Source organism: Zootoca vivipara, chromosome 17, assembly GCF_963506605.1.
Source record: "Zootoca vivipara chromosome 17, rZooViv1.1, whole genome shotgun sequence".
NCBI classification, from domain to species: Eukaryota; Metazoa; Chordata; class Lepidosauria; order Squamata; family Lacertidae; genus Zootoca; species Zootoca vivipara.
In genome coordinates, this window is record NC_083292.1 from 36417842 (window position 1) to 36489930 (window position 72089).

At 44.8% G+C, this 72089-nt stretch overlaps 2 protein-coding genes across 6 annotated transcripts; one reads left to right on the forward strand and one right to left on the reverse strand.

The window, feature by feature from the left end:
* Positions 1–6631: 6631 nt before the first annotated feature.
* LOC118076322 (acanthoscurrin-2) lies at positions 6632–11302 on the reverse strand. The gene is made up of 2 exons (XM_035098985.2): positions 11186–11302; positions 6632–7808 (listed from the first exon to the last, which is right to left on the reverse strand). The coding sequence occupies exon 2, from the start codon at positions 7784–7786 to the stop codon at positions 7115–7117; it is 672 nt and encodes a 223-aa protein (XP_034954876.2). The 5' UTR covers positions 7787–7808; positions 11186–11302; the 3' UTR covers positions 6632–7114.
* Positions 11303–30609: 19307 nt separating this feature from the next.
* LOC118076305 (uncharacterized) lies at positions 30610–54376 on the forward strand. 5 transcript variants are annotated; one of them, XR_004691484.2, is made up of 3 exons: positions 30610–30828; positions 51958–53382; positions 53505–54376. XR_004691484.2 is itself a non-coding variant. In XM_035098958.2 (2 exons), the coding sequence occupies exons 1-2, from the start codon at positions 30643–30645 to the stop codon at positions 53101–53103; spliced, it is 1332 nt and encodes a 443-aa protein (XP_034954849.2). In that variant the 5' UTR covers positions 30610–30642; the 3' UTR covers positions 53104–54375. The 5 variants fall into 5 exon arrangements, 4 of the variants coding, with proteins under 4 accessions (XP_034954849.2, XP_034954852.2, XP_034954851.2 ...); XM_035098958.2 differs by having other exon boundaries at positions 51958–54375; XM_035098961.2 differs by lacking the exon at positions 30610–30828 and adding an exon at positions 40549–40873 and having other exon boundaries at positions 51958–54373.
* The last annotated feature ends 17713 nt before the right edge of the window (positions 54377–72089 follow it).

Consider the following 72089-nt stretch of genomic DNA (forward strand, 5'->3'; position numbering starts at 1 on the left):
TAGTGCACCTTAAAAGGGGAGGCATGGCCATCAAAACAATTCGGATCCACAAGGCTGCGATCTCCTATTTCTGTAACTGCTCGCAGCACCCAGATCCATCCGACACTTTCCGAGTTAAAAAGCTGATTGCAGGATGGCACCGCACACACCCTCCCAGTCCGGATAAGAGAAGGCCAATCACTTTAGAGACCCTCAGTCAGATCTGGGACGTGCTCCCTCGTATATGCTGGTCCAAGCACGAGGTTAGGCTTTTCAGGGCAGCCTTCTCCCTGGCATATTTTGGTGCCCTCAGGCTGGGGGAATGCATCTGCGACACAAAATCAACCCAACTCAGGGGGCTGACCATGAAGGACGTCAGCTTAGATGATCACAGGGTGCTCGTTAGAATAAGGGCCTCTAAGACCGACCAGCTGGGAAAAGGTGCCACCCTTACCCTGACACGCTCCACAGAAGGTGGGCCCTGTCCGGTATCGGACATAAAGAGATTTATCAAAGTGCGCCCGCACGGGCCAGGCCCCCTGTTAATACACTCCACAGGCCGCCCCCTGACACGCACGCAGTTCACAGCAGTCCTGCGGAAGGCCATCCAGGCCTGCGGGGGCGACCCTGCCCACTACTCCGGTCATTCCTTCCGCATAGGGGCAGCCACTACAGCGGCGGCAAGTGGGCTTCCCCCAGAGCGCATAAAGGCATTGGGCCGCTGGCGCTCAGCAGCATTTAAGGGGTATATCCGGTAAAAGCAATGGGTTCTGACAGCTTCTGTGTGATGATTTATTTCAGGTACACACCCCAAGCGCATCTGGATCTTTGGGCATAGCATTGTATACTGGGCAGCGGTCCATGCCTCCTCGGTTCTAGCCGATGAACACCTGGGCCTTCAACCGAAGATCAGCCTCACTTGGTTTGGTCACCGCGGAATGTGCTGGGATGCGCTCATGCCCTGGCTGCGTCACGAACTCTCACTCCGCCAACCACCAGACGCGCTGGTCATCCACCTTGGCGAGAATGACCTGGTTGCGCGCAAGAGCATCGTCTTGATAAAAGCGGCAATTTCAGACCTGGAATGCCTGCAGGCAGCGTACCCTAGCGTTACCATATTCTGGTCAGAACTCCTCCCACGCCTACAATGGCGCAACAACACCACCCATATCAGACTTAACTACACTGTTGAAAAAATCAATAGGGCACTGCGTGCAGCACTCACGCGCATTGGAGGCCAAGTGGTGAAGCATCCCAGCATCAAAATTTACAGGAAGGAACTGTTCAGGCATGACGGCGTTCACCTCACAGCCACAGGTTGCGACCTCTGGCTGAGCGACATCAGACACAGCCTCCTGGAATGGCTGGCGGTTTCTGGGGCGGTTCAGGTGTAGGTAGTCTTGGCGGCGAGACCCCAATTTGAGGTCTCGGGTGGTGGATGCAGGCCTTGGGCGGAATCCTTTAGTCATTTACATAAAGGGGAGGGGCGTGGGGGCGGTGACCCCCCGCCCTATGGCGGCGGCGATAACAGGGTTCCCGTAATCGGGCATCAAGGGGGGGGCATTTGGCGATGCCACTTGGCTGGTTATTGCCCTCCCCTTCCAGCGGCGGCGATCGGGGGGGGGGCTATCTGCTTGAACATATGTTCTCCAGAGTTAGCCCAACCCCCACTCATGCTGGACAACCCTGAAGATCACCCCACCCCCTGCTGGGGGCTGGGAGGGATACACGCCCAATGCCTGCGCCAAGGTCTTCCTACATCTGAATTTTAATAAAGTTGTGGCCAATTTTAATCCCATAAATACGTGGTCCTGTGTCATTATTCCACTCGGGGCTGCCCTGGGGGGCTGGGGGGACTCCGCCTGACTGCGCAATGACCGCTTCCCCAACATAAAGGGGAGGCGCATTTTGCGCAGTCGCGTGCAGCCCCCTTGGGAACCCTAGGGCAGACCTATGAGTTTGGAGGCTGGCACTGCCTACCTGAGGCTGGAGGCTGGAGGCACCGCCCACTCCATCAGCCGACCAATCCGGCCGAAGGGGGAGTGCCAGGGGGATTGGCCAGGTAGGATCAGGTAGGCTTACCTGCACGCAAAGAAGAGGAGCCATTCTTGGGAAGCAGCCGACGGATTCAGAGCTTTCCCACCCTCCACTCCCTAACCTTTGCTTGCTTTTCAGGTCCATAGAAAATAAAATAAATAAAAAACATAAAAAACATAAACATAAATAAAAATAAAGTAAAAAATAAAAAATAAAATAAAAAATAAAATAAAATAAAATAAAAAATAAATAAATAAATAAAAATATTTCCTTCCACAGGCTTCTTGCTTTTCAGGTCCTCTTCCACAGGCCTCTTGCGTTTCAGGTTTTTCTTCCACAGGCGTACACGCACGCAGGCGCTGCTACGACCGGTCGCTGTTAAAGGGCTGGAAAGGACTTTCCCTGCATTGGCAGGTTTCGCCTTTCCCGTAGCAATTCGTCACAACTTTGGCGGATGCAGGCCTTGGGTGGAATCCTTTAGTCATTTACATAAAGGGGAGGGGCGTGGGGGCGGTGACCCCCCGCCCTATGGCGGCGGCGATAACAGGGTTCCCGTAATCGGGCATCAAGGGGGGGGGGCATTTGGCGATGCCACTTGGCTGGTTATTGCCCTCCCCTTCCAGCGGCGGCGATCGGGGGGGGGGCTATCTGCTTGAACATATGTTCTCCAGAGTTAGCCCAACCCCCACTCATGCTGGACAACCCTGAAGATCACCCCACCCCCTGCTGGGGGCTGGGAGGGATACACGCCCAATGCCTGCGCCAAGGTCTTCCTACATCTGAATTTTAATAAAGTTGTGGCCAATTTTAATCCCATAAATACGTGGTCCTGTGTCATTATTCCACTCGGGGCTGCCCTGGGGGGCTGGGGGGACTCCGCCTGACTGCGCAATGACCGCTTCCCCAACATAAAGGGGAGGCGCATTTTGCGCAGTCGCGTGCAGCCCCCTTGGGAACCCTAGGGCAGACCTATGAGTTTGGAGGCTGGCACTGCCTACCTGAGGCTGGAGGCTGGAGGCACCGCCCACTCCATCAGCCGACCAATCCGGCCGAAGGGGGAGTGCCAGGGGGATTGGCCAGGTAGGATCAGGTAGGCTTACCTGCACGCAAAGAAGAGGAGCCATTCTTGGGAAGCAGCCGACGGATTCAGAGCTTTCCCACCCTCCACTCCCTAACCTTTGCTTGCTTTTCAGGTCCATAGAAAATAAAATAAATAAAAAACATAAAAAACATAAACATAAATAAAAATAAAGTAAAAAATAAAAAATAAAATAAAAAATAAAATAAAATAAAATAAAAAATAAATAAATAAATAAAAATATTTCCTTCCACAGGCTTCTTGCTTTTCAGGTCCTCTTCCACAGGCCTCTTGCGTTTCAGGTTTTTCTTCCACAGGCGTACACGCACGCAGGCGCTGCTACGACCGGTCGCTGTTAAAGGGCTGGAAAGGACTTTCCCTGCATTGGCAGGTTTCGCCTTTCCCGTAGCAATTCGTCACAACTTTGGCGGATGCAGGCCTTGGGTGGAATCCTTTAGTCATTTACATAAAGGGGAGGGGCGTGGGGGCGGTGACCCCCCGCCCTATGGCGGCGGCGATAACAGGGTTCCCGTAATCGGGCATCAAGGGGGGGGCATTTGGCGATGCCACTTGGCTGGTTATTGCCCTCCCCTTCCAGCGGCGGCGATCGGGGGGGGGGCTATCTGCTTGAACATATGTTCTCCAGAGTTAGCCCAACCCCCACTCATGCTGGACAACCCTGAAGATCACCCCACCCCCTGCTGGGGGCTGGGAGGGATACACGCCCAATGCCTGCGCCAAGGTCTTCCTACATCTGAATTTTAATAAAGTTGTGGCCAATTTTAATCCCATAAATACGTGGTCCTGTGTCATTATTCCACTCGGGGCTGCCCTGGGGGGCTGGGGGGACTCCGCCTGACTGCGCAAACGGGATTTCACGATTTTTACATTTATATATACAGTCGTACCTCGGGTTACGAACACCTCGGTTTGCGAACAGTTCGGGTTATGAACTGCGCAAACCCGGAAGTGTTTTCGGCGCGCGCGCATAAGTCGCGCGCGCGCGATCGCGCGATTTGCGCATGCGCAAAGCGCGAAAATCGCGAAAATCGCGCTTTGCGCATGCGCAAAATGGCGGCGCCCATAGCGCTCGGTTTGCGAACTATTCGGGTTACGAACTGCGATCCGGAACGGATCGCGTTCGTAACCCGAGGTATTACTGTATATATATATATAGATTTATTATTACGGTCGAGGACCAGCTATTAGAAGTAAAATGAAATAAAAATAAAATGGATCCCTTTGAAAAAACAGTTTCCGGGAGCATAACGTATAAAAGTCGCTTTGAACAAGATTTAAAAGAAAATTATTAATTATTAACAATGCTAAAAGTTTAACCCTTAAAATAGTGGCTGCAGAAAGCTGAGCCTAGCTTGCACGGGGTGCCATTGAGGAAAATATCAGACGGGCTGGGAAGAAAGTCTGTGTCTGCATATTTGTGCATAGAATCTGGCAACCGCCCTGGTTATTTTCAGGTCTTTGCCTAGCAAGAGCAGGTTGCATAATTGCTTTTCCGGGAGGCTTGCTAAGCTCACCAGTATGGGATCCAGGATCTCCCTTCGAGCTTCTTCATATAGGGGGCATCTGAAGAACAAATGCTCAGGGCTTCCTATTTCCCCCAATGGGCATACACAGAGTCTTTGGGCGTATGGAATTTTTTTGGTAAAGCCCCTCCAGCACAGGCGTGGGCAATGCCACACTTCTGGCAAGTGTAAAAGCCCTTCTTGTGTTTTTTGACAGGAGAAAGGAGAGGTAAGGTGCCGGGGCGGCTATGTATCTCTCGATTTCTCCAGTTCTGTATTCAGGGCATCTTGAGCAGTCCTGTTGTCTTTCGATATCAATGAGTCATTGTTTATTGCATATATACAGAAGCATTGCACACAGCTGAATACATTAGCAGGGTTTTAAGATTACTTGTAATTTTGTTATGAATGGGAAATAGGTAATTTAAATAGGCTCAAAATTTAATAATGGGCATACAGTATGTTGATAAATAATAGAACCAAGGAAGGGACTAGAGAGTAGTCAATTTGTTTTGTTTTGTTCTTGTATTGTTGTTTCTATTTGTGTTATTTTTGGGAAATTAATAAAATGTTATCAAGAAAAAAAGAAAGAAATCAGGCCAGTGGACCAGGGTGATTTCTTCCTTCTACTCTGCCCCTGCTGGTGGAGTGGCACTCCACTGTGTTGGGGAAGCACCCAACCTCACTCCAATGGAATGTACCCTTATGCAGGACCCGAGCACAAGAGTCTCTCTTGGTCACCGAGGTGAGAGAATCCAGGCAGGCAGATTCTCCAACCCATGCTCAGGGTATGGCAGTGGTGGAATTTGGTATCTGAAATTTCAGCAGCGCCCTTTGAGATGCAACAATTCTGTGTCTCTCCTGCCTTGCACCTTCTGTGCACTCAGTGCTCCTGAGAATCAGCTCTCTGGTCACAACCTGTTTTCTCCCATTTGCCTGCCCCGTTCCTAATAGTTCTTCCTCTTGTTTATGCTGAAAATGTGATGTTTAGCTCTCTCTTCTTCCTTTTGAGCTGCTGATAGTGTTTTATAGGTTGTATTTCTTGGGAGAAAAAGCAATGACAAACTTAAACAGCATCTTAAAAAACAGAGGCATCACCTTGCTGACAAAGGTCCGTATAGTTAAAGCTATTGTTTTCCCAGTAGTGATGTATGGAAGTGAGAGCTGGACCATAAAGAAGGCTGATTGCTGAAGAATTGATGCTTTTGAATTATGGTTCTGGAGGAGGCTCTTGAGAGTCCCATGGACTGCAAGAAGATCAAACCTATCCATTCTGAAGGAAATCAGCCCTGAGTGCTCACTGGAAGGACAGATCGTGAAGCTGAGGCTCCAATACTTTGGCCACCTCATGAGAAGAGAAGACTCCCTGGAAAAGACCCTGATGTTGGGAAAGATGGAGGGCACAAGGAGAAGGGGACGACAGAGGACGAGATGGCTGGACAGTGTTCTTGAAGCTACAAACATGAGTTTGACCAAACTGCGGGAGGCAGTGGAAGACAGGGGCAGTGGAACCCTCCACTCTTGCATTCAATGTACCCTAGATAAGTGCTGTTTGCTGAGTTTGCAATTGCTATGGGTGTTTGGAAGGGATTTGCGTGGAACTCTGTGGTTCTCTGAAATAAACTCTTGCAATTCATTTTAAATCAATATATTTTTGTTCAGATAATGATCTCTAACCCACTAACTTCTTCCTCTAAAGGGGAATAAAATGGAGAAAGATCCAGTGACTCGGTTTACCTGGAAGGTTTCCGTATTCCTTGTGAATAGCCCTCCATGTGGTAATGGCTAGAATTATTGGGGTTTTTTTTGGTTTTGTTTTTTTACAGACCAGCTTGAATTGAACTGGGTGCAAAATCACCCTCAAATGGAACCCTCATTTGGGTGCCCTTGAATCGTTTAGTTCCTTGCTCATGTGTCAGCCCAACCTGCCTATTTTGAAGTATGAGGGGAATACAAACTTGACAGGAGGGGAAATTTTGTGATGCAAAAAAAAGAGCTTTAATGACAAAGGGAATGAAGAAACAGCAGTATTTTTTTTCAGCAGGGAAAAGAGTGATAAATTAGAATGCAATTGATTTGTCAATCTGCACTATTGGTTATGGAAAAACAGTCACAAGATTTCAGTGGGTACAGTTTAAAGCATTCAAGAATCTCTTCAAACAGGATAGTTGTGGGTCGTTCATCATCAGAGCGGAGAAAAGGGGTGGACTTATATGCTCTCCCCACCCCCTTCAAGTCATAGACGCGAAGTTTGTAGAAAGTAACATAGCCTGGAAAGGATATTTCTGTGAGTTATTTCTTCTTGTGTGCAATTGTGGAAACAAAAATGCACACAGAGTTCAAGTGTGGATTCGCTGATCATTCAGTTCAAGGAGCTTGCATCAGCAGGTGACAGAAGGCGAAGGGTTTCCCCAAGTCCACTCCTGCAAGTTCAAGCTTTGGGTTCGTCTTTTGTTTCTGCGGTTGTCCTATGAGCTTTGGGTTGTTTCCTCTGGGTTCAGTAGCAGGTGTAGCATGCGGTACTAGGCAGCAGTGCCAAGCTTCCACCATAGGAGCCGCCATAAGACCTGCTGCTGTAGCCGCCACTTCCACCATATCCGCTTCTGCGGCCTCCAGAGTATCTACTGCCACCATATCCACCACTACCATATCCACCACTTCGACCATATCCGCCACTGCTGTATCCACCACTTCCACCATATCCGCCACTGCTGTATCCACCACTTCCACCATATCCGCCACTGCCGTATCCACCCCTTCCACCGTATCCGTCACTGCCGTATCCACCCCTTCCACCATATCCACCACTGCTGTAGCCACCACTGCCACTGTATCGGCGTCCCCCGCTCATTCGGCGTCCTCCTCCTCTTATTAGTTGGACACTGCCTCCAGCTCCACCAATATCACCACCCACACTGCCGCCACCTATGCCCATCCCACCACTGCTACCAATAGCACGGCCACCACCCATTCCTCCCCCAATTCCTCCACTGCCTCCATATCCACCGCCATAGCCTGCACACGGGTTGTATTGCTCAATGCCAAAGTTTTGGTCAGGGCAGTAGAGAGCTGGTCCTGGAATATTTAGGACGAAGGGTGGTGGCTGTATTGTCACCGTGGATGCAGGACAGCTAGCATAACACATGTTCCCACCGCCTCCGACAGACATCTTTGCAGGGTGAGAGCTGTTTCTGAAAGAGAGCAATGAGAGATCAATGTGGTATGCAACATTTAATTCAACAGACACATTTCAAATCCCTACAGGTTAATAGAGAGGCAGCTCACACAGATGTCCATGAACAGATGTGCCCCACAGCTGGATCAATCCAACGGCCCATCTAGTCCTCTTTTCACATTGGCCAACCAGATGCCTACAGAAAGCCCACAAGTAGCCACTCTCCCCACTTGCCATTCCCAGAAACTGGTATTCAGTGACATTGTGCCTCTGGCAGTGGAGCGTGAACACAGTCATTGTGACTAGAAGCCATTGATATCCTTCTCCTCCATTAATTCAATGGTTCTAGATTGCAACTCCCATCAGCCCTGACCATTGGCATGCTGGCTGCACGGACTGCTGGAAGGTGACATTTGTGAGAACATCAGAGGAGCTCTAAAGACAGTGGCCCATCTAGTCCAACATCCTGTTCCCACAGTGGCCAATTAAATTTCTCTGGGATGCCCATGAGCAGGGCATGAATGCAAGAGCCCCTCATTGTTACTCATAAAAAATAAGAAGAACCTGACTGCTGGATGAGGCTAGCAGCCCATTTGAACCAACCTTCTGTTCTCACAGTGGCCCACAACCACTGCAACAGCACTCTGCCCATTTACGATACCCAGCAACTAGAACACATTCTATTGTAGAGGCAATTACCTGCCAATTGCCCAGCTGGCATAGTTTACACAAGTCATGTATTAAGGAAATTAGGAGTGGTAATGATGTCACTTTGGAACAGGGTTCTTTAACCTTACATCCCTAGAGGTTCTTGGGCCACAACTCCCAAACTTCGGCCCTCCAGATTATTTGGACTACAATTCCCATCCCCCCCCCAACCACTGGTCCTGTTAGCTAAGGATCATGGGAGTTGTAGGCCAAAACATCTGGAGGGCCACAGTTTGAGGATGCCTGGTCAAGAATGATGGGACTTGCCCAACAACATCAGTGGACTGATGAAGATCGCTTTAGACTTTAATGCTTCATGGCAGTGTCTAACAACGCAACTGTCATTGGCAGACAGCAGCCTGTGAAGACTATAATGCCCATGCCCTTCTTGGGGGCTTCTGATTGGCCAACTGTGGGAAACAGGACATTGGGTCTGGTGGACCTTTGGCCTGCTAATCCAGAAGGTTATACAGAAATAGGGTCACTTTAATGGCGTTGGATCAAGTGCCTTTGTGTACATCGTTTTCTCAAGGTGCAACAGAAAATTTTGCTCATTGGTGAAAACAATGTACAAAAAGAATCTTGAAGTATCGAGCCTACAGTTACACTGTATTTTGTTATTCTATTTGTTTGCAGTAATTCAGCAATGCACACATGCACATTCAGAATGTGGAGAGGGATAATGCCAAGGAAATACCATCAGCAGCAAATTAGGCATTCCAATATTGATTCTAGAAATTCTCCATATTAAATCGGAACTTGAGAGACGTCTATTGCAATGTGGAAAGAATCCATGTTACGCCAAAGGGACAAGGGAATCCTTTCCTCCCTAGTTTACTTGCCAGCTTAGAAGATACTTTGGAGTTCTGCATCATTCATTCTTTCCCCTGCTGCATCCTTTTTATGACTTGCTTATAGCCATGCTTCTCTGTTGCGCTATATAGGCTAGAGGAGATTGCATATGGATACGAACTTAAAAACAAAAGAAATGCAACAGTAAGGCTGGGAGGCAGGGCTGGTCTCAAGGAGGGGCAAAGGAACCTGCAGAGAGGACTTTCTTCTAACTGCTTCTCTAACTGGTAATGTTTATGGGAAGAGGCAGTGGCAGAGCTCCCAAATAGCATGCAGAACACTGCAGGTTCAACCCCCAGGATCTGCAAGTAGGGTTGGGACGGACTCCTGCCTGAAATTCCAGAGATTTCTTGCCAGTCCATGTAGAAAATGTCATGTAGATGGACCAATGACTTGGCTTGGTAGAAAGCCACCTCCTATGGAGATTCCCAGCCAGTGTCCACTGGACTTGCTGCAAGCAAGAAGATACTGAGAAAGGGTGGGTTATTTTGTCCTGAGGCCCACCCAACCCTGGTGGTGAATTCCACTCTGCAGCCTCCGCAGCCTCAGAGTTCTCAGCTCTTCAGAGAGCAGGAGGAGAAGCCTTCCACTGCTCTAAAGGAATGGGGAAGCCCATATGTGTGGAATTTAAGCTTGAAAAGAACATTTTCAAAAGAATCCACAATCTTGTTGATAAGTTCTATCTTAACACTGGCAAATTTGTCAACTTTTAAAGTTTTCCCACCCTCTACCCATTTGCTTCCAAGGAGTGTGGTGGAGTCTCCTTCTTTGGAGGTCTTTCAGCAGAGGCTTGGCAGGCATATGTCAATAATGCTTTGATGGTGTTTCCTGCTTGGCAGGGGGTTGGATTGGATGGCCCTTGTGGGATGGCCATTTTCAAAAGAATCCATAATCTTGTTTATAAGTTCTAACTTAACACTGGCTAATTGGTCAACTTTTAAAGTTTGTCAGCTTTTAAAGTTTTCCCACCCTCTACCCATTTGCTACCAAGGAGTGTGGTGGAGTCTCCTTCTTTGGAGGTCTTTCAGCAGAGGCTTGACAGGCATATGTCAAGAATGCTTTGATGGTGTTGGACTGGATGGCCCTTGTGGTCTCTTCCAACTCTATGATTCTAAAAATACTTGCATCTGTTTCCTTGATTCATAATGTTTAGCAGAGGGGCAGAACATACGGACATAAGACCATAAGAAGAGCCTGTTGGAACAGGCCAATGGCCCATCCAGTATAGCATCCTTTTCTCACAGTGGGCAATCAGATTTCTCCCGTAAGCCCACAGGGGGAGTATGAATGCAAGTCTCCTCCCTAATTGTTAGCCATAAGAACATCAGAACAGCCTGGCTGCTAGATCAGGCCAATAGTCCAAATAGTTCAACATCCTGCTCACACAGTTGCTAAGCAGATGCACCAAAGACAAGCCCACAAGCAAGACCAGAGCACAAAAACACACTCTTCTCCCCTGCAGCTTCCAGCAAGCAGCAAACAGAAGCATTAGTGCTTCCAGCAATGGAGGTGTAGCACAGCCATCATCTGCTTTGCATGCAGAAGTTCCCATGTTTGCCCTCCAGCATCTCCAGGTAGGGTTGGGAATGTTCCCAGCCATAACCCCTGTTTCCACTCAGTAAAGCACACACTGAGCCAGTTGGACCAATGGTCTGAACAGCACAAAGGCGGTTTCTATGTTCCTAGGATGAAAATTCAGATTCAAGCAACATTAAATGGAGGGGTTATTTGTGGGCATAATCAAGCTGAAGGAATCAGCTTGAAGAGCTTCATTCCTCTCCAAATTCATTTCAATTGCAATATCAGCTCTGAAAGACACCCTCTTCGACTTACCTGTGCTTGTTAGTGGAGGATGAAAAGAGTCAAGAGAGACGATGAAGGCAGTCCTTGGGTGCCGACCTTTTTATACAGTCTCATCCACCACCAGGTGAGTATGACACACTTTTGGTTGTGAATTAATCCATTGACACCGCCATGGAAATTGCTCTTAAGTAATCACCCACTCCCCATACTCTCCAGTGTTTGATTATCAAGCCGATAGGAATAATCACCTTATTGATTGTGTTTACTATTTTCTGTCTTGCGACGCAGCACACTATGGACTCCACCCAACAAGGTTGCCAAATGGAGGTTATGGACTCTTGGTCTTAATAGCTTAAGTGTAAAGGAGTCCATCTGTGTAAACACTTTGCACACCGTTCCAAACGTGGAATCACATACCTTGCTTGTTCCAATTGTCCCTAATTATTGGGGAAGGTCCCAATGTACTAAATATTTCCCAGGACATAGTTAAACTTTGGAACGTGCTTCCATGAGATGTAGTGATGGTCACCAACTTAGACAACTCTGAAAGGGGGCTAGGCAAATTTATAGAGGATAATATGACTATCAATGTCCAGAAATCATTATGGCCATTTATACTACCTCCACGATCAGAGACAGCATATTCAAGAATCACGTTAAATATTGCAGTGGGTTAACTAACAGCCTGTTTTACTTTGGGCTGCGAATTCTAATTATAAACTGTAACAATGAATGGAAATTTCTTAAAATACAGTTATGAGAAAGGGATAGGATAGAGAAGGAAAGAGTATTTACTGGAGAGAGAAAGAAGGACAGGAATAGAAAAGAATGAGAAAATGTGTGTATGTGTGTGTGTGTGTGTGTGTGTGTGTGAGAGAGAGAGAGAGAGAGAGAGAGAGAGAGAGAGAGAGAGAGAGAGAGAGAGAGAGAGAGAGAGAGAGGAGAGTGTCAACTTGGCTCCACCACCATGGGTGCCTGGGGCCATGCATGGAGTTTGGGAATCCTTGAACTAGATGATCCACAGGGTCCCTTCCAACTCTATGATTCTATGCTCTGTTTTGTTTTGTGTTTTTTTTAAAAATCAATTAATGTTTAATTGTTTTAAAATGACCCCCCCCCATGTTTATAGCTGTTCTTGTTTTATCTGCATGCTGCCTTAAGTCCCCGTCAGGGAAAAAGTTGAGGTAAAAAATAAATACATAAATACATAACAAAATAAGTGAATTCTTTTTTATGAATCCTGATGAACCAGGCTGGTCAAAGTTCCATCTTTTCCAGCCCTGTTCTCAGATCTGATGTGAAGTCTACAAGCAGAACAACTTCCATCTTCATAGTTCCGTCTTGAGAGAGGAAGAGAAACTTTTCTTTACCATGTCATGCATGGTTTTTATAAACGTCTACCATGCTGCCTTTTGCTTGCCTTTTCTCTAAGCAAAACAGCCCAAATGCTGTCTAAAGTCGACCTAATTTAGAGCTTTCAGCTCTAGTTCCGGTGGTCCCTACGGTATGAGGTTTTGCTCGTTTATCCCAGTTGGCCTAGGTGGGGCTCTAAGCAACATGGTTTACACAACAGAGATCTAGTTCTCCATCAATGAAAGGAAGATGTTGAAAAACACCCAGATCACCTGCCTCATCTCTCAGGGTGAAGCCGATGGATGCACACGCCTTTTCCAGCTGCTATGCCTTTCGACATGAATCAGCTGGTGATTACAGCTTTATCTGAACAAAGGGATGCAAATATTAAAAAAGAAAGAAAGAAGATAGGAGGACATGCCATGACCCAATTAAATCCATTTCCATTTTGGAACACTCATCTCCACCCTTCCGCCAAGAATTGGGTGTCGGGACGTCTCTGTCCACAAAAGCCCTACAAAGCAAGTCAGGCTGAAAGAGGTTGACCCATCACCACCCTGTTAGTATTAGGGCCTTGTTTATTTTTAAGCCCTTTGGCCTGATCCAGCAGAGCTTTCTAAATTTCTAAAGTTCGGCACGGTTTCAGCATATCCTACTTATCAACAACAGAAGAAAGGTACCAGTAGTAACAACTTTATTGCGGCCCTGAAATCAGGGAAATGACTGACACGGGGCACAGGTATTGGGTGAAATCAAGCCAATGTTGGCAAGTTAAATTAACGGAATATGCTGAATGGCAAAACTGACAATGAAACTAAGAGGAAGAGACCACAACAAATATAAGGAAAAATGGAAGGTGTTTATTGCATATATACAGAAGCATTGCACACAGCTGAATACATTAGCAGGGTTTTAAGATTACTTGTAATTATGTTATGAATGGACAATAGGTAATTTAAATAGGTTCAAAATTTAATAATGGGCATACAGTATGTTGATAAATAATAGAACCAAGGAAGGGACTAGAGAGAAGTCAATTTGTTTTGTTTTGTTCTTGTATTGTTGTTTCTATTTTTGGAAAATTAATAAAATGTAATCAAGAAAAAAAGAAAGAAATCAGGCCAGTGGACCAGGGTCATTTCTTCCTTCTACTCTGCCCCTGCTGGTGGAGTGGCACTCCACTGTGTTGGGGAAGCACCCAACCTCACTCCAATGGAATGTACCCTTAAGGAGGACCCGAGCACAAGAGTCTCTCTGGGTCACCGAGGTGAGAGAATCCAGGCAGGCAGATTCTCCAACCCATGCTCAGGGTATGGCAGTGGTGGAATTTGGTATCTGAAATTTCAGCAGGGCCCTGTGAGATGCAACAATTCTGCCTCTCTCCTGCCTTGCACCTTCTGTTGTTTGTCATTATTGCAGTGCACATCTTGGCTTGGCACTCAGTGCTCCTGAGAATCAACCCTCTGGTCAAAACCTGTTTCCTCCCATAACATTTGCCTGCCCCGTTCCTAATGGGTCTTCCTTTTGTTTATGCTGAAAATGTGATGTTTAGCTCTCTCTTCTTCCTTTTAACTTGCTGATAGCGTTTTATAGGTTGTATTTCTTGGGAGAAAAAGCAATGACAAACCTAGACAGAATTGATGCTTTTGAATTATGGTGCTGGAGGAGGCTCTTGAGAGTCCCATGGACTGCAAGAAGATCAAACCTATCCATTCTGAAGGAAATCAGCCCTGAGTGCTCACTGGAAGGACAGATCGTGAAGCTGAGGCTCCAATACTTTGGCCACCTCATGAGAAGAGAAGACTCCCTGGAAAAGACCCTGATGTTGGGAAAGATGGAGGGCACAAGGAGAAGAGGACGACAGAGGACGAGATGGTTGGACAGTGTTCTCGAAGCCACCAACATGAGTCTGAGCAAACTGTGGGAGGCAGTGGAAGACAGAAGTGCCTGGCGTGCTCTGGTCCATGGGGTCACAAAGAGTCGGACACGACTAAACAACAACAGATTGTATTTGTATGCTCTGAACAGCCCTGAGATCTTTGGATGGAGAGCGGTATATACATTTAATAATGAAATAAATAAATCCCAATGGGAATCAAGGGAGGACGTGATAAATGTAGTTTTCTTCGAGCCTTTAAGATTTATTGATTGTGAAAATCAAAAGAGGAAGGAGACAGGGAACACATCAGAGGGTGAGGCTGTCCTGAAGAGAAATGTTGCAGAAGGGTGCTGGTTCATTGGTAAAGCACCTGTTTTGCATGGAGATAGTCCCAGGTTGAAATCCTGGCATCTCCAAAAAGATTCCCTGTCTGAAACCCTGGAGAACTATAGCCAGACAACATGGGGCAATACTGAGTTGGATGGACCAAAGGTTTTGATTTGATAAATAACATAAGAGCATGCTGGATCAGGCCAATGGCCCATCAAGTCTGGTATCCTGTACTCATAGTGCCCAAGCTGATGCCTACAGCAAACTCACAAGCAGGAGACAAGGACAATAGCTCTCTTCCCTGCTGTGGCTTCCAACAACTGGTATAATGAAGCTTCCTGTTTTCCTTTGGGGATAGACTGTAGCTCAGGGGTAGAGTATCTGCTTAATATGAAGGAGGCCCCAGGTTCAATCCTTGGCATCTCCAGGTAGGTCTAAGAAAAGACTTGCTGTCTGAAACCCTGGAGAGCTATTGCCGCTCAGTGTATGCAGTGCAAACCTAAGATGGAACAGTTTCCTATGATACTGAACTGGGTTGGGGGATGAGGGTAGTCTCTGTAGAGGACAGAATATGGATATAGATATAATAATAATTAAATAAAAACATTAGTTTTATTGTTTTGTAACTGCACGTTCTACTATCGTAACCCTCCCTAGGGCCTTATGGAGAAGGGGTGGATAAGAAACCTCATTCATTAAGTTCCGGTAAATAATTAGAAAGATTGCTCATTTCCTGCTTCAGGCAATGAGGGTAGTTATGACTCACATTTGGAAGCATCTTAAGGGAACTACGGTAGAAGCTTGACACACTTAGGTTTGTTTTCTTCTTGATACGAGAGAGATAAATTGAAGCAAAAGTTTCGCTTGCTTTGTTGTTGTTTGCTGTTTAGTTGTTTAGTTGTGTCCAACTCTTTGTGACCCCATGGACCAGAGCACGCCAAGCACTCCTGTCTTCCACTGCATCCCACAGTTTGGTCAAACTCATGCTAGTAGCTCCGAGAAAACTGTCCAACCATCTCGTCTTCTGTCGTCCCCTTCTCCTTTTGCCCTCAATCTTTCCCAGCATCAGAGTCTTTTCCAGGGAGTCTTCTCTTCTCATGTGGTGGCCAAAGTATTGGAGCCTCAGCTTCAGGATCTGTCCTTCCAGTGAGCACTCAGGGCTGATTTCCTTCAGAATGGATAGGTTTGATCTTCTTGCAGTCCATGGGACTCTCAAGAGTCTCCTCCAGCACCATCATTCAAAACCATCAATTCTTTGCTTAGAGGCCAAATAAAACAAGGCACGCTCCATTCAGTGTTATTCAGTTTACTCGGGGACAGGAAGAGTTTGGGAAAGTGCCAATACAGTAGGCACTCTTGTGAAATGGATGGTAGAGCCAGTTCTTTGTTCCAAAAATTGTGTTGGAAAAGAAGGAACATATGCATACATGCAAAGGATCCCAGAAAAAAATGAGACATGCTGGTTTTTTATGTGCAGTTGCCACTTGGGGTGCCATGCTGTTGTCCCATACCCTTGCCTTGAAAAAGGACATTCGGGGGCCAATACACACAAGATCTCACACTGAAAAAGTGCTTTTTCAAGGTGGGATCACAGTGCAGGTCATGAACCCAGGAGTTCATCCCAGCAGACGTGTGTCCCGTCTCTTTATCTGAAAAAGTTGGTAGTAAGTACCGTGTGGACGTGGGTGGTGCTGTGGGCTAAACCACAGAGCCTAGGGCTTGCCGATCAGAAGGTTGGCGGTTTGAATCCCCGCAACAGGGTGAGCTCCCGTTGCTCAATCCCAGCTCCTGCCAACCTAGCAGTTCGAAAGCACGTCAAAGTGCAAATAGATAAATAGGTACCGCTACAGCGGGAAGGTAAACGCCGTTTCCGTGTGCTGTTCTGGTTCGCCAGAAGCGACTTTGTCATGCTGGCCACATGACCTGGAAGCTGTACGCCCGCTCCCTTGGCCAATAATGAGAGATGAGCGCAGCAACCCCAGAGTGGGTCACGACTGGACCTAATGGTCAAGGGTCCCTTTACCTTTACCTTTACCATGTGGATAGACAGGGTCTATTCCTGCATTGCAGGTTGTACCACACCCTCTAACATTTCTCTGATGAAAATAGGGATGTCGTATTCAATTATTTTTATTCTTATTATTTTTATTTAAACCTCACTTATCTGATTGGGTTGCCCCAGCCACTCTGTGCAGTTTCCAACATATAAATTTTTTTAATAAAACATTAAACAACTTCCCTATATAGGGCTGCCTTCAGATGTCTTCTAAAGGTTGTATAATTAATTATCTCCTTGGCTTGAGGGGTCACACAACTCCATACCCTACAATATTTCTCTGATTCTGTCTCAGTCCCTCGGTTGTGGCAATCCCTCCCCACAGTGGTGCAGCTGCCGGTTAGCCTTCCTTCTCCCCAGAGCGGTCAACCAGATGCCCCAATAGGAAACCCTCCAGCGAAAGGGCACGCTCCCCTCCTGTGCCTTCTAGTAACTGATATTTAGAAGCACTATTGACTCTGACTATGGAGGCAGAGAAAAGGCGTCATGGCTGTGATGGGGGGGGGGAGATACGTTGGAGGGAAAAACTAGCAGAAACAATAATGATAAAGTTCTCATCAGGAATTGCAACAGTCTCACCTTCACAAATAAAGAACCATATAATTAAAAGCCACTACTCCCTTAAAAGTGGAGTAAACATTGTATTAAATCTTGTATGGGTGGCAATTAATTGCATTCTGTGTGTGTGTAGTGGGGGGTGGCTCATATCCTTGATGCTGCCCCCAAAACAGTATAAAAATGCAGGCAACTCAAAACACTCCTAGAATCTTCATCTGATACCGTTGTGGCTTCTCCTTGCCAAATATCCAGGTAAGAGAGTAAGCAGACCAGCTTCTGAAATGCTCCTTGTTGGCTGCTTTTATTTTTACTTGGTTCAGGTCTGGATCCAGAATTAGAGTTGTGCATCCCATTGATGCTAGGGAATAGCATAATGTAAGGGTAGTAGATGTGTATGTATGTATGTGTGCTCATGTTGTTTTGTCAGTTATGAATATATAGGTATTTTGATTTTCTTGATTCAAATCTGTTTTCGGAAGCTCAGGTCTCTAACATCTCAATATCTTGCACTGTAGCTAAGTTTGCTTACTTGACATTGTTTCCTTATCTGATTTCTCCCATTACATATATTTATTGTACTACAGCTGCATGGTAGACAGCACAGTGCTTTCCAAATGATGATGGACTCCCACCACCATCAAGTATCTAAACACATGAATGTAGCAAAGGAGCTACATTGCACCAAACCATACCATTGGTCCATCAGATTAGGCATTGTCTACACCTGGGATGGTGAGCCTGTTGCCCTCCAGATGTTGTTGAGGTACAACTCCACTCAGCCTTGACCCAAGGCCCTGCTGGCTGGGGCTGATAGGAGTTGGAGTCCAGCGACATCTGGAGGACTTCATATGGGCTACAGGCTTGCTCTGCTCTCCAGTCCTCTTCTACAGAATTCTGGTTTAACCAGGAAAGTGTTGGGAATTAATCCCACAATTGGAGCATGAAGAGGCCCAGAATGATGGGATAGATTGGGCTGTGGCCCCTTCTAATACTGGACAGGTGGTGATGGCCACCAACTTGGATGACTTTAAAAGAAGTGTAGACAAGGTTAAGGAGGATAAGCTACTTCAACTGCTGGCCTCTGAATGCCAGTTGCTGGGAATCACAAGCAGGGAGAGTGCTCCTGAGTTTAGCCCCCTTGCAGGCTTCCCATAGACACCTGGTTGGCCACTGTCATGAACTACATGGAGATATATTGACCAGACTGGTCTGACGGGAGGATGAAAATGGGGAATTGTTGACACTGGACTCTGGTGAGGGGCCCAGTAGGCTGGAGGACATTGATTCAGACCCCAGGAAGGTGGCAAGCGGACTGTAAGGACATAATTCTACCTTGGTGCCATCAGGCACCTCAGATGCTACATCACATTTGCCTGATGCAACACCAGAACTATCTTCCATGCCTTCTCCCAGTGAGGAGGTTCCTGCAGATAGATTACACAGTGAGGCAACCGTGTCAGTTCCACCTCCATCACCAAGGATATGGAGATGACTGTGCCCAGTTGCATGGCTTTGGATACCACCCACACAACTGACTGTGCACACCTCACTCTTCAAAAGGAGAGCTTTGGGGAGTGTCAAATGTTGGGACAACCCCAGCCCCTGTTGTACCTGTTGAGTGCCGACCAATGTTTAACCTGACTTATGTTAGGGGTGGCGCTATGGTCTAAACCACAGAGCCTAGGGCTTGCCGACCTTTAAATTATGTTTAAATCTGTTACTATATGGCTTTGTGGTAGTAAGCTTTTGTTACTATCACCCAATGGTCATTGGAATCTCCCAGATAATGTATTTTCTTTTAGGAATACAAACTCCCAAATAATTAATTTCAAATATATGTATATAAAAATTTCTGCAAATTTTAGCCTGAGATCAATGAATTGGCCCCTGGGTAAGGTAAACTTGGCCCTTTTTGAAATAATTGGGGCCCGGTCACCAAGCTGAAAATAGTTTTAAGGTTAGAGGCTGTATTTCAATATTTTGTGGATATTCACAGAGCCACCCAGAGAAAGTTTTTAGTGGGTACACACATGGAAAATAAATGAAATGGAAGGTTACAGCAAACGGAACATCATGTGAAGAATTCTGGAAACTGATTACTCCTCCTGCCATAGCTGCCAAGTTATCCCTTTTTTAAAGGGATTTTCCCTTATGCTGAATAGGCTTCCTCGCGAAAAAAGGGAAAACTTGGCAGCTATGCCTCCTGCAATGGTTCCACAATGGAAATAAGACCAGATAATTTCAAAATCTAAGAAGAAAATAGCTGAGAATAATCACAGAAGATCTCTAACCATGTTTTACTTGCTTGCTTTCATCCTACGCCTTCACTGTGATTCCTGCATTGCAGGGAGTTGGTCTACGTGACCCTTTTGGGTTCTTTCAACTCTATGGTTCCAATATTCCTGTATGCATTTACCTCCTCTGCTCACCAAACCCTGGAGTCTCTACATCAATATTTCAGCTGCCCTTCATCTGAAGGCCTCCCTGATATTTGCTGCCCTACAGAATTGCCTCCAAAACTAGCTAACCCATAGAATCACCACCAAATAGGGCCTGAATTGAACTTCTGTAGGACACTTAGAGCTCTAGGGGATTGCAACTGCATGACTAAAACATTTTGCTAAGACACTATGCATTCCCAAGTAGGTACCTCGTATCTATATAGGTCTCCTGCCTTCTTGTGTTGCTTCCCAAATGGTTTTTGCTCCCTCTACAAACTCTGTTTTGCACCTCCCTCTGGAATGCTGCTTTGTCTCATTCTACTACTAACACCCACCCATTCTGGGAGTTAGAATGCTGATAGACATTCTATAACTTCACAGCAACTTTGCCGGTGATGGAAGCATCTCAGCATGAAGACAAGCGTGCCCCATCTATTTGAGTTTAGTCATAGATTTAGAGGGAAGACACTTATATTCAGATGGAAGGATAGATAAGTCTAGGCATTGCCTTGACTAACAAGGATTAACAACCATTTCAAAATTAGACAATGTTCATTTCTGAAACATTTTATTTTCAATGTTTTATATGGTCTTTAAGCAACCCTATGAGGTAGATGAAGTTTAGAGAGTGTGATTAGCCAAGACCCACTATTGTAGTTTGGGCAGAAAGTGGATCTGAACCAAAGTTGCCTTGCTTGATAGTGGCTCACCATGGACTGGATAAACAACAACAAAGTGAAGAAATGGAAATCAGAGACAAAGTGTATTAGTATTGTGTTCAATGGTCATCAGCTTTCCAACTTTTGAAATCTTACTAGGCATCGTCCGTGTATCTTAATAGCCATCTACTCTGCAGCCTTAAGTGTTAGAAACTTCAGTTTTCAAATTTGATATTCTCCAAGGAAGCCCAAATGCTGTCCACCAAATACTAAATTTTAGATGCTTTGATGAGTACAGTGGCACCTTAGTTTGTTGTCGTTTAGTCGTTTAGTCATGTCCGACTCTTCGTGACCCCATGGACCAGAGCACGCCAGGCACTCCTGTCTTCCACTGCCTCACGCAGTTTGGTCAAACTCATGTTCGTAGCTTCGAGAACACTGTCCAACCATCTCGTCCTCTGTCGTTCCCTTCTCCTTGTGCCCTCCATCTTTCCCAACATCAGGGTCTTTTCCAGGGAGTCCTCTCTTCTCATGAGGTGGCTAAAGTATTGGAGCCTCAGCTTCACGATCTGTCCTTCCAGTGAGCACTCAGGGCTGATTTCCTTCAGAATGGATAGGTTTGATCTTCTTGCAGTCCATGGGACTCTCAAGAGTCTCCTCCAGCACCATAATTCAAAAGCATCAATTCTTCGGCGATCAGCCTTCTTTATGGTCCAGCTCTCACTTCCATACATCACTACTGGGAAAACCATAGCTTTAACTATATGGACCTTTGTAGGCAAGGTGATGCCTCTGCTTTTTAAGATGCTGTCTAGGTTTGTCATTGCTTTTCTCCCAAGAAGCAGGAGTCTTTTAATTTCATGACTGCTGTCACCATCTGCGGTGATCAAGGAGCCCAAGAAAGTAAAATCTCTCACTGCCTCCATTTCTTCCCCTTCTATTTGCCAGGAGGTGATGGGACCAGTGGCCATGATCTTGGTTTTTTTGATGTTGACCTTCAGACCATATTTTGCGCTCTCCTCTTTCACCCTCATTAAAAGGTTCTTTAATTCCTCCTCACTTTCTGCCATCAAGGTTGTGTCATCTGCATATCTGAGGTTGATGATATTTCTTCCGGCAATCTTAATTCCGGCTTGGGATTCATCTAGTCCTGCTTGGGATTCATCTAGTTTAAGTGTACTTAAACTGAAGCAAACTTTCCCATTTAAAGTAATGGAAAGTGGATTAATCCATTCCAGGCGGGTCCGTGGAGTACTCAACCTGAAGTGTACTTAACCCGAGGTATGAGTGTAATTGGTTCCGGAAGTCCGTACTTAATCTGAAGCGTACTTAACCTGAAGCGAACTTTCCCATTGAAAGTAATGGAAAGTGGATTAATCCATTCCAAACAGGTCTGCAGAGTACTTAAACTGAAAATACTCAAACCGAGGCGTACTTAAACCGAGGTACGACTACAAAAAAAAAAAAAAAGGTTCCCCATATTTTGATCATCCATGTTTACTCTTTTGCCTGGTGTATTGTTCCAGAATCACCTCCATCAGGAAGCAATATGTCCGGAAGAAACTCATGCTATGCATCCTGTCCTGCATCCACGGTCAGAATACAGCCGCCACCCTTTGTATTGACCATCCCGGGACCTGCTCTTTGCTGCCCAAACCAGCCTTTGCGCATTGAACAACACAACCCTTGTGCTCGTCGTGGTGGGAGATCCTCTGCCTTTTTCTATGAAGCTCCCTCCGAACTGGAACCAGAGGATGAACCGACTTCTGGATATGGTTCAGGCATAGCAATGCTGTACCGAACCAGGATGGCGCTGCCTTGCAACTATCCCTGGCTCTAAGTGAGGAACAGAGGAACCCAAGGGAACAAAGAAATAAAGAAACATGGATGAGTTATTTTGCATGGACTTCTGGAAGCCCCCACAACCTCAAGTCATGTCATCTAGAACTGTTGGGGGCTAAAACTTCTGAAGTTCAGCTTTAAACATGACAGATCTTCTTGCTGTTTGTCGTTTGAAGGGTCTTTCTTCTAACTTCACACCCCCAACCATGGCAGATCCATATTAATATTCATGGGCACTAATTCTAAGGTTTTCTTTCATGTTCTTTTACGTATATCCTTTCTTAAAAAGAGGTATTTTATCTATACAAGATAAGGCTGCTCCTTAATAAAGCACCCCTAAAATCTGAGAACCTACGTAAACTACTGACCAGTTGCCAACCTCCCTTTTTTTTGGGGGGGGGGATTCTTGACCAGATCCCGGTGCTCTAGGGGGAGACCGTCTTTCTAGATAAAAAATTCCTCACACAATCATATTTGCAATTAAAAAAGCCAGTCTGCATTCTCATAAATTTACCCCCTAAATATATACTACAAAGAAACTTGAAAAGAACAGTTGACCTCATGTTTTGGCATATCTCATTACTATTAGTGTTGGCTAATGTTTAGAAGGGCATGAACCACTTTTAACACACACTTATTCTTAGAAAATAGATTTTTGGTGAAATTCTATCCATAGCTACTCAGAAGTAAGACCCATTGAGATTGGTGAAGCTAGTGTGTGTATATAGAATTTCAGACTTAAGCATGTGCTTTCTTCGCTATGGTGAAAATGAATTTTGCCCCTCATTTTCATTCATTTGTTGGCCACAAAAAATCTGATGCAAAGCCTAAAATTTTGAATGAGCAAAAAATGAGATCACGTTGTTAATACTGTCTCTTGTAGCTGATTTATGTCTGATTTGTTGTGAAACTTTGTGGTTGAAAGTGTAATCTGTTGTGTAATCATACTTGCCTGTTCTGTTCTCAGTTCAGTTTCAAGACCTTGCTTATCACTTTACTGTATATTAAACCTTGCAATGCATCATAGAAGCTTTCATGTTTCTAACAGTGGTTCCTGATTAGCATGGCAAACTGCTTAAGAGACTGCGGTTGCAATCTTTAAGCGCATGTAAAAAGGAAGAAGTCTCAATGAATTCCTAGGATCATAGAATCAGAAATCAGAGTCCCAGGGAAAGAGGTAAAGGTAAAGGTAAAGGGACCCCTGACCATTAGGTCCAGTCGTGACCGACTCTGGGGTTGCGGCGCTCATCTCGCGTTATTGGCCGAGGGAGCCGGCGTACAGCTTCCAGGTCATGTGGCCAGCATGGCAAAGCCGCTTCTGGCGAAACAGAGCAGCACACAGAAACGCTGTTTACCTTCCCGCTGTAGCGGTACCTATTTATCTACTTGCACTTTGACGTGCTTTTCAACTGCTAGGTTGGCAGGAGCTGGGACCGAGCTATGGGAGCTCACCCTGTCGCAAGGATTTGAACTGCCGACCTTCTGATTGGCAAGCCCTAGGCTTTGTGGTTTAACCCACAGTGCCACCTGCGTACTGATTATTAAACCACTTGTGGCACCCTCCACAAACAAACATATTCCAGGATTCTTTGGGAGAAGCCGGGGATGTTTAAAATGCTCTGAATGTATAAAGGTAAAAGGATAAAGGATCCCTGGAAGGTTAGGTCCAGTCAAAGGCGACTATGGGGTTGCAGTGCTCATCTCGCTTTTCAGGCCGAGCGAGATGGCATTTGTCCAGAGACAGCTTTCCAGATCATGTGGCCAGCATGACTAAACTGCTTCTGGCACAATGAAACACCGTGATGGAAACCAGAGTGCACGGAAACGCCGTTCACCCTCTCGCCACAGCAGTATCTATTTATCTACTTGCTCTGGTGTGCTTTCAAACTGCTAGGTTGGCAGGAGCTGGGACAGAGCAATGGGAGTTCACCCCATCGTGGGGATTCGAACCACCAAACTTCTGATCGGCAAGCCCAAGAGACTCAGTGGTTTAGACCACAGTGCCACCCATGTCCCATACTGAATGTATAGCACAGATGTGGCCATTATGCGTTGCCCCCCCATATTTAAAATCACACATCTGTCTCTGTGGCTCCATGTTTCCCAACAAAAAGTGTCAGTGAAAGCCATTCTGAATCACTGGTCCACAGTCGGCTTACAGGTTGCATATTGAATGGCTATCGATTCAGAGGTTGGGACTGGGGTGAACATCTGTTGTTTTTTTCTGTTGTTTGCTTGAGACAATTATCTGTGAAGGCAGTTTCTATGCATACACCACCCCCCCTCTAATCTTCCACCCAGGAGGCATTATCTGAGTTCAAGGATACATTCAGACGAGGCCAAAATAATAATAATAATAATAATAATAATAATAATAATAATAATAATAATTTATTATTTGTACCCCACCCATCTGGCTGGGTTTCCCCAGCCACTCTGGGCCCCATCCAACAAAGATGTCACACATTAAAACTTCCCTAAACAGGGCTGCCTTCAGATGTCTTCTAAATGTCAGGTAGTTATTTATCTCATTGACATCTGATGGGAGGGTGTTCCACAGGGTGGGTGCCACCACCGAGAAGGCCCTCTGCCTGGTTCCCTGTAACTTGGCTTCTCTCCATGAGGGAACTGCCAGAAGGCCCTCAGCACTGGACCTCAGTGTCCGGGCAGAATGATGGGGGTGGAGACGCTCCTTCAGGTATACTGGACTGAAGCCATTTAGGGCTTTAAAGGGCAACACCAACACTCTGAATTGTGCTTGGAAACGAAAATTCAAGGAAGTTGCAAAGCAGGGCTGGTGAGGGGTACAGCCTGCAGAGAGAGTCCCAAGGGCCAGACAGAGATGTCTGTAAGGATGCATATGGTCCTCAGACCTAAAGCTCCTCACCTCTACACATATGCTACTTTTCGCACTGCCTCTCCAGAGCATCTGAAGCAGCTCCATTTTATAAATGATCTTTGTAATTCAATGCAGCTGAAAGTTGGAAGACTCAGGTCAGATAAATGAAAGTACTTCTTCCTGCAGTGCATAGTTAAACTGTGGGACTTGTTCCCACAGGAGGGAGGGATGGCCGCTAACTTAGATTACTTTGGAAGAAGATTTGACAAAACCATGGAAGAGAAGGCTACCCCTGGCTATTAACCCAAATGGCTATGCTCTGTCTCTGCAGTCGGAGGCAGCAAAGCTCCTGAATACCCGTTGCTGTAAACTCCAGGAGGGTAGAGATGATCTTGTGTTCGGGTTCTGCTTGTGGGTTTCCCACAGGCATCCAATTGCCACTGTGAGAACAGGACGTTGGACAGGATGGACCATTGGTCTGATCCAGCAGGATCTTCTTATATCCTTATGCTGCTGTTCATAGTGTAGAATCTGCATGGTATCAAACACTGGGCCCAGGTGTTGCTTTGAACACTGTGGTTTCATCTTGATGTGTTGTCACCTTAGATAACTCTTGGGGTTGCCTACCTGATCTTGGCAGCCAGGTGTATGAGCATGATGGGGCTCAGGTAGGCGTTCCTTTGCGGTTGCCCAATGATTTTTCTTCCAGGCTTGGATTAACTTCAATGGGATTAATTTTGGGGAGAACCTGAGATCTTAATCTTGCCCAATTTTGGTTGGGTGGAATTTGGATAGGGTTAAGCATCATTCAGGGGTGATTCCCCCTGTTAGATTTATGAGCTGTCATGATCTGAGATGAACCTGCACATCAGGATAAAAGTTCAACAGCAGAGATTAGTCACGTCCATAGCTGCCAAGTTTTCCCTTTTCTCGCGAGGAAGCCTATTCAGCATTAGGGAAAATCCCTTTAAAAAAGGGATAACTTGGCAGCTATGGTCACGTCGAATGATCCTTCTTACCAAGCAATTAGGAATGTGAGTTGGGAAAATAACTGGAGACATGGGACCATCAAGGTTTGCATACCTATAACAGGAGGGCATTTTCAATGCATGACTAATAATTTAATAACGAGTGCAGCGTTGTTGAGCTATTGTTGTTGTTTTTAGCGTTAGCATTAGCATTTATTAACATTAGCATCTGTTAGACATAGGTCCAGGCTATCAGAACCATAGTCTCCCTTCCAAACCTGGTCAGGCTCTAAGATCCTCAGGGGAGGCCTTCCTCTCAATCCTGCCACGCTCATACTTGGTGGGGAACTGGGACAGGGCCTTCACTGTGGTGGCTGCTAGACTTTGAACCCCCTTCCGAGAAAGGCCAGACCTAACTATCCTTCTGCCAGTGAATACTGTTTTATTGTGGGAGGCTTTGAAGAACTGGCTACTTTTAAGGAAAGGGGTTTTAATAGTACTGTGCTCTTTTTGCTGCCTCTTTTTAATATATTTGTCTTCACATCTTTTTAATTCCATAGATAGTTTCATTACATTTTAAGCATTACATTTTATAAATTTTAACTATCTTCATTTTATCTGTGTTTCTTCTAATTTTTGTGAGCTGTCTTGAGTCCCAGTTCTGGGGAGAAAGGTGAGCTATGAATAAATGAAATAGAGTAATTAGTCACTTTACACAAACAAATTCTCAAATCAACTTAACAAGATAAAATAAGAACAATTAAAAACTAAGCTAAAACTGTTTAAAGTGGTTTCATTTATGGTATGAATGTGGTCTCTTTCACATACCCACACATACACACTGTATTTGCCCATATCAGAGAATTATTATAGTTTTTGTTATTATTATTATTATGTGGCTTGCCACATAAGGAGTCTTGAAGCAAGTCACAAATATAAGACAGAACAAAATGAAAATAAAACAACAAGAAGAAAAAATACTTGTGATAACTCATAAGATAGACTCAATGAACCTGCAGTGAAGTTGAATCCAGCTAAGACTTACTCCACTGAAGGTCCACTGAAATTCATTGATCTAATTTAGTTGTGTTTCTGAATTTCAATTTGTCTTCTCTGAGTAGTACTAAAATTGGATGCAAGACGTAATCAATAAACAGCAAAATGCCTGGGAGAAAAGATGTGTTTTTACCTGCCACTGAAAGTGTGTTAATGATGGTGCTAGGCAGGCCTAACTGGGGAGAACATTCAACAAGTAGGGAGCCACCACTGAAGAGTCCCTTTCCATTGTCATCACACTCCAAACCTCCCTCGGCTGGGCCACCTGGGACAGAGTCTCAGATGAATACCGAAGGGTTCATAGAAGTTAGATATAAATCAAACTTGAAACTGAATTGGGGAGTTTGTGAAGGCCCACACGTACAGGAGATACCTTTCCTCATGTCTTTGCCTTCCAACTTTGGAGAATGAGAACTGTTCCATCTATTTGCTCATGAGGATTGAGAGGGATGTGTTAGCATTTTTGTACCCACCCAGCCCCTTCATGTGTTGAATGAGCTTAAATTTAGAATGTCTGAAAAGGGCATGTTGTTGTTGTTGTTGTCGTCGTCATCATCATCATCATCATCACACACTACTCTTTGTCAAAAGACAACGGAGTGGTTTATCAGTCTTGTTGTTATCCATACCCTACCTTTTCCAGACTGAGACTCAGAGCAGCTTACACAAATTAAAATAGCCATGATAAAATGCAAAAGCTAAAAATGTCTGAAAAATAATGGTTAAAGATAATTAAATTCTAATAGAATTAAAATGATTTACAAACCAAATCTATTAAAATACAGCTCTTTCCTTTAAAAAGCAGCCAGCTCCTAAAGGCCTGTTAGAATAAAACCATATTCAAATATATTCATATTTGTTGCAAGACAACAAAGAGGGAGGCAGTCTACCTTCTCTAGGAAGGAAGTTCCAAAGTCTGGGAGCAGCCACTGAGAAGACCGTTCCTATTCATTTAAACATATCAGAGCAGCTTACAACAATTATATATTAAACCATACAATGAGGGGAAACATTTTAAAAAGTTATAACCAAAAATCTGCTATTATGGAAAGATGTCTTCTTAATTGCCTGCATACGCCTGATGGAATATAAAATTTCCAGCACAACGTTTACAGCACAAAACATAATAGCATTATATAAACACATAATATGATACCCATACTGTACACAAAAAGAATCGAAACAGTTATATAAATACAATGTGTAACAATAAGCAATACATAGTACCTAATATAATTAGGTATAATGAACACATGCTAAGTAGCAACGTCAAAGGATACACAATAGCACCCCAGCAATAAACTCGGTGACACTTGTCAGTCGCTGAGTCTTGTAAACATTAAGTTATTACCTACTTATCTCAGGTGCAGCTATAAAACATAATGCGTATTGAACAACAGCCTCTGGAAAAATAGGGGGGGGGGGAATCAACAGTAAGTTATCCGAAGTGCCCAAATGGTGTAGAATTTCATCATCTACTTTCTGTAGAAATAATTTTCCACCCCCAAAGAAAAGGACAGACCTTCTCAATTCTCTACTGGGACCTTTTCTTATCTTTCCCACTCTCTAACCCCGGGAGAGCAGGTCCTTAGTCTTTAGTTGTTCCATGGGAATCTCAAGGTCATCACTAGTTTTTAATGTTTGATGTCTAATTATGTTTAATATTCTGTTGGAAGCCGCCCAGAGTGGCTGGGGAAACCCAGCCAGATGGGCGAGCTATAAATATTATTATTATTATTATTATTATTATTATTATTATTATTATTATTTAGCAGGAGGAGGAGGTATTTAAGCAAGAGCCAGAGCTTCAGATCTATGCCCTTAAAGTGGATTCAAGCACTCTGACTGCATTCACATGGTAGTTTATCCCATTTCCCCAATGTTTCCCTAATTGTTCCCTAATTGTTCATCTGCACTTTATATGTGAGTTTTCACATGATGCAAAAGCCACTTCTGAAAAACTAATGGAATGCAATGCATGTTTTGATTCTCGCTTTTGTGTTACGTGATTCCAGAGAAAACAAATCCATTTGCAGGACACTTAGTTCAGAAAATTGTGGGAGCAAAGCGATGAAATTTGGGGGTTGTATGCCAGCAGGCAGTTCTTCCCTGCCCATTTCAATGGATTTGGGGCTAGATCCTGGCTGGATGTTCCCCAGGTCAGCTTGGGTACATAGCTCTTGAAAACAACAAATCCTGTTATTCATTTATAAATCTCAGTTGTTGTTGTTGTTTGGAATTGCTGAGCAACACTGGTTACTTTCTGCTAGTGATCAATAAACAGGCTGTGATTTCTGCATTGCATTGGGTTAGACTAGATGACCGTTGGTGTCCCTTCCACTCTAGAGTTCTGTGATGCTATAATTCTATGATAGGTCACCTGGAAGAGCCCCACAACTGCGAGGAATTCATCGGTAGTGTTTTGTTGTTGTTGCTGTTGTTGTTTGTCTGTTTTTATCCACCTGCTACTGCTATGGGATGCGGGTGGCACTGTGGGTTAAACCACAGAGCCTAGGGCTTGCCGATCAGAATGTCGGCAGTTCGAATCCCTGCAATGAGGTGAGCTCCCTTTGTTCGGTCCCAGCTCCTGCCAACCTAGCCGTTCGAAAGCACATCAAAAGTGCAAGTAGATAAATAGGTACTGCTTCGGCAGAAAGGTAAACAACATTTCCATGTGCAGGTCACAGTGCAGGTCATGTGGACTGACCCAGGAGTTCATCCCATCAGACGTGTGTCCCGTCTCTTTATCTGAAAAAGTTGGTCGTAAGTACCGTGTGGACGTGGGTGGTGCTGTGGGTTAAACCACAGAGCCTAGGGCTTGCCGATCAGAAGGCTGGTGGTTCGAATCCCTGCAACAGGGTGAGTTCCCATTGCTCGGTCCCAGCTCCTGTTTGAAAGCATGTAAAAGTGCAAGTAGATAAATAGGTACCACTACAGCGGGAAGGTAAACAGCATTTCCATGCGCTGCTCTGGTTCGCCAGAAGCAGCTTAGTCATGCTGGCCACATGACCCGGAAGCTGTATGCCGGCTCCCTCGGCCAATAACATGAGATGAGTACCGCAACCCCAGAGTCATCCGTGACTGGACCTAATGGTCAGGGGTCCCTTTACCTTTACTGATATTTACCGGTGATGCATTTTTGGGGTGACAGCACAGGAGTCACTGACCTCAACAAATTCAGTTATTCCATACTTGTGGTTTGACCTTTCTTCTTTGTTTTTGGCAGCACGCCAGTGAAAGAAGGTGTGCAGAGCCAGCAACTGACTCATTTGCTAAAAACCTCCCCAGAATCACTACCTGCATTACAGGTCACGCAAGTTCTGCTGTTGGGATCAGGCTGTTGTCTTCTCTCACCCCCTAGAGAGGGCACTGTTCCCATGCACAGCAGAGCAAGCAAAGCAATGGAACGCTGTTCCTTTCTTTCATAAAGAGCCTATCTGTCATTATCACCCAAAGATCAGCAACAGCTTTCATTTCCAAGCAGATTCGCTGGAGGCCGAGAGATAATGAGCACGGCATCAAATGTGCCGAGAGCATGTCAAACGGCTTATCGGGCGTGGGAGGAAGATTACAGCAGGGGAACACAAATGATTGAGGAGGGAGATTCCACCGAAGGAAAAGAATTTCATGCGCCGAGTCAGGAACCTGGTTTATCAAGTCTACAAACTGACGGAGGAAGGACTCAGGCTGAGGTATGTCCTACCCTGACTATCCGAGATCCTTTTAACTGAGTGAAAGAGGGAATGAAAGCTCACCCCAGAGGCCCTGGGATCTTTCGGCAAGTCTCTGGGGTGATTCCCCCATTTCCTGGTGGAAGAGGGAGGGTTCTCTGCCTGGCATGGAAAGCTCTGCCCTTCCGGCTCATATTCTAAGTGAGTGGGAGGCTATGGACAGGGGCCTTTGGGCATGACAACCTATGAAGGGTGGCAGAAACCTTTGGTCCAAGGGATGAAACTGGGTGGCCATGCCTCTGAATCTGGCACATAGCATTTTTCAGAGGAGTTGGGGTGTGAGTTGTGCTTGGGTGTCCAGAGAAGCTGGCAAAGACAACAGGAAGGGGTTTGTGTGTGTCCAGGTCCCAAGGAGAAAGAGCATCATGCAGTGGGCAGAGTTAATGCCACTTTCCAGCTAGGATTAGAATCATAGCATTGTGGAGTAGGAAGGAGCTCTGAGGATCATCCAGTCCAACCCCCCGCAATGTAGGAATATGCAGCTGTCCCATATGGGGATCGAACCTGCAACCTTGGCATTATCAGCACCACACTCTAGCCAGCTGAGCTATCCAGCTGATCATGAAGGTCACTCAACATCCTATGTTCAAGCACAGAGGGTGGAGAAAAGTGAAGCATTTAATGGGAGCTTCCATCTAGAGACGCTCCTCCTACTTTTCAATCTCCTTGCCTGGTTGGTTGGGCTTAGGAGAGATGACCTTTTCCCTTGTACCTACTTTGGTAAAATTATTTTTGATTTTTACTAGTAGTGATGGAGTTCATACATGTAGTTGTGTAGCAGAATTATGCAAAGTTGTCTGCTAAAACAAGGGCCAGTAACTGCCTCTCAGCCTAAACTACCTCACAGGGCTGTTGTGGAGGTTGAAGATAAGGAGAACCATGGACACCACCTTGAGTTCCTTGGAGAAAAATTGAGAGAGAAATGTTATTGTTGTTGTTATTATTATTGTTATTATTATTTTTTAAAAAAACTTGGGATATCTTCTGCATCTGAACTATGACATTCTCCATGTGAAACATTTTTCTGATACCCTGGTCTTGATTGTCCTCATCCAAGGCTACTATACTAAAACTCAAAGACTCCCTGGTTGTAAGTGTCCAAGAATTCCAGGATCTGGTCAGTTCCAGGCCCAACCAGATTCCTGTTAGATCTACCCAGGGGAACAGGTTTTGTGGCTGTTCTAGTCCAATAAATAACATAAAAGTGGGTGGAGGGAGGGAGGGAGGGAGGGAGGGAGGGAGGGAGGCAGAGAGAATAAAATTGTTCTTATTTGTGTTGTGGGGAACAAATAGCGCAGTCTAACTATTCCCTGATCTTCATCAGGTGCATTAAATGCATGGTGAGGATGTGATCAAAATGTCGCCAAAGCTCCATGGAATTCACCCACAACCAATAGTTAAGCATATTTGTGATGGTTGACTGACCCAAACCAAAGAGTGCTTACTAATGGTTTCTCAGCACCCTGGGAAAAAAGTGTCAAGTGGGGTGGCACAGGATTCTGTCCTGGGCCTATGGTTGTGCAGCATCCTTATAACATGACTTGGTTGGGGGGAATTGAAGGAGTGGTCATCCAGTTTTCAAATGGCACCAAAATTGAGAGAGGTAGCTACAGTGGAACCTCAGTTTATGAACACCTCGGTTTACAAATTTTCGGTTTACGAACGCCACGGACCCATCTGGAATGGATTAATTCACTTTCATTACTTTCAATGGGAAAGTTTGCTTCAGTTTATGAACGCTTCAGTTTATGAACAGACTTCTGGAACCAATTGTGTTCATAAACTGAGGTACCACTGTACTTCTACAGAAGACAGAATCGGGATCGAATATGACTTTAACAGATTGGGGAACCATGTCCGAACTAACATATTGAATTTCAATGGGGCAAATGTAAGGTTCGGCAGGGATAACCATCCCATGAGGCACTTCTTCATGTGCCTCCTCCAGGAGAGGTCTGAAGGGCCTTTTCTGCAGTAGCTCCTTGCTTGTGGAATGCTCTCCCCAGGAAGGCTTGCCTGGCACCTTCATTACATATCATTAGGTGCCAAGCAAAAATGTTTCTCTCTAACAAGGCATTTGGCAGATTAACATTCTATAGCTTTTTAAAGTATCTATGAGGAGGGGAGGTTATTGATTTGTTTTTGTTTTATTATGTATTTTGTATTCTCATTTTGCGTTTCCTGTTGTGAACCACCCTAGAATATTCGGGTGAAGGGCAATAAGCAAATTAATTAATTAATAATCAGCAGCACAAATATAAGATATGCAACAAATATAAAATAGTAGACCACAAGTTTCACAAGACTCAACAGTGTGATAAAGCAGCAAAAAAGTTAATGCCTTTCTAGACTACATCAACAGAAGTCTAGTGTCCCAATTAAGGGAAAAAAATAGTACCACTCTATTCTGCCTAGGTCAGACCACACGTGGAGTACTGTGTCCAGTTCTGGGCATTACAATTTAAGAAGGATATTGAGAAGTTGGAGCATTTGCATAGGAGGGCTAGTAAAATTATCAATGGTCTGGAAACCTAGCCTTGTGAGGAACAGTTAGAATAATAGAATTCCAGAGCTGGAAGTGACCCTGAAGATCATCTAGTCCAAACCCATGCAATGCAAGAATATGCAGCTGTCCCATATGGGGATCAAACCCACAGCCTTGGTGTTATCAGCACCACACTCTAACACTTGAGGGAGCTGGGGGTGGTTAGTCTGGGTAAGAGGAGACCAAGAGGAGATATAATAGCCATCTTCAACTATCTAAAGGGCTGTCCCATGGAAGATGGAGCAAGCTTGTTTTCTCCTGTTCCGGAAGTTAGGACCAGAAGCAATGGCTTCAGCTTACAAGACAGGAGATTCTGACTAAACATCAGGAATAACTTTCTGATGGTAAGAGCTGTTTGACAGTGGAGCAGACCCCCTTGGGAGGTAGTGAACTCTCCTTCCTAGGAGGTTTTTAAGCAGAGGTTGGATGGTGATCTGCCATGGATACTTTAGTTGAAATTCCTGCATTGCATTGGGTTGAACTAGATCAGGCTTCATCAACCTCGGCCCTCCAGATGTTTTGAGACTACAATTCCCAGCATCCCTGACCACTGGTTCTGCTAGCTAGGGATCATGGGAGTTGTAGGCCAAAAACATCTAGAGGGCCGAGGTTGAGGAAGCCTAAACTAGATGTTATTTGGTGTCCCTTCCAACTCTACAGTTCTATAATGGAACAGAAGTGCACCTGCAGAAATAACTTGTTCTTTCCTCCCTCCCATAATTGGCTTTCCCTAGACAGATGCCTCAGTCACCATGTGCCTTGGAGACCTGTTGTCTCCCAGCCCTTGAATAATAGGTACGTCTCCCTAAACCATTAACTTCAACTCACTTTTTTGCTCTTGGCCCAGATGTGGTAATAATATACTAGACAGCAAGTTCTCGTTTTCTTTCTTCCCCAAAGACTGAAGTCATGTGATTCATCAGAAAGCAAGATGATTCCACATGAAAGCCAGGGTGGAGTTTAACTAATTATAATTAATGACATTTTTATCCTAGTCTTTCTACAAGGAGCTCAAGAAATACCAGGTTCACAGTCTCCCCACCGCCACAATTTTATCCTCATGACAATCCTAGGTTAGGTAGAATAGTGGCCGCCCCAGGTCACACCCAGCTAGCTTCACAGCTAAGTGGGATTTGAACCCAGACTAACCACTGCTCATCAGGCTCTCTAACCACTATACTGCATAGACTACCACAGGTATAATCCTTGAATGAAGGAGAATCTTCTACTCTTAAGGCATATACCCTGACTTACTGACATCTTGATACTTTTGGAAACCATAGCTCAGTGACTGAGCACGTGCTCTATATGTTGAAGGTGCAAATCTCTAAGGTATCTAGACAGGATTGGAAAAGACTGGTCACTGTCTGAAAATCTGGAGACCCAGTGTGGATAAGCAACCTGTGGTCCTTCAGATATTGTTGGACTCCAACTCTCATCATCCCCAGACAATCGAGCCATTGGTCTTGGAGAAAAGGAGTTGTAGTTCAACAATATATTTGGACTCTCCATCTCCCATCAACCCCAGCCAGCATGACTAATGGTCAGGGATGAGTGGAGTCGTACTCCAACAACATCTGGAGGGCCCCACACTCACCATCCCTGGTGCAGACAGTGCTGAGCTTGGTGAACCAATTGTTTGATTTGGTAGAAGGTAGCTCATTTGCTCCTATCTGCCAGCTCATGCATGTAGCTGCTTGTAGCAGTGGTGGAGCAGCATAAACTGTTCTGCCAGAGGCAGAATTCCAGTCACCAGGAATGGTGAGTTGCACTCAGGTTCTGCTTTGGGGCTTTCCATAGGCATCTGATTGACTTCTATGAGAACCGGTTGCCATTGGCCTGATTCTTATGTTATTCACTCCAACCATGCCTAACACAACTGAACCTGTTGTGGTCATATGGATTGCCTTCTCTTCATAGCTGCCAAGTTATCCCTTTTTTACAGGGATTTTCCCTTATGCTGAATAGGCTTCCTCGCGAGAAAAGGGAAAACTTGGCAGCTATGCTTCTCTTCAATGGCTGGAGGGAAGCCCATGGCCTGGATCATACCACACATTATACTGAAGTTGTAGCAGGCAGAGGGGCTGCTTTGGTGAGTGTACATGGAAGCGAGCCATAATTACCACGGCCTATTTTGTGTGAGTACAGCTCACACATTTTAGCAAGTATTCTTGCTACACATCCTAAATTATACTCCACCCTCCAGCAGCTAAATGAAATAGAACATATGTGGGAGTTTGTAGTGTGCAATGCAAAGCTTAATGGGCTTGTATCCTTCTAATAGACCTGATGTCTCATATCTTGGTTTGCCATAGTTACTGGAGAGACATTCATTTTTAATAAGAACCTACGTAGTTGACGCTTCTTCAGATGCAGCTGTGCTGTGAGATTTCTACCTTTCTGAATCCCCCCCACCGCCGCCATTCTCCAACCCAGTAATTAGTACAAAAAGTTGCATGTTAGATGAGGAAGTAGTGTGCCTGTGGTATGGCATTTAGAGCAGGCATAGGCAACCTTGGCTCTCCAGATGTTTAGGAACTACAACAGGGCCAGTAGTCAGGTATCATGGGTGTTGTATCATATCAAACCTTTATTGCGTTAGCATACAGCCATAGCAAAATAAAACAATACAAAAATGCCAGAGACAAGCAACAAAGCATAATTCAAGGCGATATTGCTGGTGTAATAACATTTAAATTACCCTGAGACAATAATGCAAAGATTTAGGTGCCAGCGCCAAAAATCTAATATGCGGATAGATGTAAAGCATAAAATAGCCCCAAATAGTCTCGGCACATTGAGTTAAAAATGAAATAGAGAGAATTAAAACAGGTCCAGGTCTAGGACACACTACCCTGTCAGGGTAGCCCTGAGTTTCAGAGCCTGCACTATGAAGATTGCCACCCCATGTGAAATTTGGGGATTTGCATCCACAAGAAGCGATTTCAAACAGTCTTCCTTAGATGTAATGGTGGACGTGATCAAGAGGAGGAGCTTAGATCTTATTGGCTCATAAATGGGGCAATAGAAAAAGAAATGTAGGAAGTCCTCTATTTCATTCATTGTACATGGGCATAGTCGCTGAGTAATAGGGGTCTTAGAGTAAATCCCCTGCAGGAAGGCCGTGGGTATAGAATGGAAACGGGCCATAGTAAACGCTCTTCTCAAAATGGGCTTCGTCAGGTCTATCAAGTAGTTGGCAAGTGATCTTACCACTTTCACTTTAGGGAACCACATAGAAAGGCGGGCTGTGGTGGACCGTGCCCGGTCCATAGCCTCGTCCATGGGAGTTGTAGTTCCAAAACATCTGGAGAGCCAAGGTTGCCTATGCCTGGTTTAGAGTGTTGGACTAAGAAGTGGGAGATACCAAGTTTCAAATCCCTGCTCTGCTGTGAAATTCACTGGGTGACTTTGGTTCAGTCTTTCGACCTAACCTTTCTCCCAGAGTTGTTTTGAAGATAAAAATGGGGAGGAAGAGAGCGCTGTGACCGCATTGAGCTCCTTAGAAGAAAAGAGGTATATAAATTTAATAAAATAATAGTCATATATTTGTGAAAATAACAAGGAAGGAGCATGCTAGCACCATCTGCAACTGGAGTGATCCTTTCTCTGTAAATTTAAACCTACATGTTTCACATCTCTCTTTTGTCTGTTTGGTCTTCCTGCACCCTCTATATTGCTAATGCAGATGTGTTCATTGATAAAAAAAAGCACTACAGCAAAACAATTGCTTTGATGTGACCGTGTACACACTGTTGCATCAAGATCACTTTTTTTGTGCAATGCTTACTGACTTGCCTGCGAAATTCTGTGTGTTGAGCAACCACTTTTTGCAGGGAGGGGATAAAAGTAAAGTATCAGATATGAAAATTGTTTGATGTGCTGTTTTTTTAAAATCCCTAATGTGCAAGGCATTGGTGCAGATCTGCATTAATGAAATATCCCCCACCCCCCACCCCGGCTCCAAAACAAAAGCCACCTGGTTCTGATCATTTGCATCATTGCATCAAGATTATCTTTCTATAGTGTTTTGTCCAGGGCGGATCATTCCATTAGAACGGCAGTTTCCAATACTTTTGATATGGTGAATCATGTATTCAATTTCAAATTCATTATTTATTACTATTTATTTATTACATTTATACATGTCACAGACTGGTTGGATGCAGAAACAACAACAATAAAAACAATACAACAACAAACCAATAATCCCTCCCCCTCCCACAACACATTTAAAAGGGCATTGGGTGACACCAGCCAATCAGCCAAAGGCCTAGATGAAGAGGAATGTTTCTGCCTGGCATCTAAAGATGTATAAGGAAGGAGCCAGCCGAACCTCCCTGGGAAGAGCATTCCACAAAAGAGGAGCCACTGCAGAGAAGACCCTGTTCTCGTGTTGCCACCCTCCAGACCTCTCATGGAGGAGGCACACGAAGGAGGGCCTCAGAGGACGATCTCAGGGTCTGCATAGGTTCATATGGAGAGAGAAGGTCCTTGAGGTAGTGCGGTCCTGAGCCATTTAAGGCTTTATAGATCAAAAGCAGCACTTTGAATTGGGCCTGCAAAGTACTCACAAAGTTATTCATCGTTTCTTTCATGGGGATATAAGATCACCAACATTTGATTGCAGGATATTGCTTCATAAGCTGTGCATTTTTATTCTAAGGCCAGATGACTTTGCATCAGAGGGATGCTGTAACAGTCACTCTAAATAACACTCTATATGAGCACCTTGAGTTGAATTGTCACCCACTTATTTATTTATTTATTTACTTCCTGTCCTTCACCCAAGATCCCAGGGCAGATTACAACACTAAAAGGCAATTTTAAAAATGTGGACAGGCATCACGAATACTTGTCACTCTAAAGGGCTTTTGACCAGGATGTTAGCTGCAACAAGAATTTCAATTGCCCAGCCGTAGAAAACCTGGAAAGAAAATGTATTTGGCTGTTTAACACAAGAACTTATATTCTTTGGTTACTGCGGGGTGGGGGGGTCAGGGGATTCATATAAACTGCGTGTTTCCAGGAAGTTCAGAAGATCCAGAATGCTTCTATGAAATCTGGTGGAATTTTATTCCCTCTGCTTTGGACTTGGACACTCATCATTCTCTATCCATTCCATCTTCAGAAGCAGGGGTGTCTTGGTTTATATTGGTTTATTTCTCTTGTCATTTATTTATTCTTTGCTTTTGCTTATTTCAGGGGTAGTCAACCTTTTTATACCTACCGCCCACTAATGCATCTTTCTTGATGGTAAAATTTCCTTACCGCCCACCAGCGTTCAATGGAAGGATAATTCAGCTCGTGCCGTAGAACCCCCTACCGCCCACCTAGAATCCTGAAATGCCGACTAGTGGGCTGTAGGGACCAGGTTGACAACCCCTGGCTTATTTAGTTGGCATCTGTCTGAGAGACAATGGAAGAGTGTGCCACTGGAGGTAAAGTCAAACTGTTGCGGAGTTTCAGCGCCTGCTCTGGCTGTAGAGACCAATATGGTACAGATATATTTTGTTGCAGCTGGTTTCTCTTGTACAGTTGCACCATGCTCCTCCCAGTGATCATTTCTTCTCTGGTTATTACTGTGGATACAAGAACTGACTGTTTGTTTCTAGGCACTGCAGTTGTCTAGGCTGGAAGGATTGATGTTGTCAGCCTCCATGTCATGATTGCAGACATCTTTGTAATCAGAACTATCTTAAGCATATGCAGCGCCGGGGTGCAAAGATCTGCCCCCCGCCCCCCGGTAGCCCAGTCCCAGGCGCGCAGGAGGGCAGAGCCGGCCGGCCGGCCACTTCAGCGTCTCGCTGGCTCGGTCGCTCCCAAACTCGAGGCGCAGAGCCACCCGCAGAAGAAGAGCCTGTCATGGCGCTCTGACCAATAGGCAGGCTCTTCCCCAGACTCAACTCTCGGGTCCTGGATTCTTGGTCTGGCACCCTTGAGAGCTCAGCACCTGGGTGCTCTGCACCCCTAGCACCTATGGGTAAGACGGCCCTGTTTGTAATGCAAAGTTGGCCTGCCAACAGGCCTAGTCCCTGAAGCCCTCTCCCTGTAAAGCACATCCTTGGGGTTCCTGCCATCTTCCATTCTATGTACATGACAGAAGTATAAACATGCTGGGAATGTGGGCTTGGAAGAGCGCATCTTTGTTTGAGACTCTGTCCTGTCATGTGATGCCCCAAATCTTCCTCATGCCGTATATATGAAAGGCATTGAGGTATCACTCCTGGCGGGTGCAAGTTTCCCACAACTCACTTCCATAAAACAGCGTGCTCAACACGCAAGTCCAATAGACCTTCATCTTGGTATGAGAGCTTCTCCATTTGCACATTGGGGAAACACAAATGTGCTGCTTGTGGGTTTCCCATAGGATCAGTTGGGCCACTGTTAGAACAGAACGGCGTTGGACTATGATGGATCTTTGGCCTGATTCAGCAGGTTCTTCTGATGTTCTTCTGTTTCTGGTGGTGGTGGGGATATGCAAAAGAACAGAAGCAACCCAACCCAGTAGCAACCTGCAGATGCTCCCATTACAGAATTAACGTTAGAAAATCTTTGTGGTTCAGTTAGGATTAAGGCAGTGTGGAACGTGGAACGTGGGACTGAATAAATTAGAGGAGGCAATTAAAGGAACAGGTTGAGGAACGGCCTTTCATCCTGACAGTTCCTGTGCTGACATTTGCAATGGCTCCTCACCCATCCCTTTCTACATGCTCCCCAAAGGTTTCTCCCCCCCCCCCGACACCCTTTCTTGTCTGTCTCCCTGCCTAGTGGACCACTAGAGGAGAGACAACATTACTCCTGTGAGAGGCCTGATCTGATCTCTTGCCCAGAGCTCTTGAACATCAGCCAAGAGCCACGAGTTGCCCACCCCTCTTTTTAGACTTTCGAATGTGTCCTGAAGTCACGTATGGTAGAATATTCATAGACCGCATGAAGCTTAATGTAGGGGGAAAATGGAGTGTCATTTGAATAATCTCTCAGATGTGGTTGAAAAAAAATAAATGGGGCTGGGCCAGGGAGTTTCTGGGAATCAGTTTCGTTCCGTGGTATCCTCTGAGTTAGGCATTAGAAAAGCCTATGCAATTGACTTCTTCCAAATGATTCCCATAAAGAACACAAGGGGCCAATGCACTGCGGTCAGAGAGTTGGCTTTGAGGTTAGGCTAATAATAAAGCCCATGAAGCAATGTGTTCTCAATTGTTCCTGACTATAAAACAGCCACATGTGTAAGACAAACATCACGTCTCGTCCAAAAAATAAAAAAGCAGAAGATCACAAGCAGGTTTCTCGACAATTAGAGCAAATTGAGCCGCGTGTAGCAAATTTTGGCCGGGATATAATTAAGACCTTTGTGTTCAAAGTCTGCCTCATCCCCTTAAGGCTGTCTGAGAATCTTTATAAAAGCTTGTTGTGGCTCTTAAAAAGAGCTTATTTGAATCCAGCCGTGGAGGGAACCAGGTAAGCCTGATTTGACATGAGCTTGCTTATGATGCTTCTGTGACTGTTTCCGTTCTGAATTGCCCACCACCGCCCATCTAGGACCTGCTAACTTTGTGAGAAGTCCAGTTGACTGAAATGGGATTAAAACAAGAATGCTTCTTCAAGTGTCTTGAATGGCTCAGATAGAGCACCTGTTGTGCAAGCAGAAGGTCCAAGGTCCAATCCCTGGTATCTCTAGGTAAGGACTGGAGGGACCCCTGCCTAAAATCCTGGAAGGCAAGTGCTACTCAGTGTAGACAATATTGAACTAGATGGACCAGTGATCTAACTCAATATAAGGCAGCTTCCTCTATTCTTGTGAAAGTGCACTTCTTCTTCGTAAACCTTGAGTTGATAGTCAAATTGTTTTCCCCTTTACGTCCTTTCACATCAGTAAAAATCTGGACCATTGACAGCTGCCTTTGTATCCATGACTTCGTTTAATTGTTTAAGGACATAGCACTCATAACTCCTGGATATTGCTAGATTCCATGGCTTTGGACAAGATAACCCGTGGAATCCCTTCCAACTCTACAATTCTGTGCATCCTAAGATTAGGTACCTTAAGGAAACTCAAGGCAGAAAAGTTGTTTTCCTATCCCACCTCCTGCACCCCCTAAAAACTTCTCCAGAGAATCAGAGAGGTCTTCCTAGGATGGTTTGCTGGGTTTTGCTGGGGAAAGAGGGACTCTTTGAAACCAGGCTTAAAAGCTAAAATGAGTTGAGCAAGGTCATGACAAGGAAGCTTCCCACTGCTTCCTTCATTGATGAACTTCCCTCTTCATTCCACAATGGTCTCAGGTAGCTTCAGAGGAGACAAGGGAGTAGAAACTTTCCTCCTGTGAACTTCCTTCACTAAATGCATCTTGGGATCCAACCACTAAGGCATAAATCTGAGTAGGCATGCATGTGTTTTGTGTACATGACTGTCTGTTAGTGTTCACTACAATTGACAGTGGGGAAAAGTCAAAATTCAGTGATGCTTCTGGGAAACCATAGGATGAATCTTGGGAAACTGTTTCTTCTTCTTAATACACCTTCTTATTCTTATTCTTATTATTCTCACTGTAGTGGTTTTTGGTGATGGTGGTAAAGTATAGCTGAGAAACAGGGATGGGGAGAAATTCCAGGAAAACCCCATAAGTCATTCAGAGAAGGAATCCCCCATTTGATTCTGAATTTCACTTGCAACGATCTTTTGTCGACAATTCCATCATTCCAATGTAGTCTTCATTCCCCTCTCTGTATTTTAACTGGAACCTTGTCTTTTACAGTGTTTGACAACTGGTTAATCTAACTCAGTATTGTCTACACTGACTGGCAGCTACCTTTCCCAGCCCTACCTGGAAATGCTAGGGGCTTCACCTGGGGCTGTCTGCCTGCGAAGCTGATGCTCTGCCACTGAGCTGCCACCCTTTCCCATCACCTCTCTTCCTGACAGCCTCATCATGCTATGCACTCTTTCTGCCTCCTTCCACTTTTGATTTTCATGGCTGATAATCAAGATATTCTTAATGGCACAAAGGCAACCACATTTATCAATTCCTCCCTTGATTCCCATTTGGCTAAAAATCGCACCCTGCTTTGGAAAATACAAATTGTGATGGCCTGCCATTCATCTTTTCTTTTCTTTTCTTTTCTTTTCTTTTCTTTTCTTTCTTTCTTTCTTTCTTTCTTTCTTTCTTTCTTTCTTTCTTTCTTTCTTTCTTTCTTTCTATTCACTTTCATTTTAAACAATTACCATCATACTTAAATCATAATCATTTTACAAGTAGGATGATCAGAATCCCAAGACTCCCCTCCACCCCTCCATGGTTTCCCTAAATAGTCTTTTCAAACTGCATCGTATCATATTCTCCATATTTTCTTAAAACTCAGTTGTAACCATAATTCTCGCTTCATTGCAAGTGTTTTTTTTACAATCCTGCCAATGTTTTTAATTGTTTACAGTGTTCTTTCAAGTAACTTATAAAATTTCCCCATTCTTTATTAAATTGATTGTCCTCTTGATCTCTGATCAAGTCCCATTCACATTTTCAATACAGTGGACGCTTGGGTTGCGAACATGATCCATGCGGGAGGCACGTTCGCAACCCGCAGCATTCGCAACCCACAGCGCCACATCTGTACATGCGCGGCCCGTGATTTGGTGCTTCTGCGCATGCGCAAAGTGCGGTTTAATGGTCCTGCACATGCTCGAGCGCCGAAACCCAGGAGTGACCCATTTCGGTACTTCTGGGTTCAGCGTGGTGCGCAACCTGAAAATGTGCAACCTGAAGCGTCTGTAACCCAAGGTATGAGTGTATAGCATTAGACAATAAATAGGTAGGTAAGTACAGTAGATATCATATTCAGATTTCCAAGATAGTGACTCTAGAATTGATTGGGAATGGACATAGATCTGGGGCCACTTCAGACTGGTGTTTTGTTTTGGTTTTTTTTGTAATCTATTTATTTTGGTAGATGTGTTCTGCAACATGTTATTTATGCAATAAGAGTGCAATAGTGTGGCATTATCCTGCTTTATGAGCTGTTCTGTGGTGTCTACTGCATTATCTGGAGGGGCACTTTCGTGCTATAGTTCAAGAAAAGAGGAGCAAAATGTAAACAGGAGCATCTGCGGTGCAAAAACTTACGGGATATCAGCAATAAGTTATGGGCTGTGCAGCAGTTGGAAAGAAAGCTATATACCTACCCCTTAAACTCTTGCTGGTGTAATTAGTATCAATAGTGAATATTCACCCAAATAATCACAAATTGGCAATACAGTAATAATAAGGGCATCCTGAGGGGACTCTGGTCAAGGATGGAGAAACTGTGGACCCCAGGTTTTCCCGGTATCCAAATCCCATCCATCAGTCCCGGTAGCACAGTGGATGGCCAGGCATGCTGGGAGACACAGCCCAACAGCTACTGGAAAGTCACATATTCCCTGTTGCTGACTTGCACCCAGTTATTTGATGTCAACCATAGTACGGGTTTTGCTGTTAGTAGGCTAAAATTTTGCTGTTGGTAGGCTAAAATTTACAGGAAGGTCTTAAATGGGAGTGAGGTACATTCACTTTAATTAAAAGAACTGGTTTACATCAAGGATACTTGCAGTTCCCCCCTCTGGCAAATATATCCCAGTAAACACAACAGATGAATTCTGTGTTCTGTGTATTCATTCCATCCCAGGCTTCTCCAAGCCAACTCATTTATTTGTTCAGAAGTCAAAGCGTTGCTTTTGGAAACCCGCCTAAACTGGTTCTTGAGATGATGAGACTAGCCCTTTAGCAATTAAGATAGCTTCTGGAATGCCATCCACACCCTACTCACCACGCTCTCGTTTCTCTCAAATGCTCTCTGAATTGTCAAGGTAGCTTCCCTTTCGAAAGATGAGTTTATTTTACACATCCATCTATTTATTCTGATCGTTTGTATACCACTTAACTACAGCCATCCGTGGTATGCTAAAGAAATACCATTGGGGTAAACTCAGAAATGACTTAAGATACCTGCTGATTTTTAAGAAGCCTACTTCCGCAAGGTGGTGGAAGTTCAACAGGGAGGCAGCTTTCTGATCTCAGCAGGGAGGGAGCGCCGTGGAACTGGTTCCACCATAACTGATCGCACATCTGCTGGTGGATGCAAGCCACACAGCATTTGCATTTTGCAATAGATAGCGTGGAGAGGATTTGCATTCTTATTTCTGTGAAATGGGTATGCAGATATCCCCCCCCCTCTTGCATCAGCCACAATTGTGTGTGGGCATCCCGTTCCCACATTTCACTCCAGCAGTGCATGATTCAGTTAAGCGGACTACGCCCATCTTGGAGCTTACTCAGAGATTCTCTCCTTTATGTATTGCTACACCTCTGCTACCTGTGTCCTCATTTTATGGCATATATCGAGGTGTGAAGCCTGCTAGGTAAGTTCCCCTCAATCACAATGGCCTTGCTCAGGATTAATACTACTACTACTACTACTACTAATAATAATAATAATAATAATAATAATAATAATATATTTATACCCCACCCATCTGGTTGGGTTTCCCCAGCCACTCTGGGCAGCTTCCAACAAAATATCAAAATACAATAGTCCTTCAGATATTAAAAACTTCCCTTAACAGGGCTGCCTTCAGATGTCTCCTAAAAGTCTGGTAGTTGTTTTGTCCTTTGACATCTGGTGGGAGGGTGTTCCATAGGACGGGCGCCACTACCGAGAAGGCCCTCTGCCCGGTTCCCTATAACTTCACTTCTCGTAGCGAGGGAACCACCAGAAGGCCCTCGGCACTGGACCTCAGTGTCCGGGCTGAATGATGGGGTTGGAGACGCTCCTTCAGCTATACTTGGCTGAGGCTGTTGAGGGCTTTAATGGTCAACACCAACACTTTGAATTGTGCTTGGCTATGTACTGGGAGCCAATGTAGGTCTTTCAAGGCCGGTGTTATGTGGTCTCGGCAGCTGCTCCCAGTCACCAGTCTAAGCTGCCTCATTCCGGAATTAGTTGTAGTTTCCAGGTCACCTTCAAAGGTAGCCCCACGTTGAGCACATTGCAGTAGTCCAAGTGGGAGATAACTAGAACCTCTTCTTGATGAGACCTCTGTGCCAGTTACACAGTGAAGCAGTTAGGCAGTTTCAAGTTCTAGGCTGCATGGGGGTGGGGGCTCCTTTTCAGAAGGTAAGTCACTCCTGATGTATTGAAGGCTTCTTCTTCTAATTAAGACCATTAGAAGAGTCTGGCTGCTGTATGAGCTCAAAGGTAAATCTCATTCAACACCCTGTTCTCATGGTGGCCAAGCAGAACACAGGAAGATGTCATATACCAAGTCAGACCATTAGTTTATTTAATTCTATATTGCATGCCAAGGCCCAAGGCCCCACAGTCCCCTTATATAATAAACACACAGACATCAATATTTTAGGTTAATGGGATAAAATAGGCCACAACTTTATTGGTTACAGATTTGAGCGGTTTGGCTTAGACATTGGGTGAAACCAGACTAGATCCTGACTCCTGCCCGTCTGCAGGGAGTCTCACTAAGGGTAACCCACCAGTAGGGGGAACCCTATGACATACATCAAATAGGGGCAGCCCCAGGGTCCCCAATGGGGTCATGGCATGGCCCTAGACTACACCCCGGCTTTGGACAGGATCCACATCCCTGGATCCCTTTAACAGGATACCCTTAATGAGGAGGGGCAGCGAAAGGAGGACGCCCCCCCCAGCCGCCCCGCAGTTTAAACAGCTAATAATAATAATAATAATAATAATAATAATAATATATCCTGCCCATCTGGCTGGGTTTCCCCAGCCACTCTGGGCAGCTCCAAACAGAATATTAAAAATAGAATCAAACATTTAAAAACTTCACTAAACAGGGCTGCCTTCAGATGTCTTCTAAAAGTCAGATAGTTGTTTATTTCCTTGACATTTGATGGGAGGGCGTTCCACAGGGCGGGCACCTCTACCAAGAAGGCCCTCTGTAGCCATGTCCCTGGCCATGTCAATTGGACAGCTGGGGACGTGATGCGGCTGTGAGTCCCCATGACATGGGCGGCATCCCTCCGTCCTCCAGCCGGGTCACTGGGAGGTCCCTGATGCTGTGCCACAACACTGCCCACTTGGGAAGGAGAGCGGACTTCTCTGCACTGAGTGTCATTGGCTCTCCAGAAGTTCAGACTGGGTTTTCTTCCAGCCCTGCCTGGAGATGCTGCGGACTGAACTTGGAATCCTTCTGGATACAACACAGATGTTCTACAACTATGGATCTTCCCTTAAAAATAATTCTAAGATTCTAGTCCTCATCATTCCAAATAAAGAGCTGTCATAAACAGAACTATGAACAGCTGCATTACTCCAAGTCACACCATTGATCTATCTAGTTCAGTATGGTCTACACCAAGCATCCCAAAACTTCGGCCCTCCAGATGTTTTGGACTACAATTCCCATCTTCCCCGACCACCGGTCCTGTTAGCTAGGGATCATGGGAGTTGTAGGCCAAAACATCTGGAGGGCCGCAGTTTGGGGATGCCTGGTCTACACTGACTGGCAGTGGCTCTCCCAAGATTTCTGCCTCTTGCAACCCTCCCTGAAGATGCCAGTGATAGAAATTGGGATGCATTTGTATGCAAAACAATTTCTTTCCAATAAAACTTTGTTATTTATACTGGATTTTATGTTGATGTGTTTTATTGTTTTACATTTTTAGACTTTGTATTGGAAACTGCATTGAGATGACAGTGTAATGAAGGGCAGTCCATAAACTGGGTTAATAAGCAAACAAATGAATTCCTTGAATTTATGAGCCACCCTAATTAAACAATAATAATAGTTCTATGGGCGTTGTGCTTGGGGAAAAAGTTAAAACTAAAGCATGCCATAAAACAACTCAATGAAATCATTGCATGAATAAAAACCACCTTTGCAATAGTAGAATTATTACATTCAGATGCAAAACTGAATGTTGACATACATCAAAATGCCATCATCCAATCTAACAAGCCATAGACCAGCTATGGAAGCTAAAACCAGCCAGATTTTCATTCTTCCAGAAAACTAAAAAAAGAAAAGAGAACACTAACAATGATGTTAAGAGATATGAATAGATCTTAAATAGACTGGCCATCTAAAAATAAAAGCTTTGTGTTGGAGAACATTCCACAGGTAGGGGAGCCAGGCTGACTCAGAACATTTGGGAAAATACAATATCCCCACACAAACATTCCATATAGAGAAGTTGCCTGGACTAGTGACTACCACATCTTTGGCAATGGAATGTCATCCCCCACAGAACCTGTGGCTGATGATTCAACTCCATGAAGGGTCGGCTGCCAGGGTGAGGATCACTCCTGCTGGTGACCTTACAAATCCTGTATCTATCAATAGAGGAGTCAGACAGGGGTGTATTTTAGCCCCTTTCCTGTTTAATTTATTTATCAGTGACATGAGGGCACCCTTAGCCGAATCCCAACTAGTCATCCACGCCCCCCGCCTGGCAAATTATAGATGTCCATTGCTGTTATACGCGGATGATGCCGTGATTCTCTCTTTCTCGAGAGTCGGACTTAGGAGGGCCCTTAAAATTTTTGCTTCATATTGTAAATCAAATTTCCTTACTATAAATCAAGCCAAATCAAAGGTTTTATTTTTTTTCAAGAAGTCGGAAAACCTATAAGTGGGAACTGGAGAGGAAACCCATTGAACAGGTTCACAAATTTCAATATCTGGGTGTCTACTTTCAATACAACATGGGCTGGAAGGCACATATCGCATATACCCTAAATAAGGCCAAAGCTCTTTCGTTCGCACTGTTGCGCTTTTTCTTTTCTGACGGAGCTCTTCATGTCCCATCAGCCTTAAAGGTATATAATGCTAAAGTGATCGCGACAATGGCCTATGCTGCCCCGTTATGGGGGGCCTCTGTAAACCTGATGTCCTTGGAGACAGTCCAAAATCAATTTCTGAGACGTCTGTTAAAACTGCCCCAGTGTGTGAGCAATTCAGCCATTCGCTTAGAATTAAAAATCCCTTCTCTAGAAAACGCCCTATGGAGGCGTATTTTTTGTTATTGGTTGTCCTTGCGACACAGACTTTCAAAACTCTATCTTATCCAATGTCTCTGGCGAGACAAATTCGCTAGCCCATGGGCAGAGAAGATACATACAAAAATCGTGTCCTATGGACTGTCTCCATCGGACCTATTGGAACTAGATCTCGCCTCGGCCAAAAGAACACTTACGCAAAAACTAGATGAGTTTGATCTCCAACAAAATGTCATAATGGGAAGTGGTACATGCTCACCGCTGAATCTTGGTATACGGCTTACACCGCAGATTCCATCTTATTTGTCATCTTTATCTGTTGCGGCCCACAGATTTGCTTTTACTAAAGCAAGATTTAACGTTTTTCCATCCAACGTTATGGGCAATAGGTTTACTAAAGGACAAATTTCAGCATTATGTGCATGTGATAACGAAACTATAGAATCTCTCCATCATATATTATTCTGTTGTCCCTTGCACACGGACTCCCGGACCAGATTTCTACTTCCCTTAATAACAGAAAGTTTGACTGAGAACTTGGAGTCTCAGTTAACATATCTGCTACAAGACAGCGACCCTAGCAGAACACTGCTAGTAGCAAGATATTTGGTTACAGTTCTCTCATACAAAAGGAAAAATGGTTTACTTCATGATTACTGAAAATCTGTTCTATTACCCGATTTATAGCGGAAACTTGTCGAAACAAACGTACTGTTCCATCTATTTTATCCAAGGAATTATTGCAAATTATATCTGTTTATATGTATTGAATTTTTAAGTCCTTTTTAAACTTTATTTACTCTTGCTTTATTTTATCCTGTCTTGCCCAGTGTTTTTGTACATTGTGTTGCATAAGATTATATTGTGGGCCTTTGGCCGTAATAAAGATTTCATTCATTCAACCTGAGGGTAGCAGGTGGGATAGGAACTTCCTTAGATCCTTTGTGCCTCTACCTCAGTATTGTCTGCAAGGACCAATAGTGGCTCTCCAGGGTTTCAGGCAGGGAGTCCTACCTGGAGATGCTGGGGATTGAACCACTGAACTATGCAGCCCTCGCCCTCAAAATAACAGGAAAATTCCAGTCCTCATGGTTCCGAACAAAGGACTGATTTTGAAAGAAAGAAAAGGAACATAGAGAGAACAAGCTTGTTTTCTCCTGCTCTGGAGGGTAGGGCTTGAACCAATGGCTTCAAGTTACAAGAAAGGAGATTCAGACTAAACATCAGGAAGAACTTTCTGACAGTAAGAGCCATTTGGCAGTGGAAAGGTCTCCCTCAGGAGGTGATAGACTCTCCTTCCCTGGAGGTTTTTAAGCAGAGGTTGGATGGCCATCTGTCATGGATGCTTTAGCTGAGATTCCTGCATTGCAGGGAGTTGAACTAGATAGCCCCCAGCTCTACAATTCCATGATTCTAAGCTAGCTTATGCAGAGTCCAACCATTGGTGTCTACACTGATTGGCAGCAGCTCTTTGCCCAACATAGAGAAATCTCCTTTACCAAATCAGGCCATTGGTCCATTTAGGTCAGTACTGTCTCTAAGGTGACTGGTTGTGTTTCTCCAGAATTTCAGACAAGGCTTCTTTCCCAGCCCTATCTGAAGATGCTAGGGACTGAACTTAGGACCCTCTGCATTCAAAACAGATGCTCTACTTCTGAGCGCTTTCTTGGGTTATTGTTTAGGGGGTGCACCTGAGGGCTCCCGCTGCCAAGCATCCCCCTATAATGGTTGCTGCACCCTGGTAGGACTGACCCTGCAGAGTGTGGAGGGCACAGTCAATGGCGTTGCTGATTTAGCTCAAACTTTGGTGAAGTTTGCTGAACTGAACTATTTTATTTGGGGGTGGGTAATTTCGTCTTCCATTTGAAAGCCCGGCTGGGGAATTTCACCCTATCATTTCTTTTGAAGTCCAACCCTTAATATAGACACACCTTTTCCAGCCTCTAATTTAGAAACCACAAATGCTTCTTCTTTCCCTTTGACTTGTTTCCTCATTGTAGAAACACCCATCTTGTAGATGACTTTCCTCCCCTAACCGGTCTGTCATTGTGTCTACTTCTATGATGCATCCCTGATCTCACCTGGGTCTTTCAAGAGTTGCTGCTTGGGCTGGTGAGACATACTTAGAAATGCTGAGAAAGCTAGGGAGAGAGAAAAAGTAATAATAATCAGGGAGTGCCTAAGCTCTCCTAACACATATAAAGCCAGGGGAAATTGCCCTGTAACTCCACATAGGTGATGAGTTCCTTAGTGTCAAGCAAGAGTGAAGCAGGTATGTACCAAATTCACAATGCTCCTCATTGAATTGGACCCTCAAAGAAGTCAAGGAATCAGAGGAAGGAGGGAAGGAAGGAAGGAAGGAAGGAAGGAAGGAAGGAAGGAAGGAAGGAAGGAAGGAAGGAAGGGGAAATTGTGAGCAGGCAAAGGGACTTAGGGAGGATAGTGTACCTTTGGAATGTGACCTGCACCCAGAGGAAAGGATGTTTCCAAAATGGCCATGGGGCTGCTTTATGTAAGCAAGTCTCCATAATAACCAGCCGTGCAAGCCATGTGGAAGGCGAAGGGATTTAAATAGGTCATTAGGAATGTCACGAAGAATCCCAGGCAGGAAGGAAAGGATTCATTTGGAGCAATTGAGGCAGGCTGGTCATTTGTGAGCAAGTGCAATTGCCATTTCCAGTGGGAGGTGAGTGACAGAGAGTCACGGGCCCTGGTTCCCTAGATTCTTCCATGGTCTCCCCAAAATTCGAAGAACAGCCACCAGGCTTGTCCAGGCACATGAAGAGTTTGTAATGAATTTGGAGAGTCTTCCTTTTGTGTGGAGTTTCAAAGAACACAGATGGAAGATTATTAATTAATTTATTATTTGCACCCCACCCCCCAACCAACTCACAATACAACTTCTCTAGATGATCCTTATATTCAAGGATGGAAAAACTGTGGCCCTTCTCCAGATGTTGTTGGACTCCAACTCCCAACAGCCCCAGAAGCCATTCTGGCCAATAGTCAGGAGTGTTTATGGGAATTGTAGTCTAGGAAGATCTGCAGGGGTAAGACTATTTTTGTAGACATGGATGTAGGTAGGCTATTTTAGAATCTGGACTTGATAACTTTATAGGAAAGTGAGTAGGGAAACTGATGCCCTCCAGATGTTGTTGAACTCCCATCAGCTCCAGCAACCAGCATAGCTGATGACCAGGGACCATGAGAGTTGTATTTCAACATCTGGAGAGCCAAAGTTTCCCCAATCCTGTTTTAAGTAGACAGGCAACACTGGAAGAGGTTGGAAGAGGGTCTTCACATTCCTGTTGACTCTGAACTTGGCCAAGAGTGAAATTCCAAGGTAAAATTGGGGTTTTTAAGGTTGTACAAAAGCATGTGGGGAATTGAGAGAAATGCTACAATCACTTCTCTGAGACTAGTGGACTTTTTATGAGGATGGAAGTATGGTGGCTCCATCAAAGTATGTCCTTTTTAAAATAGCCTCAGAACACCAAACTAACTGATCTCCCTAATCTATTTTCTGTCTCCAGGCTGAAATCCACCCCAACAGAATGTCCACATCGGGTGTGAAGTGTGTCACCACACCATGTGTCACGTCGTGCCCGGATGCAAAAGTGGTGATCCATCCGCCACCAATGGTCCTCACTCTACCAGGACTGAGCCTCACCACAGCCCCGAACCAATGCCTGGTGGAAACCCAGACGTCGTGTCTCACCAATGGCTCCGAGCTGTGTGGTGATGGATCTTCCACGGCACTTGTCACCAAATCCTCTGGTCTGCGTGCTATTTCCGGTGGAGACACCCCGTGTTGTACGACCACCTGCCCTGACTCGCAATTGGTGATACAGCCACCTCCTGTTTGCATTACAATCCCAGGTGCAGTCCTCACCAGCTACCCCAATGAATGCCTCATCCAGACCTCAAACCCCTGTGTCCCTAGCAGTTCCCAGCCACATGCCATCACCCGCTCTACGTCAGTTTCTGACTGCTCCCTTACCCCACAGCGTATGTCTCGTTCTACCTCTGTCCCATGCGACCTCAATAGCACACCGGCCTGTGTGACACAAGGCCCTGGTTCCAAAGTGGTGATATACCCACCACCGATTGAGGTCACCATCCCTGGCCCTATTTTGGAAATTGCTGCAGAGGAGTGCACGGTGGAGGTCTACAACCCGTGTGACAATGCCGGTGCCATCACCAGTGGTGAAGAGCGATATGCCATCACCAGTGGCGAAGAAGGGGAAGTCAAAACCCTGACAGCACGTGCCTTGTCCTGCACTAAAGTGTGTGGGGTGTTGGGTGCTTCTTCTTCATGCGTCTCCCAAGGACCAGAGATGAAGATTGTCATCCAGCCCCCTCCAATTGAAGTTGAGCTTCCTGGACCGATTCTCCAAGTCTTCCCTGAAGCGTGCAAAGTGGAAACACTCACCCCATGTGCTCCCGAGCCACAGGCACTGTGCAGCAGCAGTGATCCAGCTACCTCAACAGCTCTTGCCACCAGGACCACCTCACTGCCCACCGTGAAACGTCCTCTGCCTGATTTGAGAAGACCTGCCCGCCCTTGGGCTGAGATGTACAGCCGGTCCATAACTCCAAGGAGCATTTTGGCCAAGACTTCCAGATTTTCCAAATACCACCATGGCTTCAGCTCTTCAAGCTATCAGTCATCTTACTGAATTCCTCCATGCATATTCTACAAGAGAGACAGCTGGAATAAAGAGGTGGCCTTCGTGGATTGGCTGATGAAGAAGAGCCTTCATCCCAAAACACCTATCAAATAGATGGACAATATTAATTTCCCTTAAATTCTTTGAAAGACATAGCTAACATGTGTTTTCTGTACTATTGTGCCCAGTTAGGTCCCACAGGGATCTAAGTGTACATTGTTGAAAAGCCTGCATTCCATTGATTGCAGTGTTTACATGCCCTTAATTGTATCATTTGTCTTTGGTTTTGTTTCTCTTAAAGGGGGCATCACAAATGAACAGAAGAAATGGTGCCTTAGAGAGAGATCAGGGTGTGTCTCTGATTACTAGTTACTGGAATCAAGAGTGAGGAGAGTTGATGTTTCACTTAGGTCCTGCTTGAGGGTTTTGCAGAGGCATCTACTTGGCCACTGTGACAACAGGAAACTGAACCAGGTGGGCCTTTGGCCTGATCAGCAGAGCTATTCTTATGTGCAGCCCTGCTTTAATTTCATTTTTACTATTGTATTGTAAATGGACCCATAATCTAATGTGAAATCAAGAGGCCGGGATCAGGTATCATCACTAACTATTGGTGATGGGAGGTCCTCAACTAATACTATTACATCATTGCAAGGATTTCTGCTTGTGCAATGAGACTTGCCTTCCTCTGTTCTGCTCCCCATGTTTTCCCTAAACCTTCTCCAGAGGATTTGCAGAAGAACCCATTGGTCAGATTTAGGGGAGGAAAGGGGCAGAACATTCAATTGCACAAGCGGAAATCATTGTGCTGAACGGAACATTCACACGGCACTGTGATGGATCCAACCCACAAATCCTAAGCATCCTCACAAAAAAGGAGGTCCCCTTCACCTCAACAGCATTTACTTCTGAGTAAACAACCACAGAGCCACAGGCTGCACAAGAGGTTAAATAGTCCATGCAGTGGGAGGAAATGGAGACTGGAAGATTTAGCTCATAGGTCGCATTGCGTTTTTAAATACTGATATATTTAAAATGATTTTATCATAATTTAAAGAAAGCCTTGTTTTGATCATGTGTGAAATGTTGTTGTTTCTTGTTTTTAATTTAGGGGAAAAAACCCATTTGTCAAAGTGTATATTTGTCTAATAATAAAGCAAGCGATGACTTCTCAAGCTGGTGTTTTATAATGCTTATGTGCAACCGGAATGGTGGTGGGGTTTTGGAAACCATGCCCTATGAGGAGTGGCTGAAAGAGCATGGGTCTTCATATATCTTAAGGGATGTCAGTCACACAGAATATGGAGCATGCTTGCCCTCTAGAGGGCAGGACTAGATTGTCTCTAGCAAATTGAGATTCTGACCTGTCTGAAATTTCCCCGAAACAGGTAGAACTAGATCAGGGATGGGAAACCTCAGGTGCAGTGGGACAATCACAGCCCTCAAGATTGTATACTGGGCTCTTGGGACTCAGTCCCGGTCACACATCCTCCAGAAACATGTACCCTCCAACATTTCTCAGATGAAAATAGGGGCTTGTGGAGAAAATAGAGACATCCTGGGATCAGGCATTCATAATTCTGTGTCTGTCCCTGGAAAATAGGAGCACTTGGAGTGTGTGGAAACCCACCCATCACTGACCCAGTTTTGCAACCACATTGAGTGTTTCTGTCTGAATGGAATGTGCCTTTGAACTCTGATCACACTGGATGGAGGATAGAAAGGGATGTGTGAGTGTGTGTGTTTTAGAAATTGGGATACCTTACACAGGTGTCAGGTTTCAGGGAATCGGCTCTCCCCCCACCCCACCCTGCCTGACAGTAGATAAGCAGAACAAAGGAAAAAGAGTCTTCTTACCAGTTAGAAACTTTAATAATCACAGTGAGAGAACAAAGAACCAATCTCCTAGAATAGCAGTGCTCCCAATTAAGAATTCCACCCCCTTATGTCCCTATTAATCCACTTCACCCCTGCGCCTTGGAACCTGATCTTGTCCCCTCTGTGCTTTGTGTGCTTTCTGTTCTGCCACTTTCTGAGCTCTTCTTGACCTTGGGGAGAGCGGAAGAATACTTTCAGAGACCAGTGAATCTGTTAACCCTCTCTCTCCCAGTGTTTCTTCTCCTAGCTGTTCCCCATCCAGTATTTCCCAGCTTCTGCCCTCTGAAATGTGTCCCTCTGCAAACCACTGTTCCAAATCTATACTGTCCGCCTGCTCCTGGGAAGATTCAGGATCCAAATGAGGAGCAGGGGGAGAGGGAAGGTTCCCACCATTCCTCCTCAGTGCTGCCCACCTCAGCACGGTCCCTGACAACAGATGAAATTTAAATATTCAGAGTGGTTTAACAATTAGTCCCTCTTCCTAGGGAACTCTGGGAATTGTAGCTCTGTGAGGAGGAAGGGGGGGCGGGGAGGATTACTAACAACTCTCAGCAACCTTACCAAACTATAGCTCTCAGTATTCTTTGGGGGAAGCCATGACTGATTAAAGTGGTATCTTAGGCTTTAAATGTATGTGGGTGAATGGGCCGGAACATTCTTAAAAGACAGCACCACACTGGCTTTCATAACAGCATAGCCATATATGCAAAGAAGCTACCCTGCATTTAGATCAGGGGTCGGCAACCTAAGGCCCATGGGCCACAAGCGGCCCATGGGGGTCATTTAACTGGCCCACGGACCCCCGCCGCCTGCTCAGTCGGCTCCTGTGCACTGCACTAAACCGGTGCGGAGCAGAGCAGGGACCGCTTTCCACGATGTTGGCCAGCTTCCCATTGTTTATTTATTTATTTATATCCGTCCCCCCTGGCTGTGTTTTCCCAGCCACTCTAGGTGGCTCCCAACAGAATATTAAAAACACAATAAAACATCAAACATGAAAAACTTCCCAAGAGAGGGCTGCATTCAGATGTCTTCTAAAAGTCAGACAATCGTTTATTTCCTTGACATCTGATGGGAGGGCGTTCCACAGGGCTGGCACCACTACCGAGAAGGCCCTCTGCCTGGTTCCCTGTAGCATCACTTCTCGCAGTGAGGGAACCAGCAGAAGGCTTTCGGCACTGGACCTCAGTGTCTGGGCTGGACAATGGGGGTGGAGACGCTCCTTCAAGTATACTGGGCCGAGGCTGTTTAGGCATACCTGCTAAGCCCCCCCCCCCCCCGAAAAATGCGGGATCAGCAGCGGCGCGGCACCAGAAGTTGCGTAGAAGCAACTTCCGGAACCGTCTTCCCTTGTGTGGGCACCGGAAATCAGTGCCCACACATGGGTAGAGCAGCACCCAAAATGGAGGCTCCCTGGCAGGTAGGATACCTCTTCTGGAAAGCCTGCAAGCAGGACCAGAGTAAAGCAGCAACTTTCCCCACAAATGATTCTCAGAAACCAGAAATTCAGAGGTACCGGTAAGAGCATAAACACAGTGTCTAGAAGCCAATGATAGGCTTATCCTCTATGAATTAATCTATATTTTCCCTCATATTAAATTTACCCAAGAAAGGACACAGATTCGTTCTTCTCCATGCCTCATCAAGAAAGAAACCAACTGATAAATGAATGAGATGACAAAATATCCATGATGCATTGAAGTTTTTAATGACAAAAGATGGGAAATGGATACAATTGGAGAGTGAAAAAGAATGGTTACAGAGTTTTAAAAACGTAACATTGTTCAAGTTTCAGTACAATCAATCACCTTCTGAGTGGAAGGGGTTAGGCACTTAAAATAACAATATATTGTATGAGTAAACAGTAGCAACAAGAATGAAGTAACTATAAACAGTAAACGGTAGCAAAAAGGAAAAGCATGAAGTAACTATTGTGATGAGGGAAAAACTGAGAGAGTCATATCCAGGGAAGGTAGACACAGAGGTTGAGGACCAAAGAATCCCACCAAGATGGCAAGACTGGAAGGTGCTCAACCCTCTGAGAAAACAATCCTATTTTGCCCAGTAATGTTGCATGGTCTCTGTAATGACTTAGCATGGACCACAGCATGGCTCACAGCATGAAGTGTTAACATTACCACAGTGGGCAGTGCTGCACAGGAATCCTGCTGGCATGATCACATCATAGCCTGGGTAGCACATATCGACTCTCATGCCTGGGCCATAGCCCCCATGACCCCCATGTCCACCCCCGTAAGACCCAGAGCCACAGCAGGAGGGTGGGCAGCATTCGGAAGCGCACACACAGTGGCAGGACACTCTGGGGTCGCAGTGGCAGACGAGACGTGGTCCTGGAACTGTCAGGGAGCAACCGCCGGGTTGGACGTGCACCACTGAGGTGTCACCAGTGTCAACCAACACTCCGCCACTGCCGGCGCCAGCTCCGCCCCCACCGTATCCACCGTGTCCGCCGCCATATCCGCCACCATATCCGCCACCACATCCGCTGCCACAACACGATGTTCCACAACAGGCCATCTTGAGTAAGAGATAGGGATCTGAAACACACAAGAGACGGACAGTGAACAAACAGGAGAGGATTGGATGAATGGACCTCTAGGTATACTCCCAGGCGATCCATGATGAGAAGCTTAGATTTGGTGTTAAAGGTAAAGGTAAAGGGACCCCTAACCATTAGGTCCAGTTGTTACCGACTCTGGGGTTTTGGCGCTCATCTCGCGCTATTGGCCAAGGGAGCCAATGTACAGCTTCCAGGTCTTGTGGCCAGCATGACAAAGCCGCTTCTGGCAAACCAGAGCAGCACACGGAACGCTGTTTATCTTCCCGCTGTAGCGGTACCTACCATATTTATCTACTTGCACTTTGAGGTGCTTTCGAACTGCTAGGTTGGCAGGAGCTGGGACCGAGCAACGGGAGCTCACCCCATCGTGGGGATTCGAACCGCCGACCTTCTGATCGGCAAGCCCTAGGCTCTGTGGTTTAACCCACAGTGCCACTGAGTGAGATGTGTGAGTGTTAGATGTGGTCTAATCCAGCTCTCTCAGTGTGACTAGGAGCCCTTCCTAGTGGAGTGTCAGTACTTTGGCCCCATAAATATGCATTGTTCATGTGCTCCAGGATTCCTGATCCCATTTGCATCATGTTGTGAGGAGGGGAAGGACTGGTGTTAAGACTGGTTCCAAAGGTAGCAAGATAGCCATGCTTGTGTGAATGAAGATATTGTGGGTATGCAGAAAACTAACCTCTGGGTTTTGCATGGGTGGAACGGACCCTGTGGTATAGATGTGGGGAACCTGTGGCCCTCCAGATGTTACTGAACTACAATTCTCATCTTCCTTTGCCATTGGCCATGCTTGCTGGAGCTGGTGGGAGTTTTAGTTCAGGAATATCTGCCGGGCCAGTGGTTGCCTTGTACTACAAAGAGATTAATCAATCCAATTTTTAATCAATTGGGGGTGGGATAGGTTTTCCACAATACATTTCACAAACCCATGTTATCTTGTAAATAGCCCTCCTCTCTCATGCACAAATAATATATGGATGGGTGGGTCTGCAAAACTAGAAAATAAAAATACTATAAATAGTCCCATTCAATTTCCAATTTAGAGCACGGTACACCATGCTTCAGTTCTGGGGAATCTGAAACCCTCCAGCTCCCATCATCCCTAAGCAGTGGTTGTGCTGGATGGGCTGATGGGAGTTGGAGTCATCCAACTTCCCAGGGAGGATAGAAATCCCCCCCCCCCCTGCTTTTAGATCTGTTGGGCTTTTGACATGTTAAGCTGCATGATGGAGTTCAGACATGGACAGTCAATGGATAATCTACTACAGGGATAAATAATAGAGGACTTATTACCAGGAGCTGCCTAACTAAAACCAGGCACTCCAATATCTCTGTGTTGCTGGCCCCCATGTGGTGAACAACAAGAACTACAGCCTGGAGAGCTCCTTAGCAACACAGAGTTCTACACAATCATTGGCTTCTTCTGACCTGGAAGGACTACAAAGTCATCTAGATCTGACTGGAACTGTGCCTGGACAGCTCTACCCACCTGGATCTGGCTCCTAGTTGAAAGTTCTCACTCAGTAGCTGCCTAGGTACCTGTTCTGATCCATAACCTCCTTGAGACACTATATCATAAGACATGGGACCTGATACAAAATTTTATACTGTGGAGTGATCTTCTCAAGCTCCCTATCACTCATGTTCTTTTCAATGATACTCCATTGAAATTCCACTCCCTACTTCTATCCTGTATACCTGAAGGAGCGTCTCCACCCCCACCGTTCAGACACTGAGATCCAGCGTCGGGGGCCTTCTGGCGGTTCCCTCACTACGAGAAGCCAAGTTACAGGGAACCAGGCAGAGGGCCTTCTCGGTAGTGGCACCTACCCTGTGGAATGCCCTCCCACCAGAGGTCAAAGAGAACAACAATTACCAGACCTTTAGAAGGCATCTCAAGGCAGCCCTGTTTAGGGAAGCTTTTAATGTTTGATGGATTTCTGTATTTTGTTGGAAGCCGCCCAGAGTGGCTGGGGGAACCCGGCCAGATGGGTGGGGTATAAATATTATTATTATTATTATTATTATTATTATTATTATTATTATTATTATTATTATTATTATTATCCCCAACAGTCAGTGGGCTGTTTTTATTTCACCAGCAATATATTTGCTTTAAAAAACAAAACTTGGAGTTCCAAGTAAGGCAGATGATTTCTCTTCTGTGTGGATTCATCAATTTTGGCTACCTATGGACCCAGACACAAAGAGCAAGTTCACTGACAGTATGTAGTAGGGGTGGAGTTCCTGTGGAGCTCTCCCAGGTCCTGAAGTGTCTCTGCTCTGGGCCCGTTCCCTGGAGCAAGTACAGTATCGGGAACCTTTGGCCCTACAGATGCTGTTGTACTCCAACTCCCATCACCCCCAGCCAGCATGGCCATTGCTCAGGAATGATGTGAGTTGCCATCCAGCAATATTCTGGAGGACCATAGAGTTCCCCATTCTTGCAATGTAGGAATACATGAAGATGGTTTATGCAATATCTCCCTTATAGTCTCTATCCCTACTTGGAAACACCAGGGGTTAAACCAGGGACCTTCTCCATGGACTACAGAGCTATAGTCCAACCCCCATTCCATCTACTTGCATATAGAAAAAAATCAATGTCTTCCAGCCTTTTAACGTGCAAAGAAAAGGATCACTCAGAGCAAAAGTCTTATAGAGAATATCGCCTCCCTCAATAAGAAACAAATAACTGTCAAGTCGGATGGATGAAGGTCTGCCTATTCATTGTCGCATTTCCAATAATGGAAGCATGAAAACAGCAGCTAGCCCTTGTTTTTCTCTGTCTACTACCTGACCATTGAAGGTGTAGCATCAAAGTTATAGCTGGTCAATAAAGCTACACCTTTGCCAAATAGACAAAATGCAACACATTACCTGCTTTGCTGAAGGTAAGTCTTGAGTGTGAAGTCAACTGAAGCTGATGAAAAGGTTCCTGAGCTCTCGGTGCTTTTATACAGACCTGGCCAGCTTTGAAAAGTTGTGACCTTTTTACATCAGTTGCTAATTATTGACACCATGACACACCGCTATGTATGTCAATTTCCCAAACAGATTCCTTATTCACTGCCTGTGGTCTAGTGTCCAATCCATATAATAAAGCATCTCTATTACAATCCATAGATTCCTTTCTTTTTATAATTTTAATGGGGAATGGTCAGCCAGGTGATGAGGAAATTAACCTGGCTTCATTTATTCTGCGAATCACCTCATCAACAACATGTTCCACACACAACTCCTTACATAAACTCAGCTTGACTCAAAAAATTCCAAAACAATTCTGATGTTTTAATGGTGGACCTTGAGAGGGGGCTTGTGTGTTCATGCCCTACCTGTTGGCTTCCTGGAGCAATTTGATTGGCCATTGCGAGAATCAGATGCTGGATTAAATGGGTCTTTTGTCTGACCCAGCAGTGTTTCTGTCACATTTTTAGGAAGTTCATAACTTAAGACACTTGTCAGTCAAAGTAGACATTACAAAGCCTGGCAGAATCTGTGGGTTACATCTAGTGTTAGTCCTACTTAGGGTAGAACCATTGAAATGAGTCTACTCTGAAGATGAATTGATTGTATACAACCCTGTGTATTCCCCTTTTTAAAAATCCCACCTTTTCACTATCATGGAACCCAAGTTCTTATGTGATTCCCAGGAGGTCTACCATCCAGCCCCTGACCAGACCTAGATCTGCTTAGGTCCAGCAAGGTGGTCACCCTGTATGCCTTTAGACCACTGATGGGCAACCTTTTGAGGTTGGTGTGTCAAAATTCACCAAAAATCCAACCATAACTCAGGTGGTGTGTCACTTCGAGAGAGAAAAAAACCACAATTTCACGATACTTATAGTATAAATAACAAAAATGTATAATTGTAATATATAACTGTATTTAATAAACCAAAAACTAATTATTTAACCAAACCAAATCCAAAACCCCTTATTTATCACAATGTGCCCAGAGTTGTTGAGCTTTTTGGCAGGAGCTGCTGTCCAAAGTTTTGGAGGTTTTTTTGGGGGGGTGCAGAAGTTGCTTTAGGATGCCCCAAAACTGCTGCACTTTTTTTAGGGGAAAGAGAACATAAATAAATGACAAATAATACCTTCGCTGGAACTAACACGCAGCACCGACAGTCTGCCAAAGCGCCAAAAAACCCAGCACAGAACGGGTTAAAAAATTAATGCTGTTACACCCGATCATCGTCTGCCAGAAAAACAGCACAGAAAGGGTTAAAAACCAATCTCTGGCTACCAGCAACAACAACAAAAAAGGATCCGGGTTTTAACAGCGGAGACAACACAGCTTAAGGAGGAGCGGGAGAACAAATGGGGGGGGCAACAACAACAGCGTGAATGGGCCGATGGGGCACATGCCAGCAGTGAGGGCCTGTGTGTCACGTCTGACACGCGTGTCATAGGTTCGCCATCACTGTTTTAGACCATGATCTGTGTACCTTCAGACAGAGACTCAGTGTTTTCCTCTTCTATCTGTAGTTTGGGGACAGAATCAATGGAAGCACATGTACACTTGCAGTACACTTGCAGAAGAGCACAGGTATTTGTGGAATATGAAAAAGCAGTCAAGTACAACATCCCTAGAGTGGTCATAAAAGGGGGTGTCTGAACCAGCCAGTTGTGTTTCTCCTAGGCTGGGACAGACTTTCTCTGCATGTGACTAGAGGTGGGCATGACCTCATCTGCCCAGGTAACAAAAGAGCATGACTAGTCAGCCATCTCTCTCTCTCTCTGACCACATTCATCGAAGAGGCAACATCTGCTTAGCCTAAGAGGGGGCAAAGGGACTGTCTCCTTATTGGGTAGTTTCCAGGTATATTACTTTTCTAACTTAAGTCTGCCTTCCGGGATCCATTTGTGAACAGAATGTGAGTGAGGAAACTCTTTAGAGAAGAGTGTACCATGTCTATCTTTTTTATGAGGGACTAAATGGGGAATTACCAAATAAACATATTTTAGAGGCTTTAGCGAGCCTGAACAAACACATCTGCTGTGCAAGTTTAAAATGGGGGATGTTACTCTGCTAAATTGTAGAACTTGTTAACACAAGTTGGAAAGGATATAATCAAACAATAAATCCTCTCCTGCATCCCTGAACATTCCCACAGTATTGTCGCCAGAATCTCCAGGTTCTCATTAGAAGGTTCTCAGGTGCCATGCCAAGAGAACATGCTCCTTTACCTGACATATTGGATGCCTGTTGCTAGTCAGAATAGATAATTTTGGTGAGGTGGACCATGCACCATGATATTTAGAGGCACAATCTCCATGTGGTAATACAAGAGAGAGTTTTCAGTATAGTGCACTATTCATGGAATTCTCAGAATTGGGATTCAAGATGACGTCAACAGATTGGAGAACTGGGCCGAAACTAACAAAATGAATTTCAATAGAGACAAATGTCAGGTTCTGCACTTAGTCAGGAAGAAGCAGCTACACAAATACCAGCTTGCCAGTAGTACATGTGAAAAGAATCTAAGTGTCTTAGTAGACACCATGCTTAACATGAATCCACAGTGTGATGCAGCAACAATAGAAGCTGATGCTATTCTAGGCTGCATCAACAGAAGTAGAATAATAGAGACTTCCAGTTTGGCTTGCCATGGAGGAGGTTGGAATTCCATCGCAGTCGTTCGCACGGGTAATTAGAGGCTGAGATGGGAGTAATCAGCCTCTCGACTTCCCCAGGGTCGGGGGTGGCAGTCTCATCTGCAGTTTGCCCAACACCTGCCCCCAAATCTGGAAGGAATGAGGGGGAAGGGGGTGCTGGATTAAAAGCACTGTGTGTTTCTTGGCAACTCTCCAAAGTCGCCTCCATGAGCAACAAGCTTCCAATTCTTAAGATAAAAAATTGGATTTAAGTAATGGACATACTCTGGGCGAGGGGGGAGAAATGACTCTGCTAATCAATTCAGCCACTTGAGGTGCTAAAGAATTTGAGTGAAAGGAGGATTATCATCTGTGTGGAGCTGGTCTGTTGGAACAGAAGGGGGGGGGGGCTGAGCCTTTTGTTTCACTTTGATATTGCATTTTGCTGTGTTACTTGGCAAAATCTCCTCTGGAAGGACTGACTACCGGATTATTTATGAAGCAAGTGAGATGGGAGAGTATTGCATTAACTTTTTAAAAAATAAAATAAAATAAATCTTTATTAGTTTTCTAAAAATGAAAATAAATCATATCAATATATACTTATATAACACATTTGAATAAAGAACAAACTTAAATACACTTACAATTTATTTTTACATTCTGCTTTGCTCATATGAGCTGACTTCCTTTCCTCCTTCTGTCTTCTTTACCTCTTCTTTGTCTTTTACACATTGTTATTTTAGCCTTAGTTATTGTTTATCTCATTTTTACACAAATTGTTAACATAACATTGAATATAGCTTCATCATCACATTTGTATTCTATCATATATTTATTCTGCCTTGATAATAAACTTCTTTCTGCCAATGTTAAGTTTGTAAATTGCACCTTGTTATTGTCTTTGTTATAATAAAGATCTTTTTACACCCCGTTGTGAGGTTAAATTCATTTTGCTGGCTTCTTATACTCCTCAAATCTTGTTGATATAAACTGTGAATTTTTCCCATTCTTTTTGAAAAGTTTCATTGCCCTGTTCTCCATTTTTTGCAGTTAAGGTTTGCAATCTCCATATATTCAATCATTTTCTGTCTCCATTCCTCCACTGTCGGAATATGTTGTTGTTTCCAGACCTGGGCCAATATAATTCTCGGCCCTGATGTTGCATACAGAAACAATTTTTGGTCATTTTTAACTATGTCTTCCCCAACCATCCCCAATAGAAATGCCTCCAATTTCTTCCTAATGGTATAACTAAAGATATTTTTTAATTCATTATAGATCACCTCCCAGTAGTTCCTGAGCTTATCACATTTCCACTACATGTGGATGAGGTCTCCATCTTTCACACCATATTTCCAGCATACCTTACTTCCTGTTTTGTACATTTTAGATACTTTAGTTGGTGTGAGGTACCACCTATACATCATTTTTATAGATTTTCTTTCAACAGTGTACAGGCTGTAAATTTCATCCCCGAATTCCATAGCTTGAACCACTTATCATATTCAATGTTATACCCTAAGTCAGCCAAGAACATGAAGTTGAACAGATTCCTCACTGGCCTTGCAGACAATTTCATTGTCCAGAAAGTGGGAGAAGCAACAAGAGGATCAGCCATTTTAGATCTGATCCTGACCAATAGCGATGACCTGGTTAGTGGGGTAGAAGTAGCAGGATCATTAGGTGGGAGTGATCATGCTCTTCTGGAGTTCATTATACACCGGAAAGGAGCAACCAAGCGTACTAAGACTCAAATTCTAGATTTTAAGAAAGCTGACTTCAGAAAACTTAGGGAAACACTGGTGAAATCCCATGGACAGAAATACTAAAAGGGAAGGGAGGTCATGATGGTTGGGAGTTTGTTAAAAGGGAGATATTAAAAGCACAACTTCAGGCAATACGAATGAGGCGGAAACATCGAAGGTGCCTAAAGAAGCCAGGGTGGCTATCTAAAGAACTTTTAACTGAGTTAAGATTTAAAAGGGATATGTACAAAAATAGAAAAAGGGGGAAACCACCAGAGAGGAATTCAGACAAATAGCCAGCACGTGTACAGACAAAGTCAGAAAAGCTTAAGCACAGAATGAACTCAGGCTTGCTAGAGAGGGTAAGAGCAACAAAAAGGGTTTTTATGGGTATGCCCGTAGCAAAAGGAAGAACAAGGAAACAGTGGGGTCACTTAGAGGAGAAGATGGTGAAATGTGAACAGGGGGCAGAGAAAGGGCAGAACTCCTCAATGCCTTCTTTGCCTCAGTCTTCTCCAAAAAAGAAAACAATGCACGACCTGAAGAATATGGAGCAGATGATTCAGCAGGGGAAACACAGCCCATAACAAGTAAGGAGGTAGTACAAGAATACTTGGCTAGTTTAGATGTATTCAAGTCTCCAGGGCCAGATGAACTACATCCAAGAGTATTAAAAGAACTGGCAGAGGTGATTTCAGAACCACTGGCAGTAATCTTCGAGAATTCCTGGAGAACAAGCGAAGTCCCAGGAGACTGGAGGAGGGCAAATGTTGTCCCTATTTTCAAAAAGGGGAAAAGAGAGGACCCAAACAATTACCGCCCAGTCAGCCTGACATCAATATCAGGAAAGATTCTAGAGCAGATCATTAAGCAAACCGTCTGTGAGCACCTAGAAAGGAACGCTGTGATGACTAAAAGTCAGCATGGGTTTCTGAAAAATAAGTCATGTCAGACTAATCAGATCTCATTTTTTGACAGAATTACAAGCCTGGTTGATCAAGGGAACACTGTGGGTGTAGCATATCTTGATTTCAGCAAGGCCTTTGACAAGGTGCTCCATGATATTCTTGTAAAGAAGCTGGTAAAATGCAGACTAGACAATGCTACCATTCAGTGGATTTGTAACTGGCTGACTGACCGTACCCAAAGGGTGCTCTTCAATGGCTTCCCTTCATCCTGGAGAGAAGTGACTAGTGGGGTGCCACAGGGTTCTGTCTTGGGCCCAGTCTTATTCAAGATCTTTATCAATGACTTGGATGTTGGGCTTGAGGGCATCCTGAGCAAGTTTGCAGATGACACCAAATTGGGAGGGGTGGCTAATACACCAGAGGACAAGATCACACTTCAAAATGACCTTAACAGATTAGACAACTGGGCCAAAGCAAACAAGATGAATTTTAACAAGGAGAAATGTAAAGTACTACACTTGGGCAAAATAAAAATAAAAATGAAAGGCACAAATACAGGATGGGTAACACCTGGCTGGAGAGCAGTACATGTGAAAAGGATCTAGGAGTCTTGGTAGACCACAAACTTGACATGAGTCAGCAGTGTGATGCAGCAGCTAAAAAAGCAATGCAATTCTGGGCTGCATCAATAGGAGTATAGCATCTAGATCAAGGGAAGTAATAGTATTCTGCCCTGATCAGACCTCACCTGGAGTACTGTGTCCAGTTCTGGGCACCACAGTTCAAGAAGGATACTGACAAGCTGGAACGTGTCCAGAAGAGGGCAACCAAAATGGTCAAAGGCCTGGAAGTGATGCCTTATGAGGAACGGCTTAGGGAGCTGGGTATGTTTAGCCTAGAGAAGAGAAGGTTAAGGGGTGATATGATAGCCATGTTCAAATATATAAAAGGATGTCATATAGAAGAGGGTGAAAGGTTGTTTTCTGCTGCTCCAGAGAAGCGGACACGGAGCAATGGATTCAAACGACAAGAAAGAAGATTCCACCTAAACATTAGGAAGATCTTCCTGACAGTAAGAGCTGTTTGGCATTGGAATTTGCTGCCAAGGAGTGTGGTGGAGTCTCTTTCTTTGGAGGTCTTTAAGCAGAGGCTTGACATCCATCTGTCAGGAATGCTTTGATGGTGTTTCCTGCTTGGCAGGGAGTTGGACTGGATGGCCCTTGTGGTCTCTTCCAACTCTATGATTCTATGAATATAAGTTTTGATTTTTGTTCCTTGTATGTAGCTCCAATACTCCAGCTGTTTTGGACTACAACTCACATCATCCCTAGCTAACAGGACCAGTGGTCAAGGATGGTGGGAATTGTAGTCCCAAACAGGGCCGGCCCTACGGGCAGGCTGGGTGGCGCAGGGCAGCACGGCACCGGCACGCCAAGGGGGCGCCGCGAGCTGCACCCGCCCGCTGGTCGTCCGGTTCGATGGTCCGCCGTGCAGCTGTGCCCACGACAACCGTGCTGTGCCTGCCCGCCCGCCGCCCAGCAGCGTTTTTGACAGCTATGCTGCACCCGCACACCCACCATGCTGGGAAACGGGGTGGGGGGCGCGCCGGAGGGATCCGGCACACCACGGCGCCAGGGGAGCTTAAGACGGCCCTGGTCCCAAAACAGCTGGAGGGCCACATTGGCAATCACTGGTTAAGTCCGTAAAGCTGTCCTGCCAAGCTTAACTAGGTCTCATCTCTTCACCTTGGAATGGTTATCAAACTCCTTGTTTTATGTGTCTTCCACCATGTGAACACTACCAGGAAGGAGTCTCCAAGTTTGGACTGTGTAGCTTAAGCAAGCCATATTTATGTTTGTATACAAATAATTTAGAAACATTTGCCACTTTTAAAACCTAAATTAAACTGTCTTTCCTTGCTGCAGCATGGAAAAGCACATGAATCTGATGTTTGAAGACTTTGTAAGTAAACCTTTTTAAACGTACCAAGCATATGGTCTCTTTCTCTGCTAAGGAAAGTGAGGACATTTGGAAGTAACCTAGAAGGGGATCTTTTAAAGGTCTAACAGCCTATATTTCCACACTTTACTTTGTTGTGTGATTTGTGATTGTAAACCTCTACTGGTGCTCTCTCAGCAAAGACTGGTAGCCCCGAACTTGGATTTAATAATAATAATAATAATAATAATAATAATAATAATAATAATAATTTATTTATACCCCACCCATCTGGCTGGGTTTCCCCAGCCACTCTGGGCAGCTTCCAACGGAATATTAAAATACCATAATCTATTAAACATTAAAAGCTTCCGTAAACAGGGCTGCCTTCAGATGTCTTCTAAAAGTCCGATAGTTGTTTTTCTCTTTGACCTCTGGTGGGAGGGCATTCCATAGGGCGGGTGCCACTACCAAGAAGGCCCTCTGCCTGGTTCCCTGTAACTTGGCTTCTTGCAGCAAGGGAACCGCCAGAAGGCCCTCGGTACTGGACCTCAGTGTCCAGGTAGAACGATGGGGGTGGAGATGCTCGAGGGAATTACCCTTTTATTATAACTAATAACTTTCATCAAGAAAGAAACCAATTGATAAATGAATGAGATGACAAAATATCCATGATGCATTGAAGTTTTTAATGACAAAAGATGGGAAATGGATACAATTGGAGAGTGAAAAAGAATGGTTACAGAGTTTTAAAAATGTAACATTGTTCAAGTTTCAGCGCAATCAATCACCTTCTGAGTGGAAGGGGTTAGGCACTTAAAATAACAATATATGAGTAAACAGTAGCAACAAGAATGAAGTAACTATAAACAGTAAACAGTAGCAAATAGGAAAAGCATGAAGAAACTATTGCGATGAGGGAAAAACTGAGAGAGTCATATCCAGGGAAGGTAGACACAGAGGTTGAGGACCAAAGAATCCCACCAAGATGGCAAGACTGGAAGGTGCTCAACCCTCTGAGAAGACAATCCTATTTTGCCCAGTAATGTTGCATGGTCTCTGTAATGACTTAGCATGGACCACAGCATGGTTCACAGCATGAAGTGTTGACGTTACCACAGTGGGCAGTGCTGCACAGGAATCCTGCTGGCATGATCACATCATAGCCTGGGTAGCACATATCGACTCTCATGCCTGGGCCATAGCCCCCATGACCCCCATGTCCGCCCCCGTAAGACCCAGAGCCACAGCAGGAGGGTGGGCAGCATTCGGAAGCGCACACACAGTGGCAGGACACTCTGGGGTCACAGTGGCAGATGAGACGTGGTCCTGGAACTGTCAGGGAGCAACCGCCGGGTTGGACGTGCACCACAGAGGTGTCACCAGTGTCAACCAACACTCCGCCACTGCCGGCGCCAGCTCCGCCCCCACCGTATCCGCCGTGTCCGCCGCCATATCCGCCGCCATATCCGCCGCCACATCCGCTGCCACAACACGATGTTCCACAGCAGGCCATCTTGAGTGAGAGAGAGGGATCTGAAACACACAAGAGACGGACAGTGATCAAACAGGAGAGGAGTGGATGAATGGACCTCAGGCACCCTCCCAGGCAATCCATGACGAGAAGCTTAGATTTGGTTTTAGATGTGGTCTAATCCAGCTCTGTCAGTGTCACTAGGAGCACTTCCTAGTGGAGTGTCAGTACTTTGGCCCCATAAATATGCATTGTTCATGTGCTCCAGGATTCCTGATCCCATTTGCATCATGTTGTGAGAGGGGATAGGACTGGTGTAAAACTGGTTCCAAAACTGGAACCATAGAGTTCCCCATTCTTGCAATCTATGAATACATGAAGATGATTTTTGCAGTATCTCCCCTATAGTCTGTATCCCTACTTGGAAACACCAGGGGTTGAACCTGGGACCTTCTCCATGGACCACTGAGCTATAGTCCAACCCCCATTCTATCTACTTACATATAGAAAAAATCAATGTCTTTCAGGCCTTTTAATGTGCAAAGAAACATGATCGCTCAGAGCAAAAGTCTTATAGAGAATATCCCCTCCCTCAATAAGATCCAAATAACTGTCAAGTCGGATGGATGAAGGTCTGCCTATTCATTGTCGCATTTCCAATAATGGAAGCATGAAAACAGCAGCTAGCCCTTGTTTTTCTCTGTCTACTACCTGACCATTGAAGGTGTAGCATCAAACTTATAGCTGGTCAATAAAGCTACACCTTTGCTAAATAGACAAAATGCAACACATTACCTGGTTTGCTGAAGGTAAGTCTTGAGTGTGAAGTCAACTGAAGCTGATGAAAAGGTTCCTGAGCTCTCGGTGCTTTTATACAGACCTGGCCAGCTTTGAAAAGTTGTGACCTTTTTACATCAGTTGCTAATTATTGACACCATGACACACCGCTATGTATGTCAATTTCCCAAACAGATTCCTTATTCACTGCCTGTGGTCTAGTGTCCGATCCATATAATAAAGCATCTCTATTACAATCCATAGATTCCTTTCTTTTTATAATTTTAATGGGGAATGGTCAGCCAGGTGATGAGGAAATTAACCTGGCTTCATTTATTCTGTGAATCACCTCATCAACAACACGTTCAACACACAACTCCTCACATAAACTCAGCTTGACTCAAAAAATTCCAAAACAATTCTGATGTCTTAATGGTGGACCTTGAGAGGGGGCTTGTGCGTTCATGCCCTACCTGTTGGCTTCCTGGAGCAATTTGATTGGCCATTGCGAGAATAGGATGCTGAACTAAATGGGTCTTTTGTCTGACCCAGCAGTGTTTCTGTCACATTTTTAGGAAGTTCATAACTTATAACACTTGTCAGTCAAAGTAGACATTACAAAGACTGGCAGAATCTGCAGTTTACATCCAGTGTCAGCCCTACTCAGGGTATACCCATTGAAAAAAGCCAATGCAATTCTGGGCTGCATCAATAGGAGTATAGCATCTAGATCAAGGGAAGTAATAGTACCACTGTATTCTGCTCTGGTCAGACCTCACCTGGAGTACTGTGTCCAGTTCTGGGCACCACAGTTCAAGAAGGATACTGACAAGCTGGAACGTGTCCAGAAGAGGGCAAACAAAATGGTCAAAGGCCTGGAAACGATGCCTTATGAGGAACGGCTTAGGGAACTGGGTATGTTTAGCCTGGAGAAGAGAAGGTTAAGGGGTGATATGATAGCCATGTTCAAATATATAAAATGATGTCATATAGAGGAGGGAGAAAGGTTGTTTTCTGCTGCTCCAGAGAAGCGGACACGGAGCAATGGATTCAAACTACAAGAAAGAAGATTCCACCTAAACATTAGGAAGAACTTCCTGACAGTAAGAGCTGTTCGGCAGTGGAATTTGCTGTCAAGGAGTGTGTTGGAGTCTCCTTCTTTGGAGGTCTTTAAGCAGAGGCTTGACAGGCATATGTCAAGAATGCTTTGATGGTGTTTCCTGCTTGGCAGGGGGTTGGACTGGATGGCCCTTGTGGTCTCTTCCAACTCTATGATTCTATGATTCTATGAAATGAATAGGCATGATCAGTTTAGATCTATTAATTTCAATGAGTCCACTCTGAAGATGAATTGATTGTATACAACCCTGTGTGTTTATTTCCCCCTTTTTAAAATCCTACCTTTTCTCCATCATGGAACCCAAGTTCTTATGCGGTTCCAAGGAGGTCTACCATCCAGCCCCTGACCAGACCTAGATCTGCTTAGGTCCAGCAAGGTGGTCACCCTGTATGCCTTTTGACCATGATCCTTGTACCTTCAGACATAGACTCAGTGTTTTGCTCTTCTGTTTGTAGTTCAGGGACAGAATCAATGGAAGTACATGTACACTTGGAGTACACTTGCAGAAGAGCACAGGTATTGTCGCCAGCATCTCCAGGTGCTCATTAGAAGGTTCTCAGGTGTCATGCCAAGAGAACATGCTCCTTTACCTGACATATTGGATGCATGTTGCTAGTCAGAATAGATAATGTTGCTGAAGTGGACCATGCACCATGATATTTAGAGGAACATTCTCCATGTGTCAACATCAGGGAAGGTCAACCATGTGGTAATACAAGAGAGAGTTTTCAGTATAGTGCACTATTCATAGAATTCTCAGAATTGGGATTCAAGAACTGGGCCGAAACTAACCAAATGAATTTCAATAGAGACAAATGTCAGGTTCTGCACTTAGGCAGGAAGAAACAGCTACACAAATGTAAGATGGGGGACACCTGGCTTGCCAGTAGTAGTAGTAGTAGTGGCAGTAGCAATAATAATAATAATAATAATAATAATAATAATAATAATAATAATAATAATAATTT

Bases quoted from the DNA above. Each gene is read 5' to 3' on its own strand.
- LOC118076322 (XM_035098985.2), bottom strand. From the start codon at position 7,786: ATGTCTGTCGGAGGCGGTGGGAACATGTGTTATGCTAGCTGTCCTGCA.
- LOC118076305 (XM_035098958.2), top strand. From the start codon at position 30,643: ATGAGCACGGCATCAAATGTGCCGAGAGCATGTCAAACGGCTTATCGG. The intron at 30,829-51,957 runs GTATGTCCTACC...TTCTGTCTCCAG, and splicing joins GAGGAAGGACTCAGGCTGAG to GCTGAAATCCACCCCAACAG.